The sequence below is a fragment of the Urocitellus parryii genome, chromosome 6 (assembly GCF_045843805.1).
Source record: "Urocitellus parryii isolate mUroPar1 chromosome 6, mUroPar1.hap1, whole genome shotgun sequence".
NCBI lineage: Eukaryota > Metazoa > Chordata > Mammalia > Rodentia > Sciuridae > Urocitellus > Urocitellus parryii.
In genome coordinates, this window is record NC_135536.1 from 179,670,432 (window position 1) to 179,740,548 (window position 70,117).

General features: G+C 50.7%; 2 protein-coding genes across 2 annotated transcripts; both read left to right on the plus strand.

Moving 5' to 3' along the window:
- The first annotated feature begins 5,647 nt into the window (after nt 1-5,647).
- On the plus strand, nt 5,648-30,670 carry Bpi (bactericidal permeability increasing protein). Its single transcript, XM_026383333.2, has 15 exons — nt 5,648-5,777; nt 8,859-8,973; nt 10,432-10,560; nt 11,654-11,815; nt 12,975-13,038; nt 14,891-14,954; nt 16,421-16,512; nt 19,654-19,830; nt 20,743-20,802; nt 22,661-22,828; nt 23,843-23,910; nt 26,163-26,205; nt 28,420-28,483; nt 29,410-29,486; nt 30,632-30,670. The coding sequence occupies exons 1-15, from the start codon at nt 5,648-5,650 to the stop codon at nt 30,668-30,670; spliced, it is 1,452 nt and encodes a 483-aa protein (XP_026239118.1).
- An 8,637-nt stretch (nt 30,671-39,307) lies between these two features.
- On the plus strand, nt 39,308-58,217 carry Lbp (lipopolysaccharide binding protein). The gene is made up of 15 exons (XM_026383254.2): nt 39,308-39,438; nt 40,056-40,170; nt 41,186-41,314; nt 43,244-43,399; nt 43,970-44,033; nt 46,922-46,985; nt 49,014-49,105; nt 49,548-49,724; nt 50,661-50,720; nt 51,384-51,551; nt 52,729-52,796; nt 53,300-53,342; nt 54,530-54,593; nt 55,480-55,556; nt 57,673-58,217. Exons 1-15 carry the CDS (start codon nt 39,315-39,317, stop codon nt 57,715-57,717), a joined length of 1,446 nt encoding a protein of 481 aa, XP_026239039.2. The 5' UTR covers nt 39,308-39,314; the 3' UTR covers nt 57,718-58,217.
- The last annotated feature ends 11,900 nt before the right edge of the window (nt 58,218-70,117 follow it).

The window sequence follows — 70,117 nt, forward strand, 5'->3', positions numbered from 1 at the left end:
AATTTCATTTTTATTCGTAGTTGAAAAAAAAAACACTGTATACATAGACCACATTGTCTTTATCCATTCATCCATCGATGGACACCTAGGCTGGTTCCACAGCTTGGCTACTGTGAATTGTGCTGCTATAAACATGGGCGTGCATGTCACTGTAGTAAGATGATTTCAATGCTTCAGGATAAATACAGAGAAGTGGTAGAGCTGAGTCGTAGGGTGGTTCCATGCCTAGTCTTTGAGGAGCCTCCATACTGATTTCCATAATGGTTGTACTAATTTGCAGACCCACCAACGGTATAAAACGAATCCTTTTTCTCCACCTTCTCTCCAGCATTTATTATTATTTGTATTCTTGATGACTGCCATTATGACTGGTATAAAATGAAATCTCTGTATAGTTTTGACTTTCATTTCCCTAATCGCTAATGATGTGGAACATTTTTTCCCACTTTTTTGTGTATTTGCTGGCCCTTTGCATTCCTTCTTTTGAGAAGACTCTTTAATTTGTTTGCCCACTTAATAATTGGGTTATTTGATTTTGTGGTGTTTTTTGTTTTTTTTTTTTGAGTTCTTTATTTACAGCTAGCAAAGATTTTCTCCCATTCTGTGGGTTCTCTCTTCACATTTCTAATTGTTTCCTTTGCTATGCAGAATGCCATCCCATTTATTAACTCTTGGCACTTTTTCCTGAGCTTTGGGCATCTCACTGAAGAAGTCGCTGCCTGGCAGGTTGACCCTATGCTTTCTTCTAGGAGTTGCCTAGCTTCTGGTCTAATTCCTAGGTCTTTGATCCATTTTGAGTTGGATTTTGTGCAGGGTGAGATAAGGGATTAGGAAATACCATTTTAATGGAGAAGTTCTACATACATTTCCAGCCCTGTCACTCCCTAAGCCAGGCTCCCTTTCCAGGTCTGGGAAATGTGTACATCTACCTCTGTGCTGTTAATTAACATCCCCCATAACTAGATTAAGTAAAGAGAGATACAACATGTTGAGAAGTTCATAACGAGGGGACTTTGCAGCACCATCTACTAATCAGATCATGGAGACCACTTCAGCCTGAGGATCCTGAGATTGGCCAGACCCCACAACCTGTCTTGGGACCACCAGACTGGTATCCTACGTCCATCCTATACCCACCCCTCACCAGGTTTCCTTTAAAAGAAGAGTCAGGAACCCCAAGAAGCATCTCCTACTCTCCAATGGCCACGTCCCCCCTTCAATGTGTATCTGCTTTCCTAAGGAAACCCCTCTCCGTGGCTCTGCCAGGAGCACACTAGAATTCTCTTTGTCACATACATTGGGAACCCAGCAGCTCCTGAGCCAAGCTCTCCCTTCTCCCCAGGAACTCCTCAGACACTTCTCTGGAGACACCTCTTCACCCATGATGAGTCCAGATCCCTGTGAGGCCTGTTCCTCTCCCTACTTCACCCTAAGGAACCACCCGTCCCTCCTGCCCCTGCCTCCTCAACCCCCCTGGGTCACAGAAGTGCCCACGACATGCCCTGGAAGGCAGGTAGAGAGGACTGGGTCCCAAGGGGGTGGTGGAGGGAAAGGGCTGGAGAGTCAAGGGGCCCAGGCAGAGGGAGAGGCCTGAGGCCTCCACAGGCCACAGGGATGGCCTCACAGAAAAGCTGAGCGTGCAGGTCTGTGGAAGCAGACCTCATCTAAGCACGGAACATAGGGACAAGTTCAGCAAGGGTCAGCCTCAAGCTCAAAGGCACCCAGCAAGCAGGAGGCAGAAGTGAGGCTTGAGCCCAGGATGGTAAGTCCCACCACCACATCCTTAGCTGCTCTGCTATGCTGCCAGGGTCTGCTGAAGACAGGAGATGGCTGCTTCTCCTCCATCACCAAGTGGAGGGTTCACCAGGCAACACAAGCCATGGATTCCCTCTGTCTCTGCACTGATTAGCCCAACCCCAGAGGCCTGAGGACGGGAGCTCACTGCAGTGCCTTGGAGTGCTTCCTGGAGACCCGGGCCTCGCTCCCGCCCCAGCTCCTGACCAAGGTTGAACCCTGATGATCAACTGCGCACCTGTCAGTGCAAATTGGTTCACACCTGTTATCTCACTTTACTGTAGGAACAAGCCCACCCATGGGCAGTTTCCCCATCTTGAAATGGGCACTGGACCAGAAGGGGCAAGGAACTGGACCAGACTCACCCAGGGAGCAGAAAACATGACTGGGGCCAAGAACCCAGGCCTACCCGACTCTCACCCCAATTTTAGCAAAAGTCAACAGAATAAGGACAGAGAGCAGGGGAGTGGACAGAAACAGCCCCTGGACCAGTCAGCTGTTGACCGCCCCATCCATGAGTTCCTGCTGAGACAACCGACTCTTAGTTGAGCTGGGATGGCAGGAGAGAGTTTGAGGGGATGATGGGACTATTTAATATCCTGACTGTGGTCCCAGTTACATATATCTATACAGGTGATAAAATCTATAGGACTAAAATGTGGAATGAATTTGACAAAATCATGCTAAGTGCATATATAAATATGCCACAGTGAATTCTACCTGTATGTATATCTATAAGTCACCAATCAAAAATAAATAAAGAGGCTGGACAGTGGCACACCACTGTAATCCCAGGGACTTGGGAGGCTGAGGCAGGAGGATTGCAAGTTCAAGGCTAAGGCTCCGCAACTGAGCTAGGCCTTAAGCAACTTAGTGAGACCCTGTCTCAAATCAGTCAGTAAGTAAGAGCTAGGGGTGAAACTCAGTGGAGAAGCCCTCTGGGTTCAATCCCCAGTACCAAAGCTAATAAAAAAATTAAATTAGTTAGTTAAATCAGTGAAAAGAAGCCCAGTAGAGCAGAGGAAGGAGAATAGGGGGAAGGAGGAGGGAAGGGAAAGGAGGGGACTGAAATGGAGTAAATGAAACTGCATACATATATGATTTTGTCAAAATGAACCCAACTATTATATATAACTATAATACACTAATAAACTTATAGGATCAAAAAAGAATGAGTCGAATATGGCATAATGTTAAGATTTTACAAATGTAGGTATTTTATTCTTATCTAGATGTTTTAAATAGTTTATAGTAAGTTTTGAAAAGAACCAAAAAGGAAGAGGTGGAGGAGACTTAGGAAGAAGCCGTTTAGGTGTGGTAGTACCGCTGCAGCCATCTTGTAACCAAGAAAGAAGCCAACGAGAGGGCCAATGTGAGCCCCTGGGTGGCAGAGCAGAGATGGAGAGATGAACAGGTGGAGTCAGTTAGGTGCTGTGTCAAGAGAGTCTCAGACCTCCCCTCCCTGGAGACAGACTTCTCTGAGATAATAAATGTGCTCATTATAGAAGCTGATGTGAGCTGGATTCTGTTGCCTGGGTTGAAGACTGAGACAGGATAGAGGGTCAGATCTGAAGCAGTGAGGCATCTCCATGGCCAGGGCAACGCTGAGAAAGGGGACTGGAAAGGAGGGTCACTGAGGGACTTGATAGGTTTCACTGGGCATGGGCAATGGGGAAGCCAGGGGAGGTGGCTTGTTGGGAAGCATGCCGGCTGGGTTTAAGACCCTAATGTTATAGCCACGGAAGTCATCATCCTGGGATTTCATCTTAATGCTCTTTTCCTGACTGACACCTTCACCGATTGGATATCTGCTGGGCCCTGGGGATGGGGGGTGGCACTCAGGGACTTTGGACAGTTAAGAACTGGAGAGGCTCAAAAGTGCGAGATTATTTTCCAAAAACCTATTTTATGACAAGTCACGATCTTTCTGCTCTGGTTGCTCCTTGGGGCGATTGTCCTTGTACAAATGCAGGCCCAGGTTGTTTGCAGGAAGGTAGAACTGGGATGAGGACCCAGGGTGACAAGTGCCCCTGGCGATGGCCCCAAGGTAGGGGGTGGGAGTCTTGGCTCCCTGAAAATCAGAGTGACCATGACAGGGACTTAATCACTGCGTGCCTTCGTTTCCTGTCTCCGATAGGGGGAACTGTCCCCCTACCCCTCAGTTGCTGTAAGCCTTGGAGACAGGGCAGGCGAGCGCCTGGCGCACAAGCCCGGGGCCTCCAGGTGGGCGGAGCTGGGAGGGAAACCCAGGTAGAACCACGGGAAGAAGAAAAAGAAAAGCTCCCCTCCCGAGGTCTCTCGTGCTGGGCTCAGCAGGTTCATTAGACTTTCATAAAATCAGAGTCGGAGGGAGAGACAGGGCGCAGGGGGCTTCTGGGGACCCACCGCGCGCTGCCCTGGGGGATCGCGCCCACTCAGCCCCGAGCTGCAGCCCTGCGAGGGCGGGGAGCTGGGGCGGGGCGCGGAGTGTCTGCCCGGGTCCCTCGACCCCCTCGACCCCCACGGGCTGCGCGACTCAGGCCGGTGCTGGGTGGCACCGGGTTTGGATCCCAACCCTGCCGAGCCGCTTGTCCACGGGAAGAACGCCGCCCCCTGCGAAGCCCGGGTTCTGCAGCTGTTCGCGGGGTGAAGGATGGAAAGGAGGGAGAGGAAGCAACCCGTGCTGAAAGCCCGGGAGAAGGGCCACCTGTTTGTTGATCAAAAGACACTTTCCGAAAGTGACCCGCGCGATCCTATTTTTGTTTGTTAGAAAAACAAACACACACAACCATCTGTGTCTGCTTTCCAAAAAGAAAAGGGAGGGAGAGAGAGAGAGAGGACACGATTCTGCTTGCTTCTTTTTTGGGGGGAGAGGAAATACTGGGGATTGAGCTGAGGGGCGCTCCACCTCTGAGCCACATTCCAGCCCTATTTTGTATTTTTTTTTTTTTTTTAGACTCACTGAATTTTTCAGCGCCTGGCTTTTGCTGAGGCTTTGAACTCTCCATCCTCCTGCCTCAGCCTCTGAGCCACTGGGATTACCACCAGCCCAGCTGCTGCTTGCTTCTTGAAGATGGGATTCCATGTAATTTTCATTCTCTTGATCGTTCTTAAATTTTGGCCAAAAAACATGGATGACTTGAAGTTAGAGTAACATTAATAGCTGGCATTTGGCTGTTTATGATAATACCATGCTGAATGCATTATCCTGGTTTAAAGCTCATTCATTCTGTCTTCCTAGTGATCTCGAGTGGGAAGGCACTACTATGCCCCTCCGTCTACAGAAGAGGAAACTGAGGTTCAGAGTGGGTTAATGGGCTTGCCTATAGTCAGATTGCCAGGGAGTGGCAGAGTTCTGATTTAAAACCACAGTCAAGAATCTAATCCAAAAAAAAAAAAAAGTGAGCATTTAATCATTACCATTACAGCTTCTGAGGACACCAAGCACCAAAGAATCTGTTTTCTTCAATGTTTTAGTATGAAAAATACCCAAGAAATTGAAAGTAGAAAGAAAAATATAATGAACTCTGACGTACCCACCACCTGGCTTCCAGGAAGTCCTTGAATGTGGGAATTTGGTTGGGGGCTCAGAGCAGGGGATGGGGGGGGGTCGGGGAGGAGAACCACCCAGATCTCCCAGACCCCCTTTCACACACACACAAGCACACACGCACCCGTGCACCCGCACAGCAGGCTCTCAGATTCCACTAGCGGCAGCCTCAGTAGGGCACCGTGGCTGCCCTCCCTCTCTCCACCTCCAACCAGCTCCTTCCTCCTTGCTGCCAACTTGCATTTCTCCGGCCGCCTCCTCTGCAGGTCTCTGGTTCTCCTCCAAGGCCTTGACATTTTGCCAGCCCTGGAGGACAAAGGAGGAATGGCCAGGGGCCCTGACAGTATGCCACAGTGGGCAATCCTGGTAGTGCTGACCACCATGGGCACAGCTGCGACAGCGGCCACCAACCCTGGCCTCCTGACCAGGATCTCCCAGAAGGGCCTGGACTACGGTAATGGGATGCCCTCCTTTCCTCCTCTCCCACCCCTGAGGAGCCCTTCCTGAGCACTTCCTGGTCCTCACCATTCTGCAGGGTAGGCCTCTCGCCCTTGATTAACCTGCAAAGAATCCGCGGCAAAGTGAGTTGCCGGAGACCCCAGGCCTGGGAAGGGCAGGGCTGGGACTGAAACACTGGTCTAGAAGGCTCCAAGGCTAGTGCCCAAGCCCCTGAGTGTGTACCATCCCCTCCCTGTCCCCACCCCAACTCAGGTTTCTAGGACCTTCCTCCTTGCCAAAGTCCATTTGCCTCTATTTGCTGAGAAGACTGGAGAGGTGTGTGGGCAGGGTCCCTCCTTAGTGGTCTCCACAGTGCAGGGGCTGGCAGCCATATTGGGCCCAACATATCTGGGTGACCCTGAGAGGAGTCCTGCAGGCCGTTCATCCAGGGCCAGCAGGAGGAGAGAATACAGTGAGTGCCCTGCTCTGACGTGGGCTGGGAGCCTTGTCCATGCAGTCTCATTTATCCTCACTTCCACCGTGGGTGGGACTTGCTGTTATTTATCAATGTTTACAGGCCAGCAAGCCTGAGAGTCAGAGCCACGAGAAGCAGGCAGCCTGGTTTTGTCTAATGCCCCAGCCTGGGGCTGCTCCATGCTGCCTCCCATTGGCAAAGAGATGAACTGCAGGTGTGAGGGGGATCCCCAGTACCAGAGAAATCGGAGCAAGGGGAACACAGGTCCTCACCAGTTGGTGCACCACTGGGGAATGACAGGACAGGACCTCAGCCCAGGCAAGGCATCTCCAAGTCCCAGGGTGCCAACCGAGGCCCCACGTGAGCTAAGGGGAAGGAGGGTGGCCCTGTGCGTCCCAGAGCTGGGGCGCTCCTGAAGGCTTCGGGGGAGCAGAGGCTCAGCTGAGGGTATCAAAACCAGAAGTCCCTGTGCTCAGTCAGTTTCCCCTTCTACTCATGCTCCATGTGAGTTTTCTGAAATGCAGCAAATCTGATCATGTAGAGACCTGCTCCCCGCTTCAGTGGCTCCCTAGGGTCTGCAGAAGCCACCCTGACACTCTGGCCTGCATCTAAGAGCCTTCGAGGCCTTGGCTCCTGTGAACTTACAGATTTTGGCCATCCCATATTTTGTTTTGCCTCTGGGCTGTGACCACATATGCATTGCTTACTTCGGAGCCCCAAGAAGGCCTACCCCAGGGCTCCGTGACTAGAAGATCTGAGTTCAAGTCCTGTCTTCTCTACTGGTCAGACTGTGGTCTTGAACAGAGCTCATACCTTCCTGAGCCTCCGCTTCCTCATCTATGAAATGGGAGCAGGGACAGGACTTCTTCTCCTGGGATTGTTTCAGATGCAATAGCTCAATACATGCGCACAGCTCAGAGTGCCTGGTACAGAGAAGAGCTTGAACGCTGCCTGGTTGTTGTTGTTATGGCCACACTGGCTCTTGAGAAACAAAGGCCTGGGTAGCAAGCCTCCCTCGCCCCATCCCCTCAGGCAGCGTGTTTGTGTTAATCAGTTCTTCTACGCTCTTAGCCACATAACAACAGATGGCACAATCCCTACCTTGGGGCATTTATTTATCCAACAAATATTAAGTGCCAGGCCCTGTGGTAAATGTAGGAGATGCGTTAATAAATAAAATTGACATTTCCGCTAACCTCGGGGGGCTTACATCTAGCACGGGAGCAAGACATGAATCAGAGTCACATGAATAAATGTGTGATTACAAATGGTAATGGGGTCTCTGAAGGAGACATCATGGCATTGTGACTATGATAATGGGGAGGGGGTGTTTCTCTCTTCCACTGGGTCATAGAAGGTTCTGGAAGGAAGCAATGATTGAGCTGACTAGAAGTTGGTAGGGTGAATATGGGAGAAAAAGTGTCTGCGACAGCAGGAATGGCATGTGCAAAGAGCCTGTGGAGAGAATCAGAAAGCCGGAGTCCCAGGGTCCCTGAGAGCAGAGTGCAGACCAAGGCATGGAGCGGCTGTGTACTGAATGCTGATGGGCCCCCACCAGTTGCCTGGGGTGACATTGAGACCAGAGGCCAGCAAACTATAGCCTATGGGACAAATGTAGCCTGTTACAGGTTTCCATATGTCCTATGATCCAAAAATGGTTTTATGTTTTTAAACAGTTGAAAAACTCAAATAAGAATACTACCTTAGGGGTCGGGGTTGTGGCTCAGTAGCAGAGCACTTGCCTAGCAGGTGTGAGGCACGGGGTTTGATCCCCAGCACCACATAAAAATAAATAATATGAAGGTATTAAAGGTATTGTGTGAATCTACAACTAAAAAAAAAAAAGAATAATATCTCACATTTTGTGTGCTCTGGTTTGGATATGAGGGGTCCCCCAAAAAGCTCATGTGTGAGACAATGCAGGGACATTCAGATTGTAAAGGTTGTAACCTAATCAGTGGATTAATCCTCGAGTATGGATTAACTGGGTGGTCACTGAAGGAGGTAGGATGTGGCTGGAGGAGGTGGGTCACTGGGAGCCTGCCCTTGAGGTTTGTATTTTGTCCCCGGTGAGCAGCACCCTCTCTGCTTCCTAGCGGCCATGTCCTGAGCTGCTTTCCTCCACCACACCCTGCCCTCGTGAGGTCCTGCCTTACCTCTGGCCGGGGGCAATGCAGTCTGCTGTCTGTGAACTGAGACCTCTAAAACCTTGAGCCCCAAATAAACTTTTCCTCCTCTAAATTTGTTCTCACTAGGTCTTTTGGTCACATTGGCAAACAAGCCAACTGTAGCGATGTGAAAACTGTATGAGATGCAAATTCCAGTGTCCATAAGTAAAATCTGGGAGCAGAATCACATTTATTCATTTAGATACTGTCTGTGGCTGCGTCTGCTCAGTGACATTAGAGTGGTATAGTTGTGACAGAGACAGTACGAACCACAAAGCTGAAACTATCCACTAACTGGCCCTTTGTAGAAAACCATCATGGACGCCTGCTCTAGACCTGTCCAGGCCGCTGTCCTTACTATGGACAGGGACCAAGGGTCCAGAGCCGCCCTGATCTACCACTCCGGCTCCCAAGCTGTGCCTCTGACTGTGCCCACCCTGTTCTCTCCCCTCAGCCTGCCAGAAGGGAGTAGCCATGCTACAGAAGGAGCTGGAAAAGATCAAGATTCCTGACTTCTCTGGAAACTTTAAGATCCAACACTTGGGGAAAGGGTATTACAGCTTCTACAGGTGAGGCTTGTCCACGCCTAGCCCTCACTAGGCAGGACTGTCCTGGGGCCACCACAGCCACAAGCTCCTCAACTCCTGGAGTCTGGGATCCCAAAGCCAGTGTTGACACCATCCCAACGGGATGCCGTCCCCCTCCCCAAGCCAATTCTGGAGGAAGCTGCAAAAGCTGCCTTTCTGGAACTCTCCGCAACTCCCAGGGGATATGTGGTAAACCCTAAAACTCTCAGGTCAGGTCCACGATTCAGAATTTGGGGGAGTTTCAAAGACGTAAAGTCTAATCTTGCCAGGTGTGGTGGCGCACACCTGTCACCCAGAGGTTTGGGAGGCTGAGGCAGGAGGATCAAGAGTTCAAAGCCAGCCTCAGCAATTAGCAAAGCCCTAAGCAAGTCAGCAAGACCCTGTCTCTAAATAAAATATTTTTTTTAAAAGGGCTGGGGCTGAGGCTCAGTGGTTGAGTGCCTGAGTTCAATCAATCCCTGTTAAAAAAAAAAAAAAAAAAAAAAACTGATCTCAAATGACCTAAACCAGAAGTTAGGAACTCATGATTGCAAAGTCTCTGGTCTTATCTGACACTTCAGGTTCAGCTTGAGCCAGGCTCAAATGTCACAGGACCCTGTTTCTCTCTTGCCATCTCAGCACAGCATCATGTTCTCAGAGAGGACTAATTCTGGGGCACAGTGCCCTCTCCAGAGACGAGGTAGCCCCCAGTAACTCTCACTTGACCCCCTCAGCACTCTCAGTCCCCGAAGAGCAGCGCCTTCTCTGAGAACTCAAGCAAAACCCCAAGGCTCCTTCTGATTGGCCTGTCTTAGGTCATGTACTTGCCCCTGAGCCAATCAATGTGGCCAGGGGAATAGACTCCACTCATTGGCTAAGCTTAAGTTACAAGCTCCACCTCCTGAAGGTGGACATCAGCTCTCTTCTGAGAGGCAGGGAACGGCTATAGGAGGAGCTCCCCCAAAGCAGATGAGGCAGTTCTGTTATCACAAGAGGTTGGGGATAGTGACAGAAGACGTTCTCCACAGTGTTACACACCCCCTTCATTCAATGACTAGTTTGAGCACCTACTGTGTGTCTCACACTGCAGGCTCTGGGGCTATAGTGGAGACCACACATTCTACCCTTTACAGAGACACATAGTCAGTGGCTTAACATTTGGTGTCTTCGTTGATAGTCACACACCCCCGTACAACAGAGGTGACTGTGCCATTTTACAAATGAGGACACTAAGGCTTAGGGTAACTACATGATAGACCCAGGTTCACACAACAGGACATTATAGAGAGTCACATGCAGGTGTGTCTTGCCTCTGAAGCTCAAGCCACTCCTGTGCCCAGGTATCCCCAAGACTGTTCTCAGAGCTCATTCATGGCTCCTTCTGGAAAGGGTGGGGTGAAGGGCTTTGCTGCGTCCCCAGGCAGGCAGCCAGGAAGCTGACTGAACTTTTTTCCTTTGCAGCATGACCATCCTCGGATTCCAGCTTCCCAGTCCCCAGATAAGACTGGAGCCCCAGGTGGGCCTCAGACTCTCCATCAGCAAAGCCAATGTGAAGATCAGTGGGAAGTGGAAGGGAAAAAAGAATTTCTTGTGCGTCTTACACCTGGGGTTTGTTGGGTGCACTCTGAGTGATTTGGGAAGGGATGAGATCCAGGGGGCAGGCAATGCCCTACTTTTGCCCAAATTACCATTTGTAGCCACAGAGTTCCTCCGGGGGAAGTTCTCACCTAAGATGATTTAACAACGCTCGGTGGAAAGCTGAGCATTTGGCTGTATCTCAACGTGGAACATGGCGAGGCCCCTGGTCCTGTGGCTCAGGGTGGGAAGCCAGATGGGGCTTTTCATTCATCAGCTAGCTAATGCCCTGTAACAAAACATTCCAAGGCCAGTGGCTTAAAAAAATCATGCATCTGTGCACTAACTGGCACTTGGCTCATCCAGGCTCGGCCTTGCTGAGGCCCCTCGTCTTTGGCTCCCCTCCAGGGCCCATTTTTGTTGGTAGTAAAGGTGCAAAAGGAAGCAGGGAAGGCCCTCTGAAGGCCTAGGCTGTGAATGGCCCACAGTCACTTCTGTTCACATCTCATTGGCCAAAGCATGTCACCTGGCCAACCTCAAAGTCAAGAGCAAGAAAACATACTGATCCCCACCACCTGACACACAGGAGCCTGCCTGCTAGTCATTATGGCCCAGACCAAACGATCACTTTGAGGACATGTCCCTTCAGGGGAACCTGAGGAGGAAATGCAAGAGAAGCCACATCAGGTGAAGGGAGGACTGGTGGGTCTGCCACTCCCCTCTGGAACAGTCACCCAGTTCTTGGCCCCGGGCTCTTTTGCATCTCTCATTTCACATATTGATTAAAAAATAATAATAATACTGCATCACACAAGCATTCACAGATGAAGTGCACTGCTCCGAGAAGTTAAGAGACCTGCCCAAAGTCACACAGCAAGGGCAGTGGCTAAGGGATCTGCCAGGCAGACATGGGGTCCAGAAGTCAGGTTAGAATCCTGACTCTACTGCTCAGAGCTGTGTGACCTTGGGCAAGCTGCCTCCTCTCTGTACCCTGTCCCCTCTGCCTTGGAATGTGGATACCAGGGAAGCCCACCTCCAGCCATGGTGTGCGTGTAAGTATGGAGGGGGAAAAACCCCCTCTTCAAGCCGCTTCTCTGTTTCCCTTCAGCTCAGCCAGTGGCAAGTTTGACCTGAGCATAGAAGGCGTCTCCATTTCGGCTTTTCTGAACCTGGGCAGTGATCCCACCTCCGGCCACATCACGGTGGCCTGCTCCAGCTGTGGCAGCCACATCAGCAACACCCGCCTGCGCATCTGGGGCAGCACCGTGGGGTAGGACCTCCTGGGGCTCGGCTGGGAGGAGGGACGGGAGGAGAGCCGTCCCCTCCATCCCTGAGTTTAGGAAACACACCTCCAGGGCCCTCCCCACTCCAGGCTGGTCCAGAGGCCTGGGAGGGAGGGTCCAGCGGAAGGTGAAGCAGACACTGTCCCTGCCTCAAGGCTAGAGGCCCTTCCCATGCCCCAGGCCTGTGCCGAGCCCCTTCTGTCTGTGCTGAAGGACACGGTGTGTGTGGGCACAGTGCATCGTCCATTCCACAGGTATCTACTGAGAATCAGGGGTGCACCAGACCCTGACGACACACAAGGAAACAGGGGTGCCTCATAAAAACTTGGTAACACGGAGCATCCAGCAGAGGCTTCCTGTGGGCCAGGCACTGTTGTGGCACCTACTGTATTCAGTCAGTGCACACAGTGACTTGATGATGTGGGTCGATTATTACCCCATTTTCAGGGGGGTGGGGAACCAAGGCACAGAAAGAATGGGAAGTGGCCTATTTCTGTAGCTTGTCAGTGTTCAATTCAGGACTCTCTGTCCCAGACTCAGCCACACAGCCCTGATCTCTTAATGTTCCCAGCTCAATGGAGGAGCAAATATTAATTACACCATTGCATTTATGAATGGCTCACCTGTAATTACAAAAGGAGATAAAAACTAAGAAGAAGAGTACAACACGCAGTGAACACAGAACAGGAAGAACAGACTCAGAACCGGGCTGGCTGGTTCTTCCTGATGAAATGACAATTGAAATGAGATAAAAAGGATTAAGTAGGAGTTAATTAGGCAGATGCTAGGGATGGGGGGGGGGTTAAGCAGTGGTGAGAACAGCATGTGCAAAGGTACTGGGGTGGGAGGAAGTATAGGTCACAGAGGATAGGGCAGATCAGTGTGCAGAGTAGTGGGGGAGTGGTGAGGAAGGGGACTGAGATGGGGGCAGGGGCCTGGCTGTGCAGCTACCAAGGAACTAACCCCATAGCAGAATGCTACAAACAGGGGGAGACATGTCCAATGGGGGGTGCTCAATAGGTGCCTGGGCCGAGGGTGCCAAGGCCTGTTTGGAGGAGGGGGAAGACTTCCCAGGTGAGGCACCTCCCGAGTCCAGCTCAGGGACACCTGGAAGCCACACCTGTGACCCTACGTGTCAACCCCTAGGTGGCTGATTCAACTCTTCCATAAGAAAATCGAGTCGTCTCTTCGAAACACCTTGAACAGCAAGGTAGGAGGGGCCGGAGAGGGAGGCCCTGGGAGCCACACACCTCTCGTCACCAGAGTCTGAGGCAGCAGACAGGACTCCAGGGTCCCACAGAGCAGGTCTGGCCTCTGATCCCCCAGAGCAGAGAGGTGATGGAGAGAAGCTGATGAAGGAGCGTGAGAGCCCGTGTCGCAGCAGGGTCCTGGGGGCGCTGTCGGGAGCTGGGGGTTTAACTAGTGGGTTTAACCAGAGGGCTGCAGGAGGACGAAGGCCTGGTCACAGTGTGCTCTGGTGGGTCATGGTCACTTCTAGTGCTGTGAGGTGGCTCCAGGGAAGCCTTTTGTCACTTGAGGGGACAGTTTCCACTTGCTGCTCAGGATGCATCTGTCAGACCTGCAATATTGGAAGGGGACCATTCATTTCCGGGTTTTTTTGTTTTTGTTTTTGTTTTTTAATTTTTCATTTGTTGTTTTTGGCTCCGTCCATGCGACCCAGCCAATCGGCCTCAAGAGCAGGAGGAGTGGGGGAGGTGGAGAGGCTTGTGGGAAGCTGGTGGTGGCAGTTGGGCTCTGAAGGTTTTCCTGAAGAGCTGTGTGGTTTGGTGTGTGTTCTAAAAATAAAGTTCATTTCTTTTGACAAGTGGCTCCTGAATTGTGCCCAGCCAGACTGCGGCATTTGGTGGCCCGTATGGGGAACAAACCTGCAACCAACTGCCACCACCGGCTTCCCACAAGCCTCTCCACCTCCCCCACTCCTCCTGCTCTTGAGGCCGATTGGCTGGGTCGCATGGGCAGAGCCAAAAAAGTCCCCCAATGAGCAGCTCTGTGGTCTGAAAGGGTGGGGAAACAGCCCAATGAGCATCACTGCAGAGGAGCCAATCAGTTGGCAGCTAGAAGTTTGCTGGGGCCGCTGTGAGCCAATCATCAGCTGGCAGCTGGAAGTTTTCTGGCAGCTGGAAGTTTGCTGGCAGCTGGAAGTTTGCTGGGGCCCCTTTCGGCTGTGGCTCTCAACAGTCCTTTCAAATTATTAGTCTAGCCAATGGATTAATCCACTTATGAGGTTACAGTTCTCATCATTGCCTAAAAGCTTCACCTTTAAACCTTCCTAAATTTGGGGACCATGCTTTCAACATGTGAGCTTTTCAGGGTATATTCCAGATACAAATCATAACGCTACCTCGTGTTTTTGTGTCTTCACACCTCATTCCATGAAGAATCTGAGACCACAAAAACAGACACAAGAAAAACAAGACAGCCATCAACAAAGAACCCCACCTTACAACACAGAAAACCTAAAATTCACCAGGGAAGGGCCATACCAGGGAAACCAAATGCAGGTCACACAACTGCATACAGTTGTTATTTCTAAGCTGCCTGTTGAACTCTGAGCTTCCTGGTGCACAGAAAGGAGAAAGAGAAACTTGATTAGCAACATGATTTTCAGAAGGACATTCATGTGGTGTTCAGAAGCGCGGCCTTTGAGAGGGAATTAGGATTAAATGAGGACATGAGAGCAGGGGCCTCATGATGAAATAGTGGCTCTATAAGAAGAGGTGGAGGGACCTCAGCTAGAATGCGGCTCTGTCTGGGAATGTGAAGCCCCCCCACCATGTTAGGATGCAGCAGGAAGGTCCTCCCAGGTGGCCAGGCAGGGCCCAGTGCGACACCCTTGGTCTTCACAGCCTCCAGAACTGGGATTTAAATAACCTTCTATCTATCTATCTATCTATCTATCTATCTATCTATCTATCTATCTAAATTACCTGGTCTCAGGTGTTTTGCTACAGCACCAGAAAATGAACCAAGACAGCATGTCTTTGCACCATTGTGTCCAAAGAGCATTTCCCACTACAGGTTCCTTCCTTGGTTCTCCCTAGATCTGCAAGTTTGTGGCCAATTCTGTGTCCACCAAGCTGCAAGCTTATGTCAAGAATTTTCCAGGTGAGAGCTGGGCGGAGACTGAGGATAGAAAGGAATATAAAGGGGAGGGGGAAGGAGGCAGAGAGGGTGTGACAGGCCTGGTCCTGAATGGGAAGGGACAGAGCTAATTTCAATTGGCAGGTCCTTGACGTGAGATGGAACAGCCCATTCTCCCAGCCCAGCAGGGGCCAAAAGACCAGATACCCCAGTTTGCCTCCCACCCCAGTACTGAGGATTGAACCCAGGGGTGCTCTACCACAGAGCCACATCCCTTGTCCCTTTCTATTTTTTACTTTGAGACAGGGTCCTGCTAAGTTACTGAGGCTGGCCTCAAAGTTCTGAGCCTCCCGCCTCACCCTCCCAAGTCACTGGGATCACAGGTGTGCACCACTGCTCCCAGGTAGATACCCCAGCTTTCTGAGGCCACAGTTACGTAACTGGCCTGAAATCTGACACTGGTCACTTTTTCTGGACCTCGGTTTCTACAGCCTTAAAATGGGGACAAGCCTGTGGCAAGCTGCCAAGAGCAGTGGCAGGCAGGGGACCTCCTCTGGTGAGTGTTCAACACGTTACAGATACTCAGCCTCCCCACCCCCACCCCCAGCTGGGCACTACTCTCTCCACTTCCCATGAGGAAACAGGAAACGGAGGTTCAGACAGGAGCAGAGACTTGTTCAAGGTCACAAAGCCTTTACAGTTGCAGAGTCCCCCGTCTGGAGCTCGTCCTCTGTGCTCCAGTGGCCACCAGGGCTGCCTCCCCGCGGAGCCTGCAGGTGTGATCAGTCAAGATGCTTTTCCTTCTGCCAAGGCCACGCTGGCATGCTCAGAGCAGGAGCAGGTCAAGATCTGGCCTGACACAGGATCAGGGTCAGGGTGGAGTCCAGCTCCTTCAGTCTCCCACAGTGTCCTCCAGGACACCCCAATCTCTAAGCCTCAGTGTCTCCCCTGGTTGGGCAGGAAGGGCAAAAGGAGGGGCTGGTGTTTATTTAAGTTCTCATTGATGTCACCTGGGAAACAGAGAGACCCTGCAGACCCAAGCCACGGTCGGCAGGTACCCTTGCTGATACGCATCCCTCCTGCGGTCTGCACCTGTGATGGACAGGGCCGGGGCAGGCACCTGCTCACCTGGTCCTCCAGCACCTGAGGGGACGGGTACCACCCCCATGTTACAAATGACCCAAAGTGGCTCAGAGAAGCTCAAGGACTTGTTCAAGGTCACACAGAGTTCATGCACACCTGTCTCTCCCCTCACCCTGTAGAGCATCTTTTGTTTTGTTTGTTGGGTCACTCATCCTGGGGCTGTGGGAAGAAGGGCGGGGACGGTTCTGTGAATGTGGGGTGAGGGTTCACTTCCTTTAAGGGGAGTCAGGGAGGCCTCTCTGGAGGAGGGGAGTGGAGATGGCACCTCAGTCTTGATCCAGGCTTAGGGGACACTGCCCCTGCTTCCCAGCTGGGAGCCAGCTCATGGTCCATCCTCTCTCCTCTAGTGACCACCCAAATAGATGCTGTGGCTGGGATCGACTACCGTCTGGTGGCACCTCCGATAACCACAGCTGAGAACCTGGATGGGCAGCTGAAGGTGAGGCTGACCCCAAGAGTCCATCAGTCACACTTCAACCTTGGTCCCCACCCTGGAGCCCCGGTAGTCCTTGGACAGCAGTCTCCCACAGACTCACCCCACTTCCTGTCCTCCTCCCTCTCTCTCCATGCTCCCCTGCCACCCGCCTCTGGCAGGCAGGCCTCCTGCTGTTTCAGACACACTCTGCCTACCCCCAGGGCCTTTGCACTTGAGGGTCCCTCTGCTGGAGGTGCTCCCCCACCTCAGGCATCCACACAAGTCTCCCCTGCTTCCTTTCTGTCTTTGTTCAAATAGCGGCCCCCCTCTGCTTCTCCCACACCGTGCTTTCTCTCAGCAGAGCTGATGACTAGCATGTACACACACATGCACACGCGCACACACATGCACTATGACCAGGGAGAAGGGGCTGAGACTACTTTGTTCATTACTGTGTGTGCAGCACCTGGAACCTGCTTGGCACATAGTAGGAGCTCAGTCATATCTATTGGGTGGACAGATGGATGGAGTCTCATTTTGGGCTACTTCCCCTGGTGCACCACCCGCAACCAGACATACTCAGCTCCCACTCCCACCCCAGGGTCTCAGTCCTAGCTTTCCCTCTGCCTGAGCCCCTGCTCCTCCCAATGCCATCTACCCGCCCTGGCGGCTGCCTCCACCAGTGGGTCTCTGCTTAGCTATGGCTCCCAGAGCAGCTCTCCCCATAACCCAGCTGGCTGGGTCTAACTCCCTGAAACTCACTCTGGACGGATTGAGCTCCATCCGTCCCTCCGTGACTGGTGATTTCCTCCCTTGTTTACATTTGTCGAAAACATATTTGATGTAAAAAAAGAAAATTGAGAAACTGCAGAGAGACGGAGAAACAGAGCTGAATAAACAGGAAGGAAGGAAGGAAGGGAAGGAGGGGAAGGGAAGGGATGGAGAGGTGAAGAGAAAGGGGGTGAAGATCACCCAAACCCTGCAACCCAGAGCCAGCACTACCAATGCACAAACGCAGACTCCCCACTGCAGGTGTAAACCAAGGCATGGGAAAATGAACGCACATGCCCAAGTGCAGAAACACGAAGCCACACGTATAGAAACAGAAATGCACACACATACGTGTTTGCACAAGTCATGGTATACACACAGCTTTCCAGAGCATCAGAACAGAAATGTACAAAGGGGACAGCTTCCCACACCATCTTTTTTTTTTGGTCCTGGGGATTGAACCAGGGGTGCTTTACCACTGAGCTACATCCCCAGCCCTTTTTATTTTTTTATTTTGAGACAGAGTCTCACTAAATTGCTGAGACTGGCTTTGAACTTGCAAACCTCCTGCCTCAGACTCCTGAGCCGCTGGGATGACAGGCGTGCACCATGCCCAGCTCCATGAAATGCCCTTTTATAGGCTGTTCCGTCTTCCAGTGGACAGCGTGGGATAAGGTGTGTGGACAGTGGCCCCCACCTGCAACATCTGGACTCTTTGCATTTTTTTCCCACAATCCTAACCAGTTCTTACCAACTCTGGCTTTTTTGCCTGTCGCTCAGTATGCCACCACCGGAAGGATGAGTTTTGCAAGAGAATCGTGCACGAGGTGGCTGAGTGTGGGGGATATGGAAGACCCAAGCCCAAGTCTCAAATCTGCCTCCCTGAGGACTGGGGGGTGGGCATATTTATGGGCTGGGTGCAGGGGAAGACCACCAGAGGTTAACTAAGGGCAGGTCCTGCAGGTGACCTCTAGGAAAGCAGGGAAGGGCAGGTGAAGCCCAGCCAGGTGGAGGGAGGTGAGCAGGTGTTGTTCAGGTTTTGCCTGGGCTTTCAGTCCTCTGCTGTGTCTCTGCCCATTCTCAAATGCTTCCTAGCGGTGGAGCTGCCGGCGCAGGCTGCATGCTTAAAACACACATGGGTAAGCGATGAGATGGAGGTAAAAGGCCAAAACGACCTGTAATGACCCCAGCGAATGGGAAAGGCTGTTGACTTCCTGGGCTCCTGTGGGAATGTCAGCCGCCTCGGTCCTGGGTTCTAGGTTCTAGGCACCCACACTCAGGTCTTGCTGAGGACCACCCTGCTTGCGTTTCTCACCTAACAGTAACTGTGGGAGATGGCTCCTGGCAGTACACAGGTCTCTCTTCTTCTTCTTCTTCTTTTTTTTTTTTATTAGCTTTATTTTCTTCATTTTTCTTTACGTGGTGCTGAGGATTGAACCCAGGATTGAACTCAGCGCTCTGCCACTGAGCTACAACGCAGCCCGTTCTTGTTATTTTTAAGAGTCCTGTGGTATCCCATAGTAGGGGCACTGTGGCCACTCATCTTCAACAAAGGCACTTTTAAAGGCGCAGAGAATGGTACAGTCCCAGGTATGCACCACCCAGATTGGAAAAAATGTGACATTTTGTCCTATTTGATTTTTTTTTCTTTTAATTGTGGAAATAACTTCCCAGGCCCCTGTGGCCACCCCCTGCCAACCCCGCCCACCTGCCTCTGCACCCCTCACCTGGGACCCGTGCTGACAGTGGCACGTCTATTTCTGGCTCGTGTTTTTATATTTTCATCGACCTTTACATTTGACATAGCTAGTCTCCTACCCTATGGATCCTTCTATAATTTGCTTTTCAAAGCTCAACATTATTTTTCGAGCTAAATAAACAATCTACTTTTGTAACTTGTGATCAAATGGCTCTGTAGAAATAAATACGGGGCCCCAGCCACATAGGAGCCCTCTCACAAAAATGGAGCAGGGTCAGCTTAAAATGCACACAGCACTCCAACGGGTGTAGCTCTTTTCAAATTCCCTAACAGGAAACAAGCAGAGCCTCTCTGTTCTCCTGATGGGCTGTGCGGGGCTCAGTGGGGTGGATCCAAGAGCGTGTGCACTGGACCCTGAGAGCCTGGGTTTGATTCCTGAGCTCTGTGAACCTGGGCAAGTAACTTCACCTCCCTGTGCCTCCATGTCCCCTCCCATACAATGAGCAGAACTGCACCCTCCACAATTGACATGCTCCTGGAAATCAGCCCCCACGAGGAGTCTGCTGCTGTGGTTAGTTTTCTGGTCATTGCTTTTCCTCGGTCTTAGCGGGGTCCTCTGCCCATCTTCCCATGGGATGGAGATGCTTAGACCTTCCGCAAGATTCTTGAGGCTTCCCCTGTCCCTCCACCTCCAGGGGGAGTTTTTCAGCCAGGCACACCGCAGCCCACCTCCCTTCACCCCGCCGGCAATGGCATTCCCCGAAGACCACGACCGCATGGTGTACCTGGGCATCTCCGACTACTTCTTCAATACGGCCGGGCTTGTGTACCAAGAAGCTGGAGCCCTGAAGCTCACCCTCCAGGACCACATGGTAAGACTGAGCGGAGCCCACGCAGGAGCCACACCTTCTGGACTTGAGGCTTTGCTCACCCGACCTGAGTTAGATTGCTGGTTCTAGTCCTCTACAGCTGGGTGACTCTAGGGGGGTCACTCAACCTTTCTGAAGCTAAGTTTTGTCATCAATAGCAGCACCCTCCTCCCTAGAGCGTCAGGAGAGTTAAATGAGATCTGATGCCTCAGAGGCACCGGCCCAGGGCAGGTGATGAGAAAGGAATCCAGCAGCTCCCACCGCTGAGCACCTGGAAGGTCAGAGGCTAACCCAGTCTCAGATCACTTCTGCACAACCCTCCTCCTCCTCATTGTCTCTGTCACAATGGCTGAGTCTAACTCACGGCTCAGGTCACCTCTCTATATGTGAGGAAGTGACCCTCCTTTCCAGGGTCTAGGGACAGCCTGACCCCAACCTGGCCACCCCCCAGCGGGGCTCCTCGGGCTGCTACTGCCCCAGACATCAGATTCCGGGAGCCAGAGGCACGTGAGCTCCCACGTGCTCACTGCGGACACTAATGGAGACCCCCCACGTGGGGACCCCAAAGGCTGAATGTTCACAGCGGAGAGTCCACCCCAACACTTGTTCAAAGGTGGGTGGGGACGGGATTTGGCGAGGACAGGGAAGCCCTGCCCTGTGGTTGGCATGGGACAGCTGACTCAAGGGGGTGCCCCATGTCCTCGGTTGGGCCAAAGATTGAGGCTTCTCAGGGGCAAGAAGTGAGGGAGCTGGCAGTCACTGGCCACGTCCATCAACCTGGCCGATGGCTGCTGAGGCTGTAGGTCAAGGTGCTATTATCACCTATGGTCTGGGCTTTGTGCTTTGGCACAGCCACTCTCCCCCCACCCACCTGTAACAGAATCCCCAAGGACCGTTTCTCCTCTCTCCCTACAGATGCCCAATGGATCCAAATTCCTACTGACAACCAAGTCCCTTGGAAACGTCCTTCCTCAGGTATGAAGGGCTGGCTCTCCTGCCCTCCGCTCCCGAGATAGCCTGGGCTCCTCGAGAGGCTGAGGCCCCTCCAGACCCAGAGACAACCCCACTGGGGGCAGAGGCAGCTTCGTGCAGCCCCTCTGGGTCAGAGACAGGCGCCCGGCTCCCCACGGCTGAGGCTGGGTCGGGGGACTGGGACTCAGCCACTGGACAGATGCTCACTGCGCGCCCAGCTGTGCCCAGCAAATCAGACCACGTGCTTGCCAGCGGCAGCTCCCTGCCCTGTGGGGAGAGAGAAATATCTAAGTTCACAAGATGATGAGAAACGAGACAGGCTGTGACAAGTGACACCCAGGGGGCTGAGGTGGCTTGGGTGAAGGTGGCCACGGCAGAACTCTGAAAGAGCCCACTCAGGCTGCTGGGACCAGGTGGCTTCCAGAGCAGAGCTCTGCTTCACTGCGGCAGAGACAGAAGGTGGAGATTTTATGCCTGGTGATGTGGCTGCTGCACTTGGGTGGCCTTTCTTCAGGGCGCACATCATCGGGGTGGATGGAGAGCTCTGGGGTCTCTTCTGATAAGGGCGCTAATTCCGTGAGCCCGGGGCCATGCACGTGCCTTCATTTAGCAAAACTCCCTTCCTTACAGGCCGTGTCTCCAAATACAGCCACACCCAGGGCCAGCGCTCTAACACTTGAGTTTAGGGAAAGGGGACACAAACTTTCCACTGTAACAATCTGTCTACTGCTAGTCAGCTTTTTGTCACTGTCACTGAAATACCTGAGAGACAACTTGGAGGAGGCTGATATTTGTATTGGCTCATGGTTTTGGGTTTTAGTCCACGGTCAGCTGGCCCCCGAACATCATGGCGGAAGGGAGAGAGGGAGGGAGAGGAGGAAGGGGCTGGGGCTAAGACAAGGGCAACCTCCATGACCTACTTCCTCCAACTAGGTCTCACCCCCCAGCAGCCCATTCAGTTATCCTGGATTGATCCACCAAATGGATTAATCCACTGATGAGGTCTGAGCCCTCACTAATCAATGCCTGAACTGAACCTGGCTGCCTTTGGGAATCACACTTTCAACACAAGAGCTTTGGGGGGGTCATTCAAGACCCAAACCCTAACATGGCAGCATCTCAGGAAATTTATATAGAGGAAAGTACTGGTGTTGGGGGGGACGTTTGGCTGGCAGGGGTCCTGGGGGAATTGTCTTGAGGTGGCCTTTGCATTATAGTTGTATTAGTAGTAGTAGTACTGGGGATTGAACCCAGGGGTGCTTTACTACTGAGCAACATCCTCAGCCTTTTTTTTTTTTTTTTTTTGAGACAGTTGCTGAGGCTGGCCTTGAACTTGAGATTCTCCTGCCTCAGCCTCCCAAGTTGCTGAGATTTCAGGCATGTGCCACTGAGCCCAGCAACAGTTACATTAGTTTTACTCAGTCTGGGCTCACCTGGGAAAGAACAGGAAGCTAGCAGAGAGCAGGGAGGGTCTCCAAGATCTTCCTTATTTCTTCTGGAAGCCACTAATGCTCTCTGAGGAGGTGACATTTGAACTGAGACCTGAAGGAAGGGAAAGAGGCAGAATAGGGAAGAATGATGGACAAGCATCCAGTGAGAGGGAACAGAGAATGCAAGAGTGCTTGTTGCATTGGAGGAGTGGAGAGAGTTCCATGTGCCCAGCGATGGAGGACAGGAACAGAGGGGTGTGGAGGGAGGTCAACCAGGTGCCAGTGTCAGACCAAATGGTTATTTGAATTTATTCTAAGAGACATGGGAAGACACTGGAGGTGCTTATGCCATGGAAGGGCGAGATATAATTTAGGAACATGTGTGTAAAATGTAAACCTTTTTTGTTGATTGTCCCTGCTGGGTGCTGCAGGTGGCCAAGATGTTCCCCAACATGAAGGTGCAGCTCCAGGTCTCTGTCTCGACCCCACCACAGCTGAACACGCAGCCCACAGGCCTTACCCTCACCCCGAAGCTGGAGGTCCAGGCCTTTGTGGTCCTCCCCAACTCCTCCCTGGTCCCCCTCTTCCTGCTCAGCATGGTAAGCTGCTCCCGGTGAGGGCAGAGGACAGCTCTGTTCTTGGAGTCAGGGGACCCGGTATGAATCCCACCTGGATTCCAGCCTGGATAGTGTGACTCCAGAGCCTGGGACCACAGCCACTGTCCCCGCCCGCTCCTGGCTCCCACCTGCGTCCGTTCACCTGGCACCCACTGGGTCTTTGCTTTTGCAACCACCCAAGCTGTCAATCATATCTGCTGACTCCGATTCATTCACTCACGTCTGTGGCCAAATAATTAGCATCTGTGCATTGTTTTCTCCCATTCATTCATTTATTTACTCAGTTATTCATTCATTCAATTATTCATTACATTGCTGGTCAATTATTCGTTGGCGGCGCCACCTTCACCAACCACACCTTTGTAGCATCTGTGATCTGTCCGTGTGCTCGTCCATCTTCCGTTCATTCCTGTCTCGGCACCGTGCGCTCCTTGCTTTCCCCTCCATTTGCAGATGTGCTTGGTCCTCCATGTTCAGGATCTCATTCCCTCGCTGGTTCGAACTTTTATTCACTTGCTACCTTCTTGCTCCACTGAAACTTGGGAGGGTGGGTTCCTACAATGCCCAAGGGCTGCTTTATAGCTGGTGTGGCCTCCGGGATGAGTCCAGATTCTCTCCCCATCCGTGAGGGGGGGGGGCACTTAGAGGCACTTTGCAGATAAAATGGGTTCTCAGGGGGTCATCAAGCTCAGAGTCTGTGAATCTGTGAGTGAGCGCTGTGAGACCCAGAGCTGGCCTGGACTCCAGCCCCCGGGTCTGTCTCACACGGTCCCTCCCAGAGTGGCTGGGGAGTTCTGAATAGCTCCCAGATGGTGGCTGACGATCCTGGAGTAATCCACACCACGGAGCACAAGCAGACCTCCTGCTCCTTGGGGACCAGCCACGCAGGCTGCTCTGCAGAGCCTTCGAGGAGCCGAGCCCTCTCCTCCATCCTGGGGGCTTGCAGAGCCCCAGGTTCCAGGCTCAGGCTCATCATCCTGGGTTGTTGCTTTGCAGACGGCGAGTGCTGCGTTGGAGGTCGGTGCCAGGTCCAACAGGCTTGTTGGAGAGCTGCAGGTGGACAGGTGAGTGGGGACAGGACGGCCAGGCTGCCCATCCCTTCCTGGGGTCCATGGAGAGCAGTGACCTTACCAGGTACCAAGCACATGTCCTTGCCTCTGTTCCCCCCTCACGTGGGCCATGGGCACAATCTGCCCGTTTGCAGACAGTGACGTGCTCAGAGATGTCACATGTCGTAGGATGACCAACCGCTTGAGTTTGCCAAGGAAATATCCCAGCTCTAGCATTGAAGTCTTGCATCTTAGGACACCTGTCCATCCCAGGCTGGCACATGGAGGGGCAGGGCCCTCTGAGGCCCATGCCACAGTGAACCACAACAGTGCCCAGCGCCCCCTGTCCCTGGCCTTTCTTGGCACTGGGAAATCCCACTTCAGCTTCTTGCCCTGTCCCTGGGATTTCAACACCCAGCCCCTGCTGGCTGGGTGACAGTCCAGACCCACATGGGCGCCACGTGACAGTCACATGACTGGGTGTGAATCCTAGCACTGGAGGATGTGGGCAGAGCTCTGACAGGAGGCTGCTGGCATTTGTAGGGCAAGCACCAAACTCTCCCCACTTCGTCTTCCTGGCTATACCATGGGCCTGCTAAGTATTCCTGGCCAACACTATCACCGTGAGGAGCTATTAATATGGGGGGAAGTGCCTGGAGCACTTCATAGGATATAATAGGTGCTCAATTAACAGAAGGGCCCGAGAAAGAGACACATAAAAAGATATGGAGAAAGCAAAGCAGAGAACGAGGGAGACGCTTGAGAAAGGGACAGAGAGACACAAAGGAGGAAGGAAGGAAGGAAGGAAGGAAGGAAGGAAGGAAGGAAGGAAGGAAGGAAGGAAGGAAGGAAAGAAAGGCCTGGAGAGAAAGAGAGACAGATGGAGAAGCACGTTAAGGAGAGCCACAGACAGACATGGAGGGAGGGAGGTGGGAGAGATGGGGCCATGTGCCCACCTGACGGTGGGTCCCTGGCGCGGGGCTTCTGCCTCCTCAGCCCTCAGTTGGGAATGAGCCTTGACCCACATTCCTGCCTGTCTGTCTCCGCCTCCTCTCCAGCACAGAGCTGTCCTTCTTAACCTTGAGCTCAGCCCCTGAGGTCTACATGCTGTTCATTTCTCCTGGTATCGTTTTGACAAGTGTTACTGCTTTGGAAACATGTGGATTTAATTTGCCTCGAAACACCCACAGGCCTCTCTAGCTGAGCAGCCAGAGAGGCCACAGCTGGGTGGAGCGGAGACTCTGGGAAATGGGCGGGGCAGGGTCTGTGGGAGAATCCCTGGAGTGTGAATCCCTGCTGCCCAGCCACAGGGAACACAAGCAAAATTTTCGACACTTTTTTGTTTCGTCCTGGGGTTTGAACCCGGGGCCTCTAGACCATGAGCTACATCCCCAGCCCTTTCTATTTTTATTTTGAGACAGGATCTTGCTAAGTTGCTAAGTCTGGCCTCAAACTTTTAATCTTCCTGCTTCAGCCTCCCAAGTCACTGGGATCATGGGAGTGTGTCACTGAGGCCAGCAAGTTTTTAAAATTTGAAGGGTATTAGACACAACAGGGATTTGGCCCCCAAAAGACTTTTTGAAAATCCTGCTTTGTTAATTGTTAGCTGTGTGGCCTTGGGCAGGTTGCTTGGCCTCTCTGAGTGCCAGTTTTCTGATCTGTAAGATGGCAGCGTGGACTTTGCCTTTTGGAATGGGACAGGAATTCAGTGGGGGAACACCATTCAACATAGTAGGTTCCATAAGGAGCCCTGGATCTCCCTTTTTCTCTGAGATCACAGTAAAAAATGCTGTGCAGGCTGTCAAAGGCAGGGGACCAGAAAGTCCTAGACTTTCAGGCCAGAGGGGACGCAGGTGTTTAAATGCTGTGCTTGGCTCTGCTGTCCCCTGTGCTGGCTTCACGTCCTACAGGCTGTCACCAAGTGCAGCTTCCTGTCTGGCTGTAGAAAAGAGCAGCTGATGCCCTGTATTTCTAGCGGTCTTGAGACCAAGCCTTGCTGGGCCACCAGGGGTCCCAGGCCCATCCTTGAAGCTGTGACTGCAGCAGGGGACCACGCCCTGTGGCCAGCGTACCCAGGGGCCAGGTGGGGTCAGCAGCCCCCGCTCTGCAGGGAACGTGCGCCTCTCCCAAAGGAGGGCACAGCAGCTGCGCAGGAAGGTGGGGGGGACACTAGGTGGGAAGCCAGGTGGCCTCAGCCCACGGCCCTCCCCCACCTGGGCGCCCACTACCGGCTACTGGTGGCCTCACTGTCCCCTCCCTCCTCACAGGCTGATTCTGAAACTGAAGCGCTCCAACATCGGCCCCTTCCAGGTGAGTCTGAGGCCTGGGCCACTCCCCTGCCCTGACCTGGGGTGGGGGGGCCTCTCAGGCTCCTTCCTGGCCTCACTGAGGAGGCCACTGGTTCATTTGCATATAATGCAGAGGAATTAATGGTGTGGAAACTTGGCAGAGGGTGGGTGAAATGGAGTCCCTGCTCCAGCTTCCAAACTCTGAGGCCGTGGGCAAGTCCCAGGCCTTTCCTTAGCCCCAGACTTTCCTGGCCTGAGTGTGTTGAGGCTTAAATGGGGCTAAATACACACAGTCGGCACCCACCCCCCCAAAAATAAAAAAACTGCTCCACAAATATTTGTTGGACAGATTAATTACTTTATTGGGCACCTACTACGTGCCAGATGCCTTCCTAATTATGGCGATGTGATAGGGACCTCTAGGGGCTCACCTTATGTAGTAGGGAGGAGACGGGCAGCAGGGAACAATGGCTGAGCAGCGGTGGGTTGCCGAGGCGATAAAGGGCAGGTGGAGGGGACAGTATCTCCTCAGCCCAACTGGATGGTTACTTCCTGGGAAACACTGGTCACCAACAAATAGAGCTGCCCAGAGACCCTCACGCCCAGAGACCCTCACTGGGGCACTGGGAACCAGTTACCCATATTAAGAAGGCACTTAAATGCCACCTGTGTCACATGTGAAGCCCTGGGGTGGATTTTGTCCAGCGTCTTGCCACGAGGCCTGGATTCCCTGCAGGGCTCTGGTTGAACCCTTCATTGCTTTGGTGAGCATCTCGTTAGGTCCCTGAGATGCCCCCTGAGGTCCCCATCACAAAGCCTTGGAAGCCACCTAGCCCAGGAGTCAGACCTTGGCAACCCCCTCTCCAAATCTGATCAAAATCCTGCTGGCCATTTCCATCCTGAGAGGTCACATCCAGCCTGAGAGCAACCCCAGAGTGCTTCCATGGAGTGCCGGGCCCACGCTCCTGGGGAGCGCCACCGAGTCAGGAATCGGCTTCTGCTTCTGCAGAAAATCAAAATGTGAATTTCCCAGAACTCAGATGAAGGAGGACACCACATTTGTGAGCCCAGGGAATTACAGCCCGGGAAAGGAAACTCAATTGTTGCAAAAACAAAAACATACACATTTACAAGTTGTAAATGTCACCTCTGTGGTCAGTCATCTTGATGGCTTCATATTGGTTTTGAATTTTTTTTATTACTGCCAAAGCAAAAAAAAATATCCACTATAGAGCATTCAGAACCTGCAAGTTTACCAAACATGGAAAATAAAAGTCATTCATATTTCCCCCACTTAGTTCATAATTTGGAATATATCCTCCCTGACCTGTTGCTCTGCCTATTTAATTAAAAAAATGACATGATGTGACAGGGCCTAGTGATGCCTGTAATCCCAGCTACTCAGGAGGCTGAGACAGGAGGATCACAAGTTCAAGACTAGCCTCACCAACTTAGTAAGACCCTGAATCAAAAATTAAAAAGGCCTGGAGATGTGGTTCAGTGGTTAAGCACCCCTGGGTTCAATCCCCAGTACCCCAAAGGGAAAAAATGGCATTATGTGGGCTGAGTATATAGCTCTGTAGTGACAGAGCACTTGCCTAATGTGTGAGGCCCTGGATTCAATCCCCAGGTCCAAAAAGAAAAAAGTTTTTAAAGGCATCCTGTGATTTCTGTAACAGCCTTTCCCCCACTTAAACATAGAGTGAGCATATCTCTATGCTGATTATCAAGTTACTTTAACGATTTCTTGCATCAATGTACCATTCATTTCTCTCAAGTGACTCCCCTATTGTTGGACATGTAGATTGCTCTCAGTTTATGGTTGGAGTTACTTTTTTCACTTTGGTTAGCATCTTTGCTAGATCATGTGCCTGGGATGAACACCTTGGAGGCACCTTTGCTGGCTGCAAAGGCCCACAGGTTTTTAAAGGCTTTTGATGAACTGGATCAAACAGCCCTTAAAAAAGGGTGATTCCATTTGTCCTCTAGCCTGCAGTGACTCTTTTTAAAGCAAAGGTTTGCTGGTGTCCTTCGTCATCATCTCTGTGGGGTTGAAGGTGATGCACCTTACAATTTAGAACAGGTTCTTGCACCCGGAAGCTGAGAACAGAAGAGATCATGTGGCTTCTGTCAGGCTGCTGCTTTCCTTGCTGGGAGCTGCTGAGGCTCCTGGGTGGGGTGCAGGGGGCTGGGGGGCTACTGCCCTGACCACATGGGCCTTTCTCCTGGTGTCCAGGTGGAGTTGCTGCAGACTGTCATGGACTACGTAGTACACACTGTGCTGCTGCCCAGGGTCAACGGTAAGAAGCTTTGGAGAAATGATTGGCTTTTAGTCCTAGGGAAAGAGAGTGGGGTTGATGGTCTAGGGGACACCTCCTGCCTGGCCCAGCTGTGAGGCCACATGAACTTTAAATGGCATCTGACCTAGAAAGGGGTGGAACCCCAAAGTTCCTGTATGTCGGCTGGTACTTCAGTCGGTCCTTCCAACGTCCTAGTGAGATGGGGATCGTGAGTATCTCTAGGTTTCACAGGAGGAAGTGAAAGAGCAGAATGGTTGAGTGGCCTAGGTCGGGTCACAGAGCAGGCGAGAGAAGGAACTTGGGTCTGATCTCAGCTCGGAAGCCAGAGGCTGCCATCTTTCTCCAACTCTGGGAGAAAGGCTGGAGTCTCCTGCTAACCTCTTGAAAGGTCACACTCACCAAGCTGTAGGAACTCCAGGAGACCTGCCCCTCGCCTTTGAGAGCCAGGGGCAACGGGACAGTGGAGGGCCACTCACATGTGACCTGGGTATTTGGAAACTATAAACAAGGCCGACCAAATATCACATGGAGTAAGATCTGGCCTCCTACCTTGACACACGTAGCTGCAGAGTGACCTGAGGGACGGACTGGGATTTAGAATTCTCCAGAGCGGAGGGAGAGGGAGAGCCTTCCCGGCCACCGTCCAGCTCCAGCTCCCAGCTTAGCAGTGAGGCTGCGCGCACATGCGCAGACACCCCTGATCCCAGGTCCCCGCCCTGCCCACACCACTGCGAGCTACTGCCCCCTGGCGCACACCAGTGGCCCTGCACTCCCGGGAGGACGGAGGTGGACACCCACACGGGTCCTAGGAGGTGCCTTGAGGCCTATGCAGGACAGGATGGTGGGGACACGCCCATGCCAGCCCCTCCCTCGAGCCGGCACCCCGGCCTCCTCTTTCCTCCCCTGGCCCTCACCATCTGTCACAGAGAAGCTGAAGACAGCCTTCCCCCTCCCCATGCCTGCCCGGGTCCAGCTCTACAACCTGCTGCTTCAGTCCCACCAGGTAAGTCCCCCAAGTGTCCCGAGATCACCTGTCCCGTAGCAACAGCTTATCGTTGGCGCGAAGCATCCTTGGTGCCGTGCCAAGCCCTCACAACCCTGGCATGGGGGTAGGCATGGTGGGGTGGGAAGTGCCGTCAGCGCCTGGCAGATTGAGGGGCAGCCGAGGAGGCCCCCGCTGGCTCCTGCCCAGCCTGCCCTCCACCCGTCCCGGGTACCTGGTCTCTGGACCCTTCTGCTCCTGGCTCCCCAGCTCTCTCCCCAGCTCCTGGAGTCTCCTGTTCCCAGCCCCCTCCCCTGCCTGCTGGAGATCCCCCCACCGTTGGCTTTCCCTGGTCACTCAGAGTTCCTCACCTCACCTGCCACCTCTAGACCACCCAGCCCCCGGCCACTCCCCAGCCTCTTTAGTTTCCCCCAACTCCTGCCTCTGGCACTTGCCATCTGCCCCACCCGCCACCCTCAGGCCCCTTCCACAACACACCCCAACAGAGCTGTTATCTCCACCACAAAGCTGTCACCCAGTGTCACGTTCCTGACAACATGTGGCCCTCCTGGGAAGCCCCCACATCACCCGGCTCCTCAGTCCCCATAACCCCCTACCCTCCGTGTCCAGTCAGTCAACCCCTAATTCTTTAGAGCAATTAGCTGCTGGGCCTGAGGGACTGGGGGGGGGGGATAACCCAGAGAGTGGAGGAGGGGTTCCTCCCCGATCCCCGCATTTTACCAAGTTCATCGTTTTTTTAAAAAGACCTCTTGGTGCAATTTAATTTCTTCACTTCTGAAAGTTCTGAGTGAAGGGCATGAAGGAGCAGAGAGAAGTGGTTTTGCAGCCTTGATTGGAACAGGGACTCCCTAGAGCTGCCACGAGGCAGGGATGACAAATGAAGGCTCCCAAACAGCCTGGGGGTCTCCGCCAGAGAAGGAAACAGCTGCCAGGGAGGCGGCCGGCGCATCCCCAGGCTGCCAGCTGCTGATGCGAGACCCAGCACCAGACCCAGTGCCCCCGCTGGCTTCCATGGTTCTGGCAGCAGACAGGCCCCGCGTGGCTCTCTCCAGCCCGACAGGCAGGCTTCCAAAGCCTCCCTCTTAAAAACGCAGCCGCCCCCAAACTCGATTCCAGCTGCTGACAACACTCCCGTCTCTCCCCAGAATTTCCTGCAGTTCGGAGCCGACGTTAACCTTGTGTGAGGTCATCGGGGGTACAGCGGGGTAGGGGCCACCTTTCTCCAGGGAATCCTAGCTAGATCTTGATTGAGAGCCCCTTGCAAATTTCTCCGAACTCAGATCCAGAAATGATTTAAACATGGGGAGCCTGATCATTGGAAAAGAGTGTGATGCGTATTTCAAGGTTTCTGGGCACCTGTCAAAGTCGTCTTCACAATGTATCCTCCAGGAATCATGTTTTGATTGTAACTGTAATATTTCTCTTTGGGTTTCCCCCTTCCAAAAAAAAAAAAAAAAAGGCAAAACAAACACCTTTGTTTTTCTGTGATTTTGTGTGTTGGTACTATGTTTTTTGTTTTTTTTTAATATTCATTCATTCATTCACTGTCTATAACAGCATGGCCTGTAACGCCAATGTACAGCTCAGATACAATTGCCTCTTCATTTCCATGACTAATATCTTGAGTCCCCCGCCATGTTTACATGAGCAGAAAGTCCCCTGTACCCCAAATGTTCTTGGGGTTCTTAGTCCAAAGGGAGGGCGCTTCCCAGGGTCAGCTCATTGTTGTTCCTGCTATTGCCATAAGGTGTGGCTGTTTAATGATGATCTTGCACAGCTTATTCCTGTGTAGCCAACGTGGGGATGCGGTTCCTGTCATCACCACACGGTGTCGCTGTTGAACAGCTGTCCTGCACAGCCTGGCTTCCCGCAGTGCCTTTGGGCTCCAGCCCAAAGTGATGGCTCCCTTGGTCCAAGCCCTTCTGCCCTGTCATGGTGCCCACTATGGAACACTGGGCCTGGGAAGACAGGCCATCCTTGGGTGCATTTCCCCACAACTCTCCCCTGACATGGAAGCCAGATCACCAGCCCAGACTGCTTTGGGCCTGTGATGGATGTCCTGGTGTGTGCAGGGGGTGGCATTTCCTGCCATGGGACACCAGTGGGATCATCCCAGCCATTAGATGGACTTCCTGCCAGTCCAGCAGTCCTGGGAGGCCTCTCTGAGCTGGGGATGTTTGATCTGAAACTAGAACCTGCAAGAACACACCTAATGGGTTGAAGCAGGTGGGGGGCGTGGAGGAAGACACCACCAAATTGAGTTACCAAAATGGTACTTTTGTGCCATCTGGAAGCTTTGGAAGGATACGAATGGAAAGGAGCCGGTGCTAATTAGGAACCTGATCTGTTATTTGGACTTCAGCCGGGCTGGCGGTGGGGAGGATGGAGAGGTGCCTTTGTACCTAAGAAAAGCAGATGAAAGATATGTTAATACACATAGGTCAGTTATCATCCGTTTTTGCTAAATGGAGTTGAGGCTCTAGGGCCACGCGGGAAGGAGGACTATTGACCAAACACTCATGGGAGCCAGCACATCTTCCCAGGGGGGACTTGCTCGGTCCTCTTAAATTGAATCATTCTCCCCACATCAACAACTGGCAAGTGGCAAAGCTGGGATTCTTATCCCTTTGTCATCAGAGCCCATACTCTCTTCACTCCTTCATGGATGTCAAAATCCTGTTTCTTCAGGGGTTTGGTGTGTTTAAGGCAGGACTTCTGTGTTCAGTTGCATAGGCTGTACACTATAAAAAGGCACCAGTCTCGGGGAAGCAAAATTCCCTCTCCTTTGTCCAACAAGAGGGTCCCCCTGTTTCTATTTGCCAAAGGCTGGTGTAGGCCCTGAACAGGACCAGGAGAGCAGCCAGTGAAGCCGGAAGAGAGCAAAGGGAAGCATGACTTGGGATGAGTCTGGGAGGCCATGATGAGTCTGGGAGGCTATGATGACTCTGAGTTTTGTCCCCAAATGCCAATGTCTCGGTTTGGCACAAGATCACGAGCCACCACACAGCTTTGTAGGTTCAAACAGCAATTCTTTATTCCCAATCTCACACCAGCCTCCACACACGTTCAGGGGAAAATTCTCCTATCTCCCCCACAATACACGTCCTAAATACTTTTTCTCCACGAGGACTCAGCGGGAACTCCGCAGCAGGCACGCCCTACTCCCAGCAGGAATAATCTTCAACCTCCAACTTCCCTAAAACTCCTATTGTCACGCCCTAAGCCCAAGGACGGGGATACTTCCTGCAGGAATACACCCTAATCCTGGATCCACCCTAGTGATTGAGCAGGGTCACCTTTCTCAAACACACAAGCAAGGTCGGAGCAAATTTACAAGGCAAGTCCATTTCACATGGGGTACGCTGGCAAGGATTACGATGCGTCATTCCTACTTGGTAATGGCTCTCAGCACCCAAAGATAGGGGAAGGCATCAGATCTTTGAGCACAAGAATGAGACAATCGGATTCCCATTTTTGAAAGCCTCCTCTGGCTGCTGTGGAAGAATAGCTGCAAGGTACAGAGACACGACCCTGCTGCCTCCCCCACCCCGACCTCCTCCTGTGAACCTCTTGGAGGTAGTTGGAGCTCTCCTGCACCTCCCCTCTGCTCTCCAGAACACGTGGGCAGCTCTTGCCCCACGCTGTATACAACAAATGCAATTAGATCTTGGACCCGATGACTGGGGAGTGGAACATGCTCTCCCACGGGAACCTCTCTCCCATGGCAGGAAATAATGGTCACTGCGGGTTTGGATTGTGGCACGTACCCCCATGTGCCCCAGGGGATCTTCCAAGCAGCCTCCAATCCCACGATTAGAGCAGCTTCTCCTTCAGGCCGATCACCGCCTGCTCCACGTGCCTGCTAATGGGCACGGGGTTTCTTTGGGGGCGTTGAAGGGGTTCTAAAGTTAGATGGTGGGGTTGGTTTTACAACTCTGTGAACACACAAAAAGCCCCTGGACACTTTAAATGAGTGAATGTTATGGCATCTAAAATGTATGTCAATAAAGTTGCAAAATAAAATAAAATAAAATGAAATAAAATGCTTCTAAAAGTGTCCACCCAGGATTGCCTGGAAGCTCATGGTCACAGCAGCTTCCTGATGAGCAAGCATCGCCCTCTTGCGGTGCCTTTTGGAAGTGCTGACTTATCAAATGTGAGGGGAGGTGCCCTCTAGTGGGAGGGAAGGGGAGAGCTCACAGGGACACTGACCCCAGGTTTGCCATGTTGCTGGACTCCATTAGTGGCGGTGATCAGCCCTGTCCTGCTTCCATCTCTTCGGGTTAATTATCCCATTTAATCCTCATGACAACCTCCAAGGGTAGACAGGGTGGCTGTCATTCTCCAGAAGAGTCCATACAGAGGTCACATGGCCTGCCCAGTGGCTCAGTTCAGTGTTCCAAATTCCAGTGATGGAGTCACTTGGATCTGGCTTCAAACATCAGCCCCCACAGGCTGCATGACCTACGTGAGCTACTTAGACCCTGGTCCTCTTTCCTCCTCTGCAAAGGAAAGAGAAAATCTCAGCCTCAGATTTTTTTTTGGGGGGGGGGGTTGTTGGTACACGCTATCGATCCAGTTAGCATGTACCAACATGCTAAGGCTGAGGAAGGATCAGGAGCCCAGGAGTTCAAGCAATATAGCAAGACCCCACTTCAAAATAAAAATAAAATAAACTCTCGCCCTCCTCTTTGGCATGAGGTCACAGGAGGAATCACTGGTTCAGATGACAAGCTCGCAACTCAGTCATGAAGAGTGTGAGCTGTGTTCCCAGAATCCTCACTTGCAAACCCCAGCTCTGCTGTTTCATGCTGTGTGACCTTGGGCAGTTCATTTGATTCTCTGGTCTTCAATTTTCTCAGCTGTAGAGCAAGCAGGAGAATAGTACCTACTGTTAAGAGAAATCAAATGCATGGGAAATCTGTGGGACAGGAGTTGACAGGGATGATCTGAGTTAGCTCTAAATATTCATAAGCCCCATTCTTCTCACCATACTCTAAGGATGATATCTGGCTTGTCACAACTGTATTCCCAAAGCCTGCCACATAAATATGAATTTTTAAAGTGACCTAGGAGTTAGCCAGGCACAGTGACACTCTCCTGTAATCCCAGCGGCTCAGGAAGCTGAGGCAGGAGGATTGAAAGATCCAGGCCAGTCTGGACAATGTAGGGAGAGCCTGTTATTTATTTTTTAAGAATAAAAAGGGCAGGGGATGCAGCTCAGTGGGAAAGCACCCCCGGGTTCAATGCCCAGTGCTGTAAATATAAACAAAACAGTGATCTAGGAGTTGATTCCACATCGGCGTGACCCAAAGCCTCTGTCAGGGACCCAGATATGCCCAGCACTATCTGCCTGGACCAGCCTGGCTCGGGAATCAGCCCCCCCCCGCCCCCCAGTTATAGGACTGCTCTTCCTCACAGTTCAGTAACAATTTCTTCTTGCTGAGAAATTTCCATTTTAACAGAAGCTCCTTCGGGGCCCCAAAGCCATCAAAATTCAGTAAAATGAAACCAGTGCTGTGATTTCAGATGCTGCCAATTTCAGGGACAAAGAGCAGAAGGAGGAGGTTAGGAGGAGGGAAGGAGCCTCGGGTTCCTTAACTTCTTTCTGGCGTGAGGGGCTGCGGATCTGGGTGGCCAGCCCTGCTCGTGGGGTCTCCTAGCATCTCAGGTAGATGTCCACAACTTGCAAACCTTGCTGGATTACCAGTGGCGTTACTATTTATATTTTGCAAATCTACATGCCTCAAGGTCCCGAGCAGGTGCCTGCATGTGAGCTTGGGTGCCAGCGTAGATCTGCAGAGTCAAACCCCTAACCCCGAAACACCATGCAGCGATCCATGCCGAGGGTCTTCCTAGGATTATCATCTTCCAGCAAGAGCTCGTGTTCTCAGGAGTGTGGGCCCCATCTTAGAAAAGTGCATTGAACTTGAAGCAGGGTTACAGAATCGCTGGGCTAGGAGGGAACCTGCTGCCCAGTTCTAGAAGTAGCATCAGGCATACTAGAAATGCAGGAACCCTGTGAGTCAGAATTTGCATTTAAATAAGATCTCTGGGGGATTTGCTGGCACATCATAGTTCCCCAGCCACAGTTCTAGTCCTCGGCCCTCATTTGCACTGGGGGGACCAGGAGGAGCGGAATTGTCCCCAGGTCCCACGGCCTGGCAGGAGCAGAGCCCTGAGAGGGACCCAGACCTGCTTGTTCCCAGGCCTTGACATTAACTCGCCCTCCCTGACCTGCCCTTCCCTCCCGCCTCAGCAAAACCTCCATGTGACCTTCCAGCTCCAGCCAGCGTGCCTCTCCATGAAGCTGCCTCAGTGGCCCCAGGACCTGGCAGAACACAGAGAGCTGTGTGTTCTGAATCCTGTCTTCAGCAGTCTACTGTCCCTGTGGGACTTTGGAAAAGAATTCCAAGCTGTCCCCGAGAGGAAGACACCTGCTGCTAAAGATCCCTAAGCCTGTCAATCAGAGTCCAGGCAGGACCCAAACCCAGCTCCAAGACTGGCTGGGGTTTGCATGAAGGGCTGATTGCAGAGCTGGGGACATGCGCAGTAAAGAAACCTGGCAGGACAAGCACCCAATGAAGGCAGGTGCCATGGGCCAGGGGTATGGGTGGGGTGCACACACAGCTGCACAGCTCTTTCCAGAACTCATCCAAGAGGAGTGATCAGAGAAGGTGCCCTGACCTCTGACCTCTTGTCATGCTGCCCTCTGGCTAAGCCCAACTATGGATGAGGAAACTGAGTCACAGAGGGCCCAAGGACACCCACGAGGGGAGTCAGAATTGCAAACTAGGCCATGGGCACCAGAGTCCACCAAGTTAAACATCAAGTTCATTCGTTCCCTCAACAATCTCCTACTGTGTGCTGTTCAGCATTCCAGGCACTGCAGGTTCCAAATTCCGGATTTTCACCCAACACTTTTGCAGTCAGAAGAAACTGACCACCATCTTTGGCGAAAAAAGCGCCCTTCCTCCTGGCCACAGGAGGCGTTTCTGTTGATGCCACCGGCCATTCTTATTTATTTATTTTAATTTAATTTTTTTTGGTGTTTCACTTTTCATTTTCCTTTTTATTAGCATGTAACCATCTATGACAGTGAGATTTGATGTTCCATGTTTGTGCATCCCCACAATGTAACTATAATTCGGTCAGTTTCATCCTGTTGATTTATTCATTTCATTTATTTGATGCTGGGGATTGAACTTTACCACTGAGGTACGTCCCCAGTCCTTTTTGTCGTTCAGTTTTGAGATGGGGTCTCATTAAGTGGCTGAGACTGGCCTTGAGCTACGATCTTCCTGCCTCAGCCTCCTGAGTCCCTGGGATCACGGGTGCATGCCACGGTGCCTGGCATGACAGCTGTCCCTTTTGCAGACATGGATGGACAGTCTGGTAAAGGAAAGGACCTGGGCTTTGACCAGCACTGGGGTCATGCTGCTCCCCAGGGCCTCTGCTGGGTCCTGGGTCACCAGCCATGAATGGTCAGGCCCTGCGGGGGTGGAGGCCTGGCCTGGGCCTCAGGGGACATGGTGGGGCAGCGCTAAGGTCCGAAGGTCACGGCTGTGGGAAATTCCCAGCCCTGTAAGTGGCCTTCATCTAGGGACATCCTCAAATTGCCAGGAAGGACAGTGACATTCCCACAAAGTCCCTACTCTCCAGGGGTCCTCTCTCGTACTCTCCCAGCTAGAAGGGCCCACGGAGCCACCTGCTCTGTCCTGACATTTGACATGGGAGAGCTGAGCCCCAAGGAGGAAGCCCTCTGCAGCCACACAGGGTCGTGGGACAGGGCTGGGCAGGGTGGCTTTCCCCCGTAGGCTGAGGTCCAGGGAGCAGGGGCCCCAAGGCACACTGGGGCACACCTGAGCCCTTTCCTGCTCCCAGGCCTCTGTCCTTGCTGGGTGGGGAACAGCTCCTCCAAGGCCAGCTCCTCCTCATCCTCAGGGACTCACTCTGCATGGGCTCCACCCAGAGAGGCCCTCCCTAACCACCATCTTGGAGTGGCATCCTGCAGGCCTGGGCTCAAGTCCCTGCTGATGACAGTAGCCTGCAGGGCTTCACCCTCAGAGCCTCCCTTTCTTCATCTGAAAATGAGACTCGAATCCCCACTGAGCAGGCTGCAGGAGAGATGAGAGGTGTGTGAGGCTTAACCTGCACATAGTAGGTGCTCAATGAGCATCCATGTCCTTCTGGCTCCTGCTGAGGGGGTGCAGAAGGCTCAGTCCAGGAGCAACCAGGCTGGTGGGATGGGGGTCAGGGAACAAAGGCCCCCACAAACCTCAGCCCCAGAGACAGAGGAGCAAGAGGCCCAGGTAGTTCCTTGTGCAGAACAGGGAAAGTTCTGATCCTGACCCCATGGCCTACTGTGAACCACTGGGAAGCCACTCTGTGACTCCACCACATTCAATCTCAGACAGACACAAAGCCCTCCCAAACACAGGAAGAGGACAGACACCTCCCCTTTGGATGAATGGAGTGTCAGAGAATTTGTGGGTATATATATATATATATATATATATATATATATATATATATATATATATATTAGTTGTAGATGGACACAATATCTTTATTTATTCATTGTTAGATGGTCCTGAGATTCAAACCCAGTGCCTCATGCATGCAAGGCAAGTGATTTACCACTGAGCTACAACCCCAGCCCCTGTGAGCATATTTCTAAGTGACCTCAATTACTAAAAGGCAGAAAGAGGTTAACACTCTGCTGGAAAAAGTGTAAAGGATTCTGGGACCTTCCTCTAACCCAAGGACACATGGAGGTAGTCACAGAAGTCTTCCTGGTGGCAGAGGCAGAACAAAACTCACAAATATAGAGAATGCTAGAGCAAAACTCCAAAAATCAAATATAATCCCCAGTATAATTTTGTTTTCCAAAATAAAATCTCATTATCTTTACTCACTGCAAATGCAATATATGCTCAGCAAAAAGAGTTTTTAAATATCCATGATCTTACCCACCCAACCCCTCCTAGCTCCTCCCAGACTGATTTTGATCAAAGACTCAGACCCTTACTGTCTGGTGCCATTGGAAACTGATGGCTCAGGAACTTCTTTCCTTATCAAGAGATGCATGTATTTCTGCAACCCCACTTTAAATGGCTGGCTCATAATTCACACAACCGAGGCCCTTTCCTGGACACCTCAGGTTGGGTCTCACTCCCCCTGCCTATTGTCCCAACACTAGGCACCCAGTGCAGTGACCTGTTAGCACCTGACTTCATTATGTACCGAGGGACAAGTTCAAAGGCGGGATTGCTGGGTCAGAGGGCACACGGCTGTGTAAAGAGGTTTTTTGTTGGTGGTGATTTTTGTGGGCTGGGGATTCATGTTTAAAGATTTGCCAAGTTGCATTCCAGTACGTAGCACACCGTGAGCTGCAAAAGCCTGTGCCCAGACAGGAAGCTCCCAGCGATTTTGAGTGAGCAGAGAGGCCCTCTGAGCCTTGGTCTCCGGGCCGGTACCTTCCAGCTTTCCCAGCGGACCTCTTAGGAGAGGGGCCTTGGGCGGGGCGGGGGGGACAGGACCTCTGATGACGTGGAGTTTTGTGTGGGGAGGCGAGGCAGGGTCACCACTTGGGACCAGCCCATGCCTGCTTCGAACCCCAGCAGCAATAGCAGGCGTCTAAGTGTGACCGTGACCACAACGCTCCCACAGTGTCGCAACAGGTTCCAGTCCCTGTGCCTCCCTTTCCCGCTTGCACAAGCCCGCCCTCCCTCCGGAACCGCCCCTGGCCCTCTGGCCTTGGCTACTTAAGAGAGCCAGGCCCAGCCCACCTGTGACAGTCCAGGCTGACTCTGCTGAGAATCCAGGATGGGGGCCTTGGCCAGGGCCCTGCTGGCCGCACTGCTGGGGATCCTGCTCACACCTGCCCTAGGGGCTCTGGGCACCAACCCGGGCCTGGTGGCCAGGATCACTGACAAAGGCCTGGAGTATGGTAAGAAGCTGCCTGGTGGCCGGAGCCAGTGCACCCAACACCAGCCTGCCCTGGGCCCAGACTGCTCTGCCCCTCAGGTTGGGGGTCGGAGGAGGCAGCTCTGGCTGGGATTCTGGCCTGGCCACCTGCCAGCTCTGTGACTTGGGCACATTACTTATATTAGCTGGGTTCCCCACCAGCGGATGGGGACCAAGATTTGTCAGATGGCAGTTACCTGTAGAGACTGGGGGCAGGGCTCCGTGCGGCACTGGGTGGTGGTTGCTGGGCCTGTTTTATACTTAGCAATACCTTAAAGATGAGGCTTATTCAGGTATTTTACGAATATTATTTCCTGATTTTAAAGAACAGGTAAAAGTTAGACTATTGTTTTAAAAGATGCTAAACAAAGCCTTGGAGTTATCCTGTATTTATACACCCCAACATATGGAATATAGGGACGCCCCGAGGGTTTCTCTGTTACTTGGCACAGAGGGACTCCATAACCCGGAACTGTGACTAGTACTAAGAAGTTCATAATTCTCCCCAGGGCAAGTAGGAGCCACTGAAGAGTTTAGAGCAGGGGAGGGAAGCAGGCAGACCAAGCCACTTCTTTTTTTTTTTTTTTCCCCTGTCCACAGCGGCCAGAGAGGGGCTGGTGACCTTGCAAAAGAAGCTGCGTGAGACCAAACTGCCTGACTTCTTCGGGGACTTCAGGATCAAGCATGTGGGCCGGGGGCACTATGAGTTTCACAGGTGATGCTCTTCCTTCTCTGGAGCTCCTGGGTGGCTGGGGAGGTCTCTGGGGAGGGAGGGAGACAGAACCCCAGGCTTGGACGGGGGCGGGGGGGACCTCTTTGGAGCACACAATGGATAATTCTTCAAGGAGTTCCGAAGAGAGGACTTACACGCCAAATATTAAAGAAAACCTACTGGCTGTGTGACCTCAGCCTCACTTTCCTTATCTGCAAAATGGGTCGATGCGGCTTCCCCCCCTTAGAGTGATGATCCAGGATCCAATAGCCCAGAAGGGAAACTAGACAAACGTTAAAAACAGTAGCCCAACTCCTACTGCTGCGTTTCCTAGATGGGGGCTGGTGTTGGGTCAAGCCTTCCCAGGGTCAGCAGGCAGGAGCCGCTTCTGCTTGAGAAGAGGCGCGAAGGGCTTTTTGAAAGATACTCCATGGAGGGAGAGTGGTCAGACTGACTGCTTCATTCCTATCTTCGTACTTAAATTAAGTTTGTCAGCAAACATTTATTGAGCTCCTATTATGTGCCAGGCAAGGAAGATGCATTTGACCATTCTTCCCCAAGGATGGCCTCTTCCCAATCCTCAGTGCCTCCTCTTGAGGTGGCCTCGGTTCTCCTTCAGTTCGATTCCCCCGCCTGGGTGGGTTGAGGGAGGGGGTGTTGGGGAAGGAGCTGCAAGCCCAGGGGTATGTCTGTGGGCCCCACCGCAGACACTACCCTGGACCCTGAGATCCGTGAGGTCTAATCCTGACTGAGTAATGGCGTCTCTCCCTCTGGGTTCTAGTTCGTCCTCTGTAGGGGAGAATAAAATCTGTGTCCGCCCCTGAATGACAGAGGAGGGTGCTTGGCATGTCACACACTCCGTGCCTGGCACGGGCAGGTGCTCAGGAGATGGGAACCAGGTGCTTGTTGAAAGCAGGTCCCACTGGTGGGAGTCCCCTGGGGCAGGGAGGGAGCAAGTCCCTGGTGGGGCGGGGTCCAGGCCCAGCACTGACACCGCCCTCTGTGTCTCTCCCTGCAGCCTGGACATCCCCAGCTGTGAGCTGAGCGGCTCTGCTCTGAAGCCCCTGGTGGGCAAGGGCCTGAGTCTAACCATCTCCGACTCCTCCGTCCAGGTCCAGGGCAGGTGGAAGGTGCGCATGTCCTTCCTGTAAGTTGGCTCTGCACCCAGGTCCTCGGGCCCTTCCCTGGGCCTTCATCCGTTCTTGAATCCAAAGTGTTCCTGGTTCATCAAAGGCCACTTAATGGACAGAGGGAGCCCACGCCCCAGAGTAGACAGGGGTTCAAACCCTGGCACTTGGAGGCATGGCCTCTGTCTCCTAAAGGGGCCAGGCCTGCCCCCTGGGGCCGCGTGAACTTCCCACCAAGACCCCCAGACCCCCGAGGCAAGACCTAGGTGCGGCTTTATCTGGGGGTGTGTTCTGAGCCAAAGTCCATAGCGGGGAGGGGGGAAGCCTGGCGGGGAAGGAAGTGGGCCTGGTCAGGGGCGTGTGATTGGGAAGGCAGCGGGTGGGGAGCCGCAGACACGCCCCGAGTTACCCCAGCTCAGCCGCTTTACCCCATCTTCCTGTGCCGTTAGGCAAGGCCATCTTCAGGGCCACCCACCCTCCGCACTTTGATCAGTTCTCTGACCTCAGAGAAGCTTGGACAGAAGGTATGTTGACCACCAAGGGTCCAGGAGGAGCAGCCAGCCGGTCCCGCATAGAACCTTCTCAGTCCAGGAGGCTGGAAGTCCTAGATCAAGGAGTGGGCAGGCCTGTTCCTGAGGCCTCCCTCCTGGGCTTGCAGATGGCACCTGCTGTCCGGGTCCTCATGGTCTTTCCTCTGACCTCGAAGCCTGTGTCTTGATCTCCTCTTATAAGGACACCAGTCAGACCGGAGTAGAGCCCGGCCGGGGGCCTCTTAGCACAGACATCTCTCTCCCCAAATACAGTCACCTTCCGAGGTACTGGGGTTCAGGACCTCCACGTGTGAATTTGGGAAGGACACAATTCAGGCCATAGCAGAAGAGCTGGCCATTCTCAGCCAGGTGACCTCGAGGAAAAAACCTCCCTGCCTTTCAACAGTTATTCTACGGTTCCCTGCCTCCAGCCCCAGGGAACCCCCAAGCTGCATGCTGTCTCCGGGAGTCTCCCTATTCCTTCAGCATATTTTTGAGGCTCACCCACAGCATAGCTTGTACTAGGCTTTGTTCTTTTGGTTTAGGGGGGTTTATGATGAATGTGGTTCCATTGCAGGATTGGCCCCAGGTTGCTAAAGGCGGCAGAGCGTGGATGCCCACAACTTACTCAACCCGTTGCTACTCATGGACCCTTGGGTTGTCCCTTCATTTCTTGTCATTACCCATGATGCTTTGAAAGTGAGCTGCCCCTCTCTTCCTTCTGGGCAGGAAGAGCCACAAGATCAGGCTTAGAAGGGAAATTGCCAAAGAATAGGTGTGTCCGAATTAGGATCCATCCTGCTGGGTGTCTTGGGAAAGTGGTGCCCAGGTGCCCTCCCAACCCCAGCGGGAGACACCAGACAGACATCTGCAGGGTCTGTCTCCCATGTCTTCACGGCACTAGGTAATAAGACTTCATTTTGGTCTCATAGGTGAACCCTGGCCTCGTCGTTATGTCCCTATGCTTATTTGCCATTGAACATGCTATTCATCTCTTTGATTATTTAAATGTTATTTTCAGTCATCTCATCCTTTCCTTATTAACTTGTTCTTTGTCTATTAAGGAAATCAGCTCTTGACTGTCCCATGATATGATTTTTTTTTTACTTTGTATATTGCATTTTTTATTCACTGAAGTTCTAATTTTCCATGCCTGTGAGTTTGTCCGTCATTTCCTTTATGGTTCAGTAGAGCTGGATCACGATAGAAATCTCTGTGTCCGTCCCTGACTATAAATACTGGCCCCGGGCTTTCTTCCAGATCTTCTACTTGTTAAATCTTTCTTGTTTATTATTCAATCTTAAATCTGTGCTCAGCTCCACTGATTTGGAGGGAAAAAAATCGAGCTTTCTACTTCCTCTCCAAATGGTGGCAGATCTTGGCCTGGAAAACAGCCGTGGCTCCTCTCGTCTCTTCCAGGAAGATGGACGGCCACTTCAACGTGCACGTCAAGGGCATCACCATCTCCGTCACACTGCTCTTGGGCAGCGAGGACTCGGGGAGGCCCACAGTCACCACCTCCAGCTGCAGCAGCCACATCCGTGATCTGGATGTGGACATCTCGGGAGATCTGAGGTGAGTCACCATCCGGACGCTGCCAGCTGGACCCCTGGGTACGGCTCACGCCCCACCCAGCCCCCAGCCCAGCCCTGAGAACGGAGAACCGCCGGGTGGGAGGCTCACCCAGCACGGGGAGTAATGCAGGGGCTTCCTATTGCAAAGAACCGATGCAGATTCGAGCCAGGATGCTCTTGTGTCGTTTCCACGAACAACATAATTTAGGGAACTGTCAAGCAAATGAAATCTGGCTGTTGGTGGATACTGAGGCTCTTGGCTAAAGAGGAGCATAAAAAATACCCAAGTCCACTGTCCAGGCATTTCCTCTCTCAGAGTCTCAGTTCACTTGCTCAGAATATTATGGATTCTTGAGACCACCCGCTGCCCACCCACACTGCCACTACCCCCACCCACCCACACTGCCACCAGCCACTGAACTTGATCATGGCACAGCTTGTAGCTAGAAAGCCAGATGCAGGGAGCCAGGAGGGGTGTGCCAGGACTCTGGGGCTCAGCAGGGCACAAGATGGGCAGGGCCTGGCTCCCCTGCTGCCCAGAGACCAATTGTGCACTGTGCTCTCCTGCCAGGTGGCTGCTGAAACTCTTCCATGACCAGATCGAGTCCAAGTTTCGAAAAATGTTGGAAACCAAGGTAAGCAGGTCAAGGCCACCAGATGCCTGTGGAGCCAGGCGAGGGCCATGGGTGTCCTCACAGGGCTCTGGCCCCAGTTGGGGCCATGGGGCCTTGTTTGGACATGCATGGGCCCATGGCCTGAGGGAGAACAAATAACTCATCCTAGTCCCAGAGCTGATATGTGGTAGAGCTGGGACAACACGCAGGTCTCTGAATTCCAAGTCCATTTGGTTAGGCCAAAAATGGTCAAATGCTTGGCCAAGGGAGAATCGGAGAGGTGGGAGCAAGGAGACCCCAACCCTCCCCCTGCTTGGCCTTGCTCACTGCCCCACACTGTCCTGCAGTCCCCAAAGTCAAGAAGGAAGTCAACACAGTGCCTGAGGAGACCAGGCAGGTCTCTTCAGAGAGCACTTAAACCAGGAAGAAAACGGACAAGCCCTTGAGCCCTTGTCCTGCATGGGGAGGCAGAGACACCAGGTCAGATTTTTTTTGTTAAAAAAATTATGTGAGTGGGGCTCAGTGGCACACGCCTGTGATCCCAGCTGCTGTGCAGGCTGAGGCAGGAGGATCAAGAGTTCAAGGCCAGCCTGGGCAACTTATCAAGACCTGTCTCAAAATAAAATTTAAAAAGGGCTAGGGATATAATTCAGTGGTAAAGCACCCCTGGGTTCAATGGGCTCAATCTCTAATACTGAAGAAAAAAAAAGGGTTCACTTCAGATTTCATTAATTTTCAGCACCTCCAACACTTTCACCTTAAAATCCCATTTCTGAGGTACTGCACACCAGAGCTATGCCTAAAACACAGCTTAGAGAAGGAGAAAAGATGAAGGAGGAAAGGGGAACACACACAAACACACACACACACACACACACACACACACACACACACACACACACACCTTGCTGCAGGTCTAACCTCTGGTTTGGCTTTGAGCATCCCCTAGTGGTTGAATCAGAAATGGCAGGCAGACCCCACACTGATATTTCTTTTCTAGTTCTGGGCTTGTGGGGTCTAAGTGAACTTGAGAAATATGCCAGCCTCCTACTTAGGCCCCTGTTGCCATATTACTAACTTACACTCCCCAGTTGATGATGGTTTTAATAATTAGAAATAATATTATACAACAACAGTAATATGTTATGATTAATTATAATAGTTATCACAATAATAAGTAATATAATAATTTTTGTAAATGAAAACAAGGAATGTGAAATATGTTATTGCATAAATATTTGCATTTATAAAAAAACAGCTGCTGTTTCTTGAGCCTGTGTTTTAGCCAGGAATAATGAACTAAACACTTGGGACATGCAGCCTCCTGGATCTTGACCTCAATTTTTTTTTTTTTTTCAGTACTGGGGAGTGAACCCAGGGGCACTTTACCACTGAGCTATATTACTAGTCCCTTTTTTATTTTTCATTTTGAGACCAGATCTTGCTAAATCACTGAGGCTGGCCTTGAACTTGCAACCCTCCTGCCTCAGCCTCCTGAGTCACTGGGAATAGAGGCAGGCACCACAACACCCAACTTTAACCTCCCCTTCTGAAGTCAGTGCCACTTTACACATTTGACAGAGGAGGCTCTGAGAGGTGGAGTAACTTTCCAGGGGATACCTGGCTCCCGGGAGGCTAGGCTAGGATCTCCCTGGGATGTGGAGCCCCCTATGCCAAAGGCTTTGTAGGAGCTTGGGGGTGGGAAAGCTGGGGATCTCCCTGGACCCTGATCCTGAGGGTCCTTAGAAACCTCCTCCCAGGAGCCTGGTTCAGGACCGTGCTGATTCCCCCCTCGGGGTGGGGCCTGGTTTCTGAACCAGCAGAGGCAAAAAGCATAGGAACTCTGTGTGATGCACACTCACGGCCACCTTCTCTCACCCTGTCCCTGGGAAGCACTTGTGCTCATCAGATCCTGTGGGTGGGGACCCCAAAGCAAAGGGATTGAAGTAGAACTTGAACCCAAGCTTGTTCAACGCTGCTCCCTCAACCACCCGCACCCTGCCTCCCCAGGAACCCCTCCTGTGCACATGGGACAGAGGCCCCCCATGCCTCTCCAATCCTTCAGGTTCCTGAAGGAAGGGGACACCCAGGCTCAGGGTTGGGGGGCTAGTCTGATGGAAGGCTATCCAAGGTGAACAAGAAAAGAATCATCCCAGGTGAGGCCTGCTTCCCAGCAGTCCTGCAGGAACCCCACCACCCCTTTCTCTGCTTTCTGGCAGCTCCCCCCTGGGTAACCTCCTTCTCCAGAAACAGGGGCAATTGCAAAGGGAAGTTAGGATATAACCTCACACCTGGCTTGGTGACACACACCTATAGTCCCAGCAACTTGGGAGGCTGAGGCAGGAGGATCACAAGTTCAAGGCCAGCCTCAGCAACTCAATGAGATCCTTCCTCAAAATAAAAAATAAAAAGGTCTAGAGATCAGTGGTAAAGTGCCCTGGGTTCAATCCCTAGTACAAAAAAAAAAAAAAACCCACAACCCTACATTACCTCATTATCTACACATTTATGTGCAGGGCCATTCTAGCTGCTCTCTAGATCTGCTACTAGATTCTGATTTCTCAGAGGCCAGAGCCTCCCAAGGGGGGAAAAAAAGTCCTCAATAAGGGAGTTTCCAGCAGCGTCTCCAGCCCGTGCCCTCCCATCACTCAGATGTCTTGCATTGGGCACAGGCCTTAAAAAGTCCAGCTGGGCCCTCTGGAGTCCCCAAGGACCTGCATTATTGTTTTATCATTCATCTTTCCTCAGTGCCTGGTGCATGATCAGCACTTTTTTAATATATGCAGAGTGAATGATCGCTGTGCAAACTCGTGAAACAATGTTTCCAAAGCTGTGAGAACAGGGGACCACAGCTGGAAACACTCAGGCTGCTTCTACCCAATTTTATTTATTTATTTTTTATTTTTCAGATTTGCAGTATGATTGATAAATCAGTGACCTCCGACCTACAGCCTTATCTCCAAACTCTGCCAGGTAGGGCACCTCACCCACCCCTGGGCCTGGGACACTCTATTCCTGCTCATTTTTATAAAAGCACATGGGTACATCATAAAACCTTAAATAGGACAGAAGTATAGAAAGTAACAAAAATCTTTTTCTCCCCAATTTTCCTTCCAAGAAATCATATATATATATATATATATATATATATATATATATATATATATATATCTGCATGTACAAATATAAATATACATAAGCATATGAACGTGCATTTATATGTTTCCTTTTTGTTCATGAATATGTGTAAGTGCATCCTTATGAATCTGTATTGCTACTGTATACTGTATATCGAATACACTTTGTTCTCTACCCTAGTTCTTTTTAAATTTATGTATTTTGGGGTTTTTTTGTTTGTTTGTTTTTGTTTTTGTTTTTTAATATATATTTATTTTTTTGGCGGACACAACATCTTTGTTTGTATGTGGTGCTGAGGATCGAACCCGGGCCGCATGCATGCCAGGCGAGCGCGCTACCGCTTGAGCCACATCCCCAGCCCCTAAATTTATGTATTTTGGAGAGCCTTCTCTATCAGTATACATAAATTGAAATTGCTTTTTAAAACTTTTTTTGTTATTGGGGAAGGATACCAGGGATGGAACCCAGGGGCACTTAACGACTAAGCCACAACCTTAGACGTTTTTTAAAATTTTTTATTAATAAAAATGAGTAGGGCCTCACTGAGTTGCTAAGTTGCTGAGGCTGGCTTTGAACTCACAATCCTCCCATCTCAGCCTCCCAAGCCACTGGGATTACAGGTGTGCACCATTGCACCCGGCTCTTTTGAAAACTTTAATGGTAGTATATGCATAGAAAAGAGTGCTCTATTCTGTAAGTGTGCAGCTTACAGAATTTGCACATGCTGAGCACTCAGGCATCCAGTTCCCAGTCAGAACACAGCTGGTCTTCCAGAGCCCCTCAGCGTCCCCTTCATTTACTACCCAGCCCACAAGGGTAAGCACTATCCCACCTTCTACCTGCAAAGAATAGTTTTGCACTCAAGGCAGGAATGGAATCATACCATGTTTTGAGTCTTTTTCCAAATCTTTCTTTGCTCATCTTTCAAGTATGAGGTCAGGCCACGTGGCTGCCTACCGTGTAGCTCGTTGGTTCTTCTTGCTGGGTCATGGCACCAGGAGGCCGTCCCTTCATTCATTCATCCACTCTGATGTGACGCCGTGGGGAACCGCTGTTTTAGATGATTGTTAGTTGTATTGCTACAAACGGTCTAGTACATTTGCGTGTCTTTGGGTACATGCCTCGGAGTGAAATTGCAGGCCACTGTGGTGTGTGTAGGTTCAGCATTATAAGATCCTGCCAAAGAATTTTCTGGACTTTTCCATTTTTTATTGTTTTTAATAGCTGTGTAGTACTCCATCCTGTGGCTGCGCCCTGATTTAAAGATCCCAGAAAAAGGACATTTGGGGTTCTTCCATCCATTACCAGTACCAGCAGGGCTGCAGGGGCACCCAGGATATGCCTCTCTGCCCACATGGAGGTGTATCTGCAGAATAATTGACTCCATGAAGAGACCCCAAATCCCAGGTGCAATGTGAATTTTGGAGGGTCGGCCAGCCAAGCATCTGAGATGTTCTCTGGTGCTGTGGCCCCAGGTCCTCATGCAGTACTTGTTGACACCCTCTTCCCTGAGGCCCAGGATGCACAGTGACCTGAGAAGGGAACATCCCAGGGCTTTGGAGGAGAATGTCTGAGCCTCTGGACCTGCTCAGCCTTCCTGGTTGTGTAGTGCAGCCTGAAGCTCCAGGCCAGGCTGGGCTCCCACACTGTGTTGACCCTGGGCTGAGCCTCACACCCTCACCATGGCTGAGCCACCAGAGAGACAAGACCCACTTGTCGTCTTTAGGAAGAGGTTATGTGCCCCAAGCTGGGTGGAAGGGCAAGGGCCCTGGAGAAAGTCACAGAGTGGGCCAGAGCCCTCACCCTTTCCCCACAGTCAAAGGCCACTGCTGGCCCCTAATGCTGCCCCTCTCGGGTTCACAGTCATCGCAGAGATTGACAGCTTCGCAGGGGTCGACTACAGTTTAACGGAGGCCCCTCGGGCAACCGCCAACATGCTGGATATCATGTTTAAGGTGAGGCCCTTGGAGCAGGGCCCCGGGTGAGTCCAATCCCAGTGAAGTTTGCCTGGGGATCCGCCCGGTCCTGGGCCACCTTCCTCCTACCTTCAGATCTGTCTCCTCTCCCCACTGCGGGGAGGCAGGGCAATATGGAGTGGTGGCGAGTGTTCCCTGGGCTAGGAGACTCCCAGGTGTCTCACCATCCTTAGGTCCTAATGAGTCCTCTCCTCCTTCTTCCCCTCCTTTCCCTTCCTGCCCTGCAGAAGGGGTGGGTCAGAGCTGGCCCCAGGAGGGCCGTCCACTGTGTCCTGTGGGTTCATAAACCAAAGCTTCTTGGCCCCGAGGAACACGTCCAGTGGGGCAGTGTCAGCACCGTCTCGTGCTGGTGGTTCTCTGGCCCCCACGTCCCTGGGCTTTGGGAAGTCCAGTTGGAACCTCTCTCTCTCTCTCTCCCCAGGGTGAAATTTTCCATCTTAATCACCGCTCTGCAGTTCCCTTCCTTGCCCCGGCCATCAACGTTCCTGAGGACCACGACCAAATGCTCTACTTTGCCGTCTCTAATTATGTCTTCAACACCGCCAGCCGGGTGTACTACCAAGCGGGGTACCTGAACTTCTCCATCACAGATGACATGGTGAGGACGGTGACAGAAACACGTTCTCCTCTGACAATGTAACTTATTCTCCCTTCCTTTTTTCCTTTCTGCCCCTATTTACATCAGTAAAACAGTAAGTTATATAACTAAAAGATGGAGGCCAGGAAAAAGAAAAGTAAGTTAGCACAAGTTCCCTGTATTACTCTGGCTGCCAGGAAGCTCTAATCCAAAGTTCTTCCTCCCTTATAACAACTATAGAAGACTTTGCAGTCTATCTACTACTTTTCTCCTAGTCGAGACCTGTTCTAGTTTATATTTTTTTCTCATCTTGATGATGCATGGAGGTTTATTAAAAACATGTTTGTGAATGAAGCAGGACAATAGATACCCTGATAAAGGCAGAAGGTTACAGAGAAAATGAAGTAAAGACCAAGTGAAACATAAAGCACAATTAGGAAGATACCGTGCCCATTTATTGATTTTTTTAAATCACAAATCTAAGAGCTTCCTTGTAGCCAAAATGAAAAGGGTACATGATTTAGTGATCTAAGTCTTCCTGATACCTCTAAAACAACTGTCTCCAAGGGGCTTTGTGTAAGGGAGACTCGATTTTATAGTGAATCATATCTTTTTTCTGGGACTCAGAAGGCTGTTTCTTGCAGCACTTTATAAGAGTTAGAGATCTCATGAAGGTCAGGGTGATGGGAAAAACACAGTGTGCTACAACCGGATGATTCAGTTTACCCTGTTGTGCTGGGGGACTGTCTGCTGAATGGATGGGGCGACTTAGTCCTCGGGAGATTCTCCATAGCATTGACCCTCTGTGGTCACGTCTCATTCGCCCTCCCCACCATTTCCTGGAGACTTACTGTGTGCACTGCCCTCCCAGGGGCCCAAAGGCCAGGGTGACTATAATGCCCATTTTTCAGAAGAAGACATCAAAGCTCCCCAAACTTCTCTGTCTCTTTGCTGCAGATCCCACCTGACTCCATCATCCGACTGACCACCAAGTCCTTCCGTGCCTTCCTCCCCCTGGTAAGGGTCCCTTGGCCCTCTGTGGGTACGTGCTAAACTTCCAAGGTTTCTCTTCAAAACCTACACCTCCCCCTCAGCTTGGCCGAGATTCAGAAGGTTGGGGAGCTGCAGGCTTCAGGGCTCTTGCCAGAGCCCAAGTGACAGGCTGAGGCCCATGTCTCCTGGGGCCATGCAGAGTGTCCCGTCTGATTTTGGTTCTACCTAAGAACCCAAGGAGTGCTGGTGTGTTCTATAAAGGGTGCCCTAATTAGCAACGCCTAACAACTCTAGAGGGCTTACTTGGGGTCAGGGATGTTTGCGGCACTTTAAAAAATTTTTTTGAATGAGAAATGAATTCTCATGATTCAACATTCAAGAGATACTATAGAATGAAAAAGTCTCCCAACCACCTCTGTCCCTTGTCACCCAGGTCTCATCTTGAGTTTACTAAGAGGGTCAGATGTGTATCTCCTTCTTCAATATCCTCTGTAGCTGTAGCTGACACATTAAATGTGTGCGCCTTTTTCTCCATTATTTTTACACAGATGGGACTCAGAAGGCTGTTTCTTGTAGCACTTTATAAAAGTTAAAGCCTGCCTTTCTGTACCAACCTCAGCTTTATGTGACTATACTCTGCACCCCTATTTTCTTCTCTTGACATAGTCTTCTAATTCTGCCCCCCAGATAGGCAAGCTGTACCCCAACATGAACTTGGAGCTCCAGGGAGCCCTGCTTCGGGCCCCACTCCTGACCTTCAGCCCTGGGAATCTCTCCTTGGCCCCCCAGCTGGGAATCGATGCCTTTGTGCTCCTGCCTAACTCTCTCAAGCAGTTTGTCTTCCGGCTCGGTGTGGTAAGGTTCCAAGTCTTTGCAAATGCTGTTCCTGTTTCCTGAATGCTTGTCCCCCATTCACCATCTGGCTAATTCCTCCAGGTCTCAGTGTACTTCCCCAGAGAGGTCTATCTTGTCGGTGCTAACCCCACTTTATCTTACCTTTTGCCATTTTTTTCTTGTAGCACCCCATTATTTTTCTTCACAATGTTTATTATCAAGGTATTTATATATTTATTTGCATATATATTTGTTTCACGTACATGTAGGAAGGTTTGGGGGCTTTCCACCTATTTGCTTTGCTCTGTAGCTGACACCTAAAGACTACATTTCCCAGAGGCCCTTGCACTTTGACATCTAGTTACATCAGCCAATGGAAGACAGGATCAGGAGAATGGAGGGCGGGAGGAAGCATCAAGCCAGAGTTTATTTTCCCCCTCTCTTTGCCTTGGGCGGAACCTGCAGGGACTACCCTCCAGGTGGTGGCTCTCCTAATCCCAGCTGCACCCTCTCTCCCTCTAGTCTGGCTCTGCTTATCTCTGAGCAGCCTCACCAACTCATTTCAGCCTTTTGCCATTCCACACTTGTATAGCCACTGCTTTGCATTAAATTCTCTCCACATGAAACATTGAGAGAGTTTTTTTCTTTTGTGATGGACTCCGTCTAATAGAGAAGGGGTTCTGGGTTCTTTGAGGATCCTGGTCACCAGACAGAGAACTTGGCTCTCTTGTTCCAGGTTTGAAACTTAACAAGTCAGATCTCTGCAGGGGGGTAATTCCTCTCAGTGGGTCCGTCCGCAAACTGAGAGTGTTGTTATTGCTGTGAAAATTGTTCTTGTTGATCATATATCTTAAGACCAAATATAATTTATTATTTTTATGACGACAGCTGACTCATAGCAGGGAGGTAGCTGGTAATGATCCTTTTTAGAGCTCTCCAGGGATACACATGCTATGCCTTCTCGGTAGTTTACTCAAGGTTTAACAGCTGCCATGGTCAGCAATTTTAAGTAAAAATGTTCAAGTCCAAGTTCAAACATTTATTGAGCACCTACTATGTGCCCTGGGATCTACGGTCAGTCAATGGGCAGGTTTCCTGCTTGGATTCCCTGAGCTGTTGGTTGAAGGCAATACTGGCTCTGGTCACTGTCCTGACAACTACCATCATTCAGAACTGGTTTCTTCTCCGGCTTTTCTAGACCACTAATATAACCGCGACGTTGGCCTTCAATACCAGCAAGATCACTGGGCTCCTGACCCCAGGAAGGTAAACCAGCCTCCTCCTGCCCACAGGGATGCTCAGCCAGGCTCCCTGTGACGCCTTAGCTGCTCCTCTGTGGCTGGGAGTAGGGGGTGTGGGGGGTGATTCTCAATGTTGGGGAACCATTTGGGAAGGAAATTTAAATTTTATTCCAATTGGCCTAATTCCTTTGTCGTGCTGAGCCTGCCACCCCCCCCATACATTTCAAATTTCTAAATGATTTACTTTAGGAATTTAGAAATCTAAATGACTTTTTTCTTAATGAATAGACTCCAGTTGTATTAATTTCCTGAGCAGATAAAGATCGAGCTCTTTCCCTCCACCCCACCTCCCTCTGTCTTCCCCGTATTGTGGTGTCATTGTTTTTTAGATACTTAATTACCTTTTCACCATCCCCCACCCCCCACCCCGTCCTCAGCCAGTGCCTCCTCCTCTCTGGGACCCCGGTGTTGCCTAAGTTCCCATGGGCACGACGCCCGTATCTATGAATCTTCTCTGATTTGTTACAGGGTACAAGTGGAACTGAAAGAATCCAAACTTGGATTCTTCAATGTAAGTTATTAATGTTTTTATTTATGACATGGTTAGGATACTAAGCAATTGCTGTGGCACCTTTCATTGGAAATAGAAAAAGAGAAGAGCAGATCTCTGCCCTAGGGAAGCATTGAACTTCTCAAGAACACAAGACATAGCAACAAGAATGGTTACATCCCAATATAAGATAATAAATAATTAAGTTATCTGTTGGACACAATTACTTTATTGCAAGGGAAAGAAAGCCACCTGTATTAAGCACAGAAGAATAACCCATAGGGTCATGTTACTAAAAAACAAATCACAACAATAACAATGAAAACCCAAGGCAGGAAGTTTCAGGCATAGATAGATGGATCCAGGTGCTCAAATTAGTGACCACTTCATCCCTGCTCTCCTTCCCCCACTTTCCCTAAGCACTTACAAAGTAGAAGCAAACACAGACTGGGGAGGGATGTTGCTCCTGGGGCCCCAAGAATGACTCCTCTCAGAGAATCAAGGGTGAGGTAATGATACCCTGGCGCTGTATATACACACACCATGTTAAAATGTCCTTGAAGTGAAGCATTCACATGTAAAGACACAGAGTCATCCTAATGTGTTCAGAAAAAAAAGTATGAAAAGTAACATCCGTCACCCCAGATCAATTTAGATTTATATCCGGACCCTGCTGTCCAGTTTCTAAGTCACTTTCATTCTGTGGGCCTCAATTTCCTTATCTGTGAAATGGGAAGGTTAATAGGAACTTCCTGGGGAGTCTTGTGAAGACTGAATCAGATACTTATAAAGCTCTGAGCCCTGTTCCTGGCGAATAGTGAGTGTCAAAGTGGTGTGTCCTAATTTCTGTAGAGAAGCCTAGTTTGGGTTTACTTAATTTTTAAAAATTACACAAGTAATTCAGGAAGATATTCTCGCTTTTTTTTTTTTTAAAGTTAAATACTAAAGATAATGCTTGGTGCTTTTCCTACGCACAGTGACACACAGCCTCTCAATTTTTTTCTATTTGTTTGCTTACCTATAAATGTGCATCTCAACATGGTTATAACTTGCAAAATAGCAGCAAGGTGTAGGCATTCATCTGCAAACTGCATTTTTCAAACCTTTCGCCCTGTGGGCAACCACAGCCACCCCTGGGTGGCTGGAGACTGTGTACTGGGGGCCCCTGGCCCGCGTGGTCATAGTGCACCTCTCCTGTTCTCCACCAGGTGGAGATGATGGAGGCGCTGCTCAACTACTACATCCGGGAGACTCTCTACCCCAAGGTCAATGGTAAGAATCCAGACCCATTTTTCCCAAGTTGGTAGTGGACAGTGCTTGGAGGAGAAAGAGAGTTGGACTTGGAGTTGGGAACCAGGGCTCCCCCTGGGGGCTGCGTGACCTTGGAAAGTCTCTCGTCTGGGCTTCAGTGGGATGTTGATGCTGGCGACAGCCCCTCCAGGCTCTGTTGGGGCTGGAGCTGTGACATCTCCTTGGTGCTCCTCCCGAGGGAGCAGGAAGTGCCCCTCCCCTCCTGCGGTGAAGATTGAGGACCAACTTGGTCCTCAAGTTCATAGAGGAGGGCACCAGGTAGGGCACCGGGCAGGCACATTTCCCAGTCAGTCACCCACGTCCATAGTAAAAATAAATAAAGCACAAAGTTCCAAACCCTGATTCCCTGAGATACTACTTTATTTGGCTGCGACATAAAGCAGGATGGGTGGAGAGCAGAGAGTAGTTACCACTTGCTCTACCTGCTACCCCAAACCTGCTGCTTCCTCCAGAGGGCTCCATGACTATCGGCTTAGGTTCCCCTGCCAGCCTTCCGAAGTTCAAATCCCAGTTCTGCCACTTCCTAGCTGTGTGACCTAGGACAAGTTACTGGATCATTCTGTGCCAGTTTCCTTATGTGTGAAATAGAAATAATAATCATATCTACCTCATAGTCCTAAGTGGGAATACTTAGAATTGTGTATAGAATTTGCAGAGAGTGGCCTGGGGCTGTGGCTCAGTGGTAGAGTGCTCGCCTAGCACGCATGAGGCACAGGGTTCTATCCTCAGCATCACATAAAAATAATATAAATGTATTGTGTTCACCTACAAAATTCTTCCTTTAAAAAAAAAAAGTCTATCGCTGTTATCTATTAACTCATCCTTTTGATATTGTCCTTGCCTGCAGATAAGCTGGCTGAAGGCTTCCCCCTCCCTCTGCCAAGGCATATTCAGCTCCATGATCTCCTTCTCCAGATTCACAAGGTCAGTGGGTTCAAGGGGGCTCTGAGGACTTGGAGGTGGAAGTTGGTTAGCCCGCCAAATTTGGAGACCATAACTCAGTGGAATCCAGCCCGGACCTGCATGCTCCAGGATCTTGCAGTGTGCCATGAGGCCATCCAGGTGTCCTTTAGAAGTGGCCCCTCTGCCGGAGCAGGAGACATTTGATGAAGCCTGGGTTTCCACTTTGAAAATACTGCAAGTCTTAGACTTACCAACAGTCAGGGTCTGAAGGCCATGGGTAAATTGTAGTGCATTCCTTTTTATTTCTTTGTATATTTTGCGGTACTGGGGATTGAACCCAGGGGCACTTTACCCCCAAGCTACAGCCCCAGCTTTTATTATTTATTTATTTATTTTTAATTTTTGACACAGGATCTTGCGAGATTGCCCGGGATGGCCTAGAACTTGCAATCTTCCTGACTCAGCCTCCCAAGTTGCTGGGATTACAGTGTGCGCCACCATGCCCACCTAATTCCATCTTAATTCTTTCTTTTTTTTTTTTTTTTAAAGAGAGAGAGATAGAGGAGAGAGAGAGAGAATTTTTAATATTTATTTTTTAATTCTCGGCGGACCAACATCTTGTTTGTATGTGGTGCTGAGGATCGAACCCGGGCCGCACGCATACCAGGCGAGCGCTCTACCGCTTGAGCCACATCCCCAGCCCCCATCTTAATTCTTAAGTGAAAGAGCTGTATTATACATATGTATTTGGTGTGTCCCCCATTTTAAACCTATAACTTTTTTTTTTTGGTGGTGGTTGTGGTGCTGGGGAATCCAATTCAGGGCCTCTGCATGCTGGGAAAGGTCTCTGAAACTGAGCCACATCCCCAGCCCACCTTGTGAACATTTTAAAAAACATTTTAAAATTTTTCCATAGGGCCATTGCTCCACCACAAACACAGTTTGGATTTTGGTGTGCATCTCTCCAGTCCTTCACCTCTGCGAAGCTTTTCTTACAATTTTTGTTTGTTTTGGACACCTGTATTGCTAACACTCATGTCTGCCTTTATTTCATCATTTATTTTAACTTAACGTCACCCCTTAGGTATGTTCTATGATCAAACCTAGTTTTCAGCTCCTGCTGATAAACAGCTGTGTATAATCTCACCCTGAAGATGGACCATAATTGATTTAACTATTTTAATACCAAGAATTAAGCCTGATTTTTCCCTATCTTGGCTACTATCCTGGCCAGGAATCTAAGGGTTCATGAATCCACCCAGATTTCAGGCCATCTCTCTAGAACAGCACGTCCAGGGTGAGAGGACTCCACTGGCCAACATGTGGGCGCCACGGGACATTGGAGACATGCTGCATTGGTGCTTGGTCCATGGTCAACGTCCCCAAAATAATAGCTATTGAAGGGAATGAAGGTCAGGGGTGGTTGGGAACTCGGAAACGTTGGCCAGCTATTGTATTTGTAAAACAAATGTTCAGAGCCCTTTTGAATCTCAGGATACTTAACACCCAACCACTGTTGAGTGTCCACAAGTGAAATTAGATCATTGCTCAAAACAAAGTCAGAGTGACCATTCACACAGTTGGTCTCATTTATCTCTTCTATAAAATGGGGTGTGACCCAGGCCTTCCTGGGTAGAGGCCGATGTTTGGTATATGGGAAGTGATTAGAGGATTTGTTACATATTATCATTGAAATCCAGAGGTCACCTGTGTTCATTTTTCCAGCCACCCAAGAAGGCAGGAGTTGGATCACTCTGGAAAGAATTAAACCTTGTCTTGAGTTCTGAGTCCCCACCCTCTGATTTAAGAGCAGGAGAGAAAATCCCAGCAGCTCACAATTTTGTGTTCTCCACCAAAGAGAAAAAAAAAATTTAGGTGACATAAAGGACATTTATGAGACCTTCCAGGAATACACAGCTTGGGAAATGACAGGCAGATCACTACTTGGAGAAGTTAGCTGGCAGAGCAGTGCTTTATGGAGACCTTGGGGAGCCAGGCACTCCTGCGATTTATGCAGTGACCTGGTTTCTGCCAGAGCCTGTGTTTCCTGCGCCAGGGGCCCTCTTTATGTAGCAGGTGCATCTTTTTGGAGTAGAAGATGCTCCTTACCATCCCAGGCCGCCTTGTTTCCCTCTAGGACTTCCTGTTCTTGGGTGCCAATGTCCAGTATATGAGAGTTTGAGGACCAAAAGGAAGATGGGTCTCAGAGGCCACAGCTGGACCCGCCAGACGCATTTCCAGATGTGCAGCATATCTCCAGAGATTCCTGAAGGATGAGGACATTTCCATTCTCGGCTCTGGGGGTCCCTGCCTCCCCGCTTCCTCTTTGCCAGGTGCTCCCGCACCCTCTGACTCCAGACGACTTTCTCCTCTGGGTGGACCACCCTCCCCCTCTGACCTGTGGTATCTTTAAGAACAGGCATTGCTGGGCGCCGTGGTGCCCGCATGGAATCCCAGCAGCTCGGGAGGCTGAGTCAGGAGGATCTCAAGTTCAAAGCCAGCCTCAGCAAAAGCTAGGTGCTAAGCAACTCAGTGAGACCCTGTCTCTAAATAAAATACAAAATAGGGCTGGGGGTGTGGCTCAGTGGTCAAGGGCCCCTGAGTTCAGTCCCCGGTACCCCCCAAAAAAAGAGGAGCAGGCACTGGTTTTTGTACCCCATCTGATCCCCGTATCTTGTGGAACACTAGTACTTTGTAAGTCCTCAATAAATATTTATTGAGTGGTTCGATGAAGACGTTCTGACGAGGATTTCTTCACTGCTCACCCTGTTCTGGCTCCAGGGGTCTTTGGCTGGTCAGCCCCAGTGTGGTATCCACAGCTAGACCTCGGACACGCTCCCCTTTCTCAGAGGCCACTGCTGGACAGGCGTCAATAGGAGAGCAAGGGACACTGCACACCACTCGGCCCAGACTCTGGTGCTGGTGTCCCTCACTCAGGTCCTTGTCCCGTGTCAGTCCAGAGGCCCATTTCAACAGCCGCTCACCTGCTTGCTCCTGGCCTGCTGCAAACACCGAGCCCGAGGGTCTCCCAGAGCAGCAGAAGCTCAGTCTCCTGCCGCTGTCCCCATGGAGGCTAGTGTGAGGAGGAAATGGATCCGCAAGGGTTTTGGTTCAACCCAAATAAAAAGCTCATTCCACTGTGTTTATGAGCCCCAAGCCTGGGGGAGGGGGAGGCCGTGATTTCTAATTACTGAGCAACGAGCCTTTGATCAGACTTCATAAAAAGTCATTTCCAAGTTATGTAGTTAGACCCCCGGGGTCTGGGAGTCAGAAGGCTGGTTTGATATTCTTTTATTATTGTGTTAATGAGCAGATGGAAGGAGCTGCTGGCTAGAAGATAATTCACAGGGAATAGACCCATTTACCCTGTGTGTGACAGAGATGCGCTCCAAGATGGGACCATGATGTGCTGTCACATCTGGTGGCTGGGTACCCTGGGCTTTGTCTCCTCCCTCCTCCTTGCTCTTGTTTATTTGTCCACCACCATCTTCATCCCTGTGGTAGCTGGTGAAGGGCTCAGGCTCCCTCCGGTCCCCGTCCTATGGCCCTGGGCAGGTCCCTTTTTCTGATCTCCATGACCAGAGCTAACTTCACCGAAGGTCTTCTGCCCTCCAGACCCTGAGTGTGAGGCCAGTGACACTTGAGGTCTGCTCACGGTGGCCTGGTCACAGGCTGGAGGTCCCCAACTACTATATCCAGCTGCCTGTCCTCAGCTCTGCTCTTGTGAGTGCTGCAAACCCTGCATTGTCCAGGTGTCGAGTGGCATGGACGTCCAGGACCCATGAGGGCTAGTAATCCAGGGTGGGGCTTATTAAAGGGCATTCGATAGAGCTACGTGGCAGGGGGGGTGGAGAAGGAGGCTCAGCTTCCCAGCCGGTCATGAGCTAATCAGATGCAGACCACCCAGGACACGGAAGTTCATTTTTCCATTAGTCCTTCTCATGTTTTTTTTTTTTTTAAATGATGGTCATTTCTACATATCTATGGCTTCACTTAACTGAGGATCACAAATATTCAGAAAAAAATTGAACTGAACATGTATAGACTTTATTTTCTCATCATTGTTCTCTGAACAATACAACTATTTTTTTAATATTATAAGTGGTTGATAGACCTTTATTTATTTCTTTATTTATGTGTGATGCTGAGGATCGAACCCAGGGCCTCACACATGACAGGCAGTGTTCTACCACTGAGCCCCAGCCCCAGCCCTACAATATAACTATTTATATGGCCTTTCCATTGTAGTCAGGTATGATAAGGAATCTTGAAATGACTTAAAGCCTAGAAGAAGATATGTGTAGGTTCCCATGCAAATACATCATTTTATGTGAGGGACTTGAGTATTGTCAGATTTTTGGTATCTGCGAGGGGCCCTGGAACCCATCTCTCATAGATACTGGGTTGGTTATTCTGTCACACACCTGAGTCAACACATGTTCATAAGTTTTCTTTGTCCTATTTGAGATCATGACACTTACTTATTGTTTGATTATCTGCTTGGGAAATGCTTTTTGGCCCAGTGCTTCTCAAACTTCAATGTGCCTAGGAATCCCACGAGAACCTTACTGAGAATTCAGAGTCTGGTGCAGTAGGTCTGGGCTGGGGCTGAGAATCGGCATTTCTCAGCTCTCCCACATGAAGCTAATGCTGCTGGCCTTCAATCCAGATGTGAGAGGCAGGATCGTCTGTGTGCTCTCTACTCCCCTGAACTGTGCCTGGCCCGTAGCAGTGCACAGTCAATATTTACCACATCATCACCCATCAGACTTGGCCCATTTCTCCATCTGGCCCATCTGGCACTGTGTGGGTCGTGGGTGCCTGACATCCCTAGTGGTCAGGATCCCAGGGAGGAAAGCTGCCTGGGGGAAAAAAGCCAAGTAGAGAAAGTGGCTCAGCCAACCTGTTGAGATGAAGGGGCGGCTTTGCCAAGAATAGGGCAAAGACAAATCTCCCAATCAGAATTCTAACAATTTGTGCAAATATCCCCCTCAAGGAGAGGCAGAGCATTGACTCCCCACCCTTAGGTAATGGCCTGTTCCACAGAGTGGAGTGATAGGAGGCCGAGAGTAAATTTATCATAGAGAAACCTGGCACAACTGCATTAGCCAGGTGACCAAGGTCAGCCTCTTCAACAAGTCATGTTGGTAGTCTGTCTTAGTCAGTGCTGGCTGCTATAACAATCACCAGAGACTGGCTGGTACAGCAACAAATGTCTCTTTTTCTCAATTTGGAAGGCTAGAAGGCTGGGGTCAGGCTCTGGTGAGGGTCTTCTTCTAGGTTGCGGATGCTGGCTTCCTACTGCAGCCTCTCCTGGGGGAGATGAGAGAGGAGGATGCCAGCTCTCTGTGGTCTCAGCTTATGAGAGCATAAAACCCATCATTAGGGCTCCACCCTCATGAGCTAATCACCTCCACAGGCCCCGCCCCCTTATGCCCTGGCATTGGGGATTAATTGGGGGTGGGGTGCGGTGGGGCACAAGCATCCAGTCCCTAACAGTATGTATCCTTGATATGATGAAATGACAATGGCATTCTAGTCTTTTCCAAAGTCCCTAGTGAAAAACACCAAACACATATTAAGTGACATTCTATAAAACTTCCTGGCCTGTTGCAAAACTGTCAGGGTCATCGAAAACAGGGACAGAGCCAGGCTTGGTTTTGCACACTTGTAATCCCAGTGGCTTGGGAGGCTGAGGCAGGAGGATTGCAAGTTCAAAGCCAGCCTCAGCAATTTAATGAGGTCTTGAGCAACTTGAAGGGAGCTGGGGATATGGCTCAGTGGTTGAGTGTCCCTGAGTTCCATCCCTGCTACCAAAAAGGAAAGAAAACAATGAGAAATTGTCACAACCCAGATGAGAACTAAATCTAATGTGGTGTCCTGGATGTGACCCTGGAAAACAAAAAGGACATTAGGGAGAAAACAATAAAATCTGAATAAAGTACAGAATCTAGTTAAAATAATATATCACTGTGGAGTTGTTAGTTGTAACAAGTGTAATAGTAATACAGGATGCTAACAGTAGGGGAACTAGGGCCAGGATACCTGAGGACTTCGTACTGTCTTTACAAATCTAAAACCATATAAAAATTATTTTGTAAAAAATATCTAAAACTATTTTTTAGTTTAACTCCAAAACTACTAAATCTTTTTTTGTCAACCTAAAACTATTCTAAAATTACAGATTTAATTTTAAAAATCTTGGAAACTTTTTACCACCAAGTAGCAGCATGTATAGGATCAGAAATCACCAATTGTCAGTAGAGGAAACTGTAGACTGCCACAGTCCGGTTGCAGCAAAATAACCGGGGGGTGACGAACAACTCGTGTACATTGATACAGCAGGAGTGGGAGCCGTTTATTGTAGGACAGGAGGGGTATATATACATTCCACACAGCTTATCTAATTAACATAAACTCCATACAGCAGTCAACCACTCAGGAATCTCTACACTTAATGGCTCGATGGCGTTACTTCACAAACCACGCCCTCTGCAAAATGCCAAGCGCCCTCTTGGCTTGTTTACAGACCCTAACATTAGACCCGAGAAAGGTCATCAGCTCAGTCCCCCACTGATGGCTTTTGCTGGGGTCACTTTGAACTCAGGAACCAACAGCATCTGCAGAACCAGGTTTCAACCACCTTTCAGACCCCATTTGTATGGCAGATTCAGGGAAGTTCTTCCCAAAGCAGGTAGTTCTCAGGGGAATGTGTCCGACACATTCATAGGCAGCTGGTGTTCCTCAGCCTAAGACTCTGAAGGCTGTGATCGGAAAGTTCCATGTCAGGGAAACATACCCAACACAGATCCCTCATGCAATAAGGTAGCACAGAGCTGGCCCCAGGCTCCTGTCCCTGCACTCCCCTCCCATGCTTCCTGGCTTCTCCTGCACTCCTCTCTGTTCCAGAATTCGGGTCTGTGATGCCCACATCCCTCAGGCTTAGGACCTGGGCCTAGAAGCTCTTCTCTTTCCCAAGCAACATTGGCCTCCGAGGCTTTGAACACCATTTCTGGTTGTCGTATGTTTCTGATCCAGGCTGAGAGAAGAGATTCTGAGATGCCACCTGTCCCTTGACAGCAGCACGCTTGACGACCCCCTTGGGCTTACTGGATTCGGGAGGCTGCACCAGGCAGGTGTACTGAGGGACAGGTAAAGGCATCCTGAGGATTTCTCCCAGAGCCGGGAGCATCAATTTCCCCCACAACATATCCACCTGGGCCTGCTTCTCCCAGCCCGCTGAGGAACGCTGGTAGTAAAACAGCAGAACAGACGGCTGCTTTATGGGCCAGAAGAAAGCGATTTCCCACCTGGGGCCAGTAAAGAATCCAAGGCTCCATTCTGTCCTTTCCCTCCGAGAAGGTTTTTCCTCCTGTCTCAAGTGATCTCTTGGGGCCATTAGCCTAGACACAGCAGCAGAAATGCCAGGGACAGGTGGGCTATTTTAAAAGGATGCTCCCTCATCCCATCCACGAAGGAGGTAGGCCCAGAGCTGTCGCCCGCATCCCCCAGACCCAATCAAGCCCAGCTTTCTTTCGTGGCCACTCCCCCAGCCCCAGCTAATTCTCAGAGTGGTTTCTAAGAACTGCTCCCGCTTGGTATCCTCTTAAGAGTGAAATGGCCAAATTAAAAAGCTCAGACAAAACTGGTGTTAATGAAAATGTGGAGTAACTGGAGAACCTGTCCCCTGCTGGTGGCAGTGGGTCTCAGATGTTGCAGGCTGCTCTAACAATTTGCCAGAGACGGGACAGCTTAAAAGACAAACATGTATCTCGAAGTTCCAGAGGCTGGGGAGCCCAAGATGCAGGTGACAGCAGACTTGGTGTCTGATGAGAATGCTCTTCTGGATGCCAGATGGCTATCGGATCCTCCCAGGGTGGAGAGCCGAGAGGGAGGAAGTGACCTCGAGGTGTCTTTGCTTATAAGGCCACTAATCCCATTAAGAAGACTCTGCCCTTGAGACCTGATCTCCGGATGTCATCACTTGGGGTTAGGGTTCCAACAGGTGAGTCGGGGAGTGCATTCAGTCCACAGCAAAGTGCAAATCGGTACAGCCCCTGGAAGACCATTTAGAAGTCGAAGTTGAACATGCAGGGTGCCCCGGGACCAGGCAACCCCGCTCCTTAGCACAGCCTCAACAGAAATGCCTACATTTGTTCATCGAAGGACATGTGCCGCCTGTTCCTAACACACTTTTCGTGGCAGCCCCAGGCTGGAAACAAGCCCCGATCCCCAGTAGGTGAGCAAACTGTAAGGTGCACACATGGGACTGGAACACCAACGGGCATCAGTGAGCCGCCACCCCCTGCCGCCCCCCGGACGGTCTCACCAACAGAAGGCTGAGCGAAAGAAGCCAGCCACCGGAGGGAGGCTGCCGTGTGAGTCCCCGAGGCCAACGCATAACCACACAAAGCCAAGTCATGGAAGCCAAAGTCAGGAGAGCGGCCGGGCCTGGGGGTGAGTAGAACAGTCGTGAGGAAAGGACAGCAGGGGCTGCGGGACTGTGGCGACCCTCCGTTCCTCCATCTGTGCACCAGCTACGACGGGGAGCTCACTTCTAGTTCTTTTGCTTATTTAGGATCACAATAAACAAAAGCCTAATATTCAGATTTATTCTTCCAAATATATCAGTCGCCCAGCTGCTGAGGCTGGCCTCAAACTTGCGATCCTCCCTACTTCACCCCACCTCATTTGGACTTTGTAAGAGCAGAAATAAACCTGTGTCATATTTAGCCACTGAGATTTGGGGATTAATCTATTACAGGAGCTAATGTTGGCTTTAACTGATACAGAAGGTAGGTAGCGGTGGCAAGCTATGAGCCTGCTGAAAGACTGAAATGTAATAATGGCTACATAATAATTGCTGAAATGTTATAATTGCTACATCTGTAGAAGATGCTCAATAAATGGGAGCTATTATTATTTGTAACCGCATCAGGCTTCTCTGCTGCCTGGACCGAGACCTCCTAACTTGCCATTTTCAGTTAACTCTTCCTTTATCCCAGCAAGAAAATAGGCATCTATCTACACCACAAATAACCAAATCATCTCTCCTTGCTCAGAATCCCACTAAAGCTTGCTATTACGCTATAGTTCATTTAGCAACTGAAGGCGCTGTTTTGTGAATTGCTGTTTAAATATTTTGTTATCTAATCTCCTGAGTTTCGTGTCTAACCTTCCTAAGTAGATCATAATTGCCTTGAGGGCAGGAAATCAACTGGATATGTCTGTGTCACCCACAGCTCATCGAAGTACAAAGCCGGCATGTCATCTATGGCCGGTAATTTGAAGTCTTGTCACTGTCTTGTCTTTCCCAGCCCTGCGCTGCCCGAGCCCTGACCGCAGGCTCCTCCAGGTCACCACCTCCTCTCCTCGCCTCTGCTCGGGCCACGCATGCTCCATGCCCCAGGCCCTTCACATTCCCGTTATTCCTGTGGGGATCAGGGAGCCCCTGACCAGAGGTGGTGCCCCTCACTCTTTCTGGGGCTCTCAGCTGTCTCCTGGGGCTGTGGGTGGCCCTCAGGAGGCAGATGAGCCAGGAGATGTGAAGTCAGGTGGGGGAAGCCCCGGCCAGCAGGGAACAAGTGGACAGACTCCAAGGGCCTGCAATTGGGAGGTAATGAAGGAACAAGGGGTGGGAGGCCAGGCAATGTGAGGTGACCTCTGTCAGAGGCAATATTTTGGTGAATTCCCCAGACGCGTCCCATGTCGGGAGAGCCTGGGCCTGCCTGAGATCACACAGAGTGAGGGTAGAACCCGGGGGTTCCAATGGCAAAGGTTCTTTCAGGTCCAGCCGTCCATGATTTGTTGCTCCTTACTGTCATCCCAAAAGGATATGCTGAAGTCCTAACCCCTAGGATCTCAGAATGTGACTTAATTCAGAAACAGGGGAGGGTAAGTATGGGGGATTGAACTCAGGGACCCTCGGCCACTGAGCCACACCCCAGCCCCATTTTGTATTTGGAGAGAGGGTCTCACTGTGTGGCTTAGCACCTTGCTTTTGCTGAGGCTGGCTTTGAGCTCTCATCCTCCTGCCTCAGCCTCCAGAGCCGCTGGGACTTCAGGCATGCACACCTCACCAGGCAGAAATATGAGATAACCAAGTTAAGGTGAAGTCACTAGAGTGGCCCCTAATCCAACTTGACTTGTGTCCTTATGTCAGGGGACATTTGGACATAGAAGAGGTGATGTAAGGCCAGGCTCTAAGGAGGGAGACAGAGAAGGGATGGATGTGGCCACAATTCAAGGGACGCTCAAGGCCACCAGTGGCTAGGGAAGGCCAGGAGGGATTCTACCCAGGTCTCAGAAGGAGGGTGACCTGCTGCCCCTGGATCCCTGACTTCTGGCCTCCAGAGCGCAGAGGTAAAGTTTCTGTTGTTTTGAGCCACTCCTACGGCAGCCCTAGGATGCAAAGTCATGTCCTTCTCCATTACTGGGCACTGATGGCCACCTCTCAAGAGCAGGAGGGTTCCAGCTGACACAAAGTGGCCAGCGGGTTTTCCGTTAGCCGTGCAAAAGTCAACCTCTCTGGGAGCTTCCACGGTGACCGCAGCTGCTCCAAGCACCTTTCACACGGAAAACCATCGGAAGGGGTCCCTGGGTGGTGGGCTCCCAGGTTGCCAAGCACTGCTCTTGGGGGGAATGTTCCAGACTGCTCAGTTCCCCCCAGACTCTCCCTGTCTGCCCCGTGAGTCTCAGAAGCACTGAGGCACAGAATCAGGTGGAGGCAGCGGCTGATGCTGGGTGTTCAGTGGCCTGGACGAGTTCTTTTACTGCCATTAGAACCTCAGTTTCCCCGAACCCTGTGCCCACGGGAAGGAGAAGAGAACGTTCACTCACTCCACAAATTTTATTTTGAGTGTGCGCTAGAGGCCAGGTGCTATTGTGGGTGCTGAGATAGCCCCAGGTACTTGGGATGTATCAGTAAACAAATCAGATGCCTCCAGACTCCCCACCTTTAAAAAGCTTATATTCTAGTTGGGGAGACACAGGCAATAAAACAAATGTAAGTTAAATAGATGGTAGGGGAAGAGATGATAGTGGTTATGGGAGAAAACAGAACAGGGTCATAGTCCAATCTGTACGACTCCGTTACACAGCTGGCCTCCGATTTAGCCTTTCGCAATGACGTAGAGGGCTTCTGTGCCTTTGGTCCCGGCCCCATTATTCCCTGAGTGCACTTCACTCTTCACAATCATGAGAGCCAGGCTCATCTCCGGCCTCACCCACACCCTGGAATTAACCACTTCCCTATGCAACTCTAGTTCCTTGTGTTGAAAGAATGGTATTTGGAAACCAAGAGCTGGTCACTAGACATTAAGAGGTGCCCATTGTTCCCGAGGTGTCATTGCCTGGGGGCCTTCTGAGAACTAGGAAACTCACACAGATAGACCAACAAGCCAGCTCATTTCTATTTTTATACACACACACACACACACACACACACACACACACCATGGGTTCATTTCAATATTCTTATTCTAGTCCAACAAAACACAGTGTACATTCTCGTTCTTTCCTTATTTTGAGGCGCCTCCTTTTCTTCCGACAGAAACCTGGCTTTTATTATCCACAAGATATTTTCTTAATTGTTCAATCCTTATATATACATAATACTAAACAGCATAATATTTTTGCACAATTCTTGTTGTTGGTAGCCTTACACTATCCAGTCAAAATGCTGATGCTGTTGTCCAAAGTTACTTAGATGAGTGTTGTGGATTTTTTTTTTTTTAACTAGGGATTGAACCCAGGGCTGTGCAAGCCCTCCACCACGGAGCTACCTCCCCAGACCTTTTTATTTTATTTCGAGACATGGTCTGCTAAGTTGCCCAGGCTGGCTTTGAATTCATGATCATCCTGCCTCAGCAGCCTCCTGAGTAGCTGGGATGACAGACCTGGGCCACCACACCTGGCAGGTGAGTCCTTATATCCCCACACCTTCCAGTGGGGTGAGTGTATTCACTTGTAAATCAAGTCCATTTACTTCCCTTGCAAATGGAGCTAAGGTTTTTCCCACACATCCTGGCCGGTTTCCTTCTGGGCTTGCAGTGCTGGTGGTTGAACCCGGGGCCTTGTACAGACCAGGCAAGGGCTTGGCCACTGAGCTGCACGCCCAGCCCTCCCTTATTGCTGTGTGGTTTATGCTTGATGTGCTTTGGAATTATTTTATAGCATTAAAAGAAACAATGAAGTCCTCTTAAATAAATCCCTCACTAATTCCAACGGTTTCCAGCTAATCCAGAGAATTATTAGTCTGTTTAGCTTTGCTATTTCTTCTTGAGTTAATTTTGGTAATTTGTGGGGTTGTGTCTGTGTGTGTGTGTGTGTGTGTGTGTGTTGCTGGGGATTGAACCCAGGGCCTTGGGCATGTGAGGCGAGCAAACTACCAACTGAGCTGTATCCCCAGCCTTGGAAGTTTGTGATTTTTAAGTTTGCTTTGGTTAAATCATCCTGCTTTTCAAGGGAATGTATACTGAATTGTGTTAAATATGCTTTATACTTCTTTTTCTTCCATTTGTCTTTGTGCCGTATGATATCATGCAGCAGTTAAAAAGAACAAAGTCTTGTGATTCTACAACATGTACAATCAGAAAACTGAGAAATTATACCCCATTTACATATGATATATCAAAGTGCATAAATGCATTCTACTGTCATGTATAACTAATTAAGACAAATAAAAAATTAAAATAAAAAAGAACAAAGTAGATCTATATATGCTAAACGTGAAAGAGCGATACGACATAATGAAAAGAAGGCAAATTTCAGAAAAATAGAGCATCCGTTTTTAAAATAAAATTTTACAAGTTTTGGAGTTTGAATCTCATTTTTAGATAGGAAATGGATGTAAAAAGATCTGAAAAGATCCCCACTAAATCTCATTGATAGCAGTGACATCCTTGGACTTCAGCCTTGCCCTTGGGTGCTGGAAGGCCTACTCCAGCCTCCCTGCAGAGCCCCTCACCCCAAGAATCAAAGGGACATGCCTGACCCTCCTTGCAGACCAGGCTTCAGGTGCCCGGGACCTAGGAATTCTTTCCAGGTCCTGTGAGGACCTCACCCCAGGTGTGTCCTCTGGCAGGTGGAGTACAGCACTGTTGTGACCAGACTCAACCAGTGAGCAACGGGCATCTGTTGGAGGAACTCATAGGTGCAGGTTGGAGTCTCCATATACATGTGCATGAGGCCCTCGCAGTGTAGACAGAGCTGGGCACCAGAAGGGTAGGCAGGCCTCGCTGCCATGTTCTGGAACTCTACAAAGTCAAGAGCCCTGAATCCAAACCCAGTTTCCCAGGTCATTATATTTGTTCCAGTGTGCACAGAGGGGCGACTTGGTTTAAAAACAGCAGAAGAGACTACCACCCACAAGCCAAGGAAAGAGGCCTCAAAAGAAAGCCAGCTTGCCAAGACCTTCCTTTTGGACTTCCTATCTTCAGAGCCCTGAGAAAGCAAATGCCTTCTGCGCACAGCACCCTGCCTGTGATGTTTTGTTGTAGCAGCCATAGCAAACTAATACAGAGCACTTCAACTTTTTGCTCTATTTTTTCTTCTTTGACTTTTGTTTCTAATCTACATGTATCCATGCATTATTTATGTAATTAAAAAAATACATATTCAAATATCCTCTTATCATGCTGATTTTCCTGGTCTCATTCCTAATTGTGCTTTCTCTGTGTGTGTGTGTGTGTGTTTCACCCCGTAATTAGGCTCTTCTATTATGGGTTTTCTCTCCCCCACAATGAATCAGCTCTTCAATTTATCAATCCTATCTTTGTATCTTTGTTTTGTTTTCTGATTCATTCATTTCCATTTGTCTTCATTCTGTCTTCTTTTCTTAGATTGATTTTATCGCTCATTTTATATCTTCCTGAGTTGAATGCTTGATTCATTTATCTTTGTTTCTCTTTTTCAGAAATAGCAGTGATTAAGATTAAATTTTCCTTTCTATAACTATAATGCACCAATAAAAAAAAAGTGGGGAAAAATGAATTAAATTTTCCTTTCAATATGGTCTTAGCTGTATCATGTCACTTTTGATACTTTGTGAGTGTGCACCTACATGCCTGTGAGTGTTTTGTTTTGTTTTTTTTTTTTTCTCAATCTGGTTTTAAAATTTCCGGTTCTCAAAGGAAGTTGAAGAGTGAATTTCAGATGTGGCCCGTGGTCGAGGGTCCGTGGTTGAGCAGCGTTCCTCCTCCATGCCCTTCCGCCAAGATGTTGTACCCAACTGTGGGCCCAGAGCATGCAGTGGGTCAACCATGGACTAAATGAACCAGAGAGGGCAACTGTGTGGAAAGTTCCATAATCAGCAGGTTCCACCAGCACAGCACACAGAGTGAACCACAGCCAGGCCCTCTCCAACCAAGTGTGGGTGTCAGCCCTGGGGGGAGAGAATGTTGCCGAGGGGTCTCCATTTCAGCTCCGAGAGTCGTGGCCGATCCTGTATGGGGTCTTCAGAGCTCTCTCCTAGCAGTCCCTCCTTACTGCACACCCTGCTCCCGCCAAGAAGTCTTTATATCAACTTTCCCTCTTCAAATGAACCAGGTGGAGCGTGGCAGGAGGAGGTGGGTCGCTGGGGG

What these genes read in the sequence shown, in the direction of transcription:
- Bpi (XM_026383333.2), top strand. Translation starts at nt 5,648, where the DNA reads ATGGCCAGGGGCCCTGACAGTATGCCACAGTGGGCAATCCTGGTAGTG. An exon ending in CCAGAAGGGCCTGGACTACG is followed by an intron (nt 5,778 to 8,858) that starts GTAATGGGATGC and finishes CTCTCCCCTCAG; the next exon opens with CCTGCCAGAAGGGAGTAGCC. An exon ending in CCCTCTTCCTGCTCAGCATG is followed by an intron (nt 22,829 to 23,842) that starts GTAAGCTGCTCC and finishes GTTGCTTTGCAG; the next exon opens with ACGGCGAGTGCTGCGTTGGA.
- Lbp (XM_026383254.2), top strand. Translation starts at nt 39,315, where the DNA reads ATGGGGGCCTTGGCCAGGGCCCTGCTGGCCGCACTGCTGGGGATCCTG. An exon ending in TCCGTGCCTTCCTCCCCCTG is followed by an intron (nt 50,721 to 51,383) that starts GTAAGGGTCCCT and finishes TCTGCCCCCCAG; the next exon opens with ATAGGCAAGCTGTACCCCAA. An exon ending in TTGTCTTCCGGCTCGGTGTG is followed by an intron (nt 51,552 to 52,728) that starts GTAAGGTTCCAA and finishes CGGCTTTTCTAG; the next exon opens with ACCACTAATATAACCGCGAC.